At 50.9% G+C, this 60948-nt stretch overlaps 1 protein-coding gene across 4 annotated transcripts; it reads right to left on the bottom strand.

The window, feature by feature from the left end:
• Positions 1-585: 585 nt before the first annotated feature.
• Positions 586-52172, bottom strand: STEAP3 (STEAP3 metalloreductase). 4 transcript variants are annotated; one of them, XR_014138057.1, is made up of 6 exons: positions 52019-52172; positions 21049-21548; positions 18877-19404; positions 11557-11721; positions 1702-3419; positions 586-1663 (listed from the first exon to the last, which is right to left on the bottom strand). XR_014138057.1 is itself a non-coding variant. In XM_081796382.1 (5 exons), exons 1-5 carry the CDS (start codon positions 52110-52112, stop codon positions 3138-3140), a joined length of 1569 nt encoding a protein of 522 aa, XP_081652508.1. In that variant the 5' UTR covers positions 52113-52172; the 3' UTR covers positions 1671-3137. The 4 variants fall into 4 exon arrangements, 3 of the variants coding, with proteins under 3 accessions (XP_081652508.1, XP_081652510.1, XP_081652509.1); XM_081796382.1 differs by lacking the exon at positions 586-1663 and having other exon boundaries at positions 1671-3419; XM_081796384.1 differs by lacking the exons at positions 586-1663; positions 52019-52172 and adding an exon at positions 46949-47078 and having other exon boundaries at positions 1671-3419.
• Between the last annotated feature and the right edge of the window lie 8776 nt (positions 52173-60948).

The following is a 60948-nucleotide window of genomic DNA, read 5'->3' as shown; positions in this document are numbered from 1 at the left end:
CAGCTCTCCAGGGCAGCCAGGGGACCAACGTCCTGGGGAAGTTGGTAACAGGGCAGAGACGCAGCACAAGGGGGACAAAGGAAGCCATCTCAGCCCTGATCCCTGAGGATCAACACCATCCAGGGCACCTGGGAGCTTATTAGAAATGCACAGGTTCGGCTTCATCCCAGATCCGTGACTCAGAGCTGCGTTTGAACAAGATCCACATGCGCTCCTGTGCACATTCTAGTTTGAGAAGCACTGCAGCTCTCACCTGCATTCAAGGCTGCAGCCTTCTGACAGCAGCACAGATGCCGCCCCCTCCAGGAAGCCTTCCAGGAAGGGGCTTCGGATGCCCCTTTCGCATCCCCCCTCCTCTGCATCCTGCCACCACCACCACGTTGTCACCTGGATCTCCTCCATGTCCTTCCTTGCCTGTTGCTGAAGATCTTCATGTCTACCCTTCCTCAGAGGTGAGCTCTAGCCCAGATCATTCTGTACTCACCTTGCATATTGCCTCAGAGCAAGCGCCAGTCAGAAGGCTCACTGAGCCAATGAGCGAATGAGTGGGCAGGTGATCGGCGGGACAGAAATGAAAGCCTGAAGTTCACAGAAGGTTAGGGGTTTATTTCTGTTGCTTCTTAGACAAGCCCTACAAGGTTTCAAACACAAAATACACAGACTGTTTCAATGGCATTGATTTTAAACCTCAGACCATGGCATTTAGGACTTCTGGAGCACATTGGTTCAGGCACTTTTGTACCCAGAGGCACATAGAATTTACCAGGCTGAAAGGGAATGACCCACTCTCATGGGGGGTGCTGTTGCCAGCTGCCTGGTGAGGTAGGGAAGAGCAGCAGACACCAGATCAAGGCCCAACACACAGCCCCCCCCCCCCCCCCCCTTTCATGAGTCGACTGTCCAGTTGGTGGGTGGCCAGGTCCCCTGCTGCACCTGTTCCCTCCTGCCACCCCCACCTTGGAACCATTTTCTTCTCTTAGGAGCACCTGCAGCAGGAGGTGGACGGGGAAGGGGAGGGAGCATGCTGGATTTTGCCGTGTGTCAGCATCTTTGGTATAAGGAAATTCCCTGGGCCCAGGGAGGAGGGTCAGAGAAGGAAGGCCACCAGTACTGCCTGGGGTTGGAGATCCTGGTGGATCCCAGTCGCCCATGTTCTCCTTGCTTCCAATCAGCAGGACACTGAAGGGCCCTCATTGTGTTAAGCAAATGCTGGAATCTGTGCTTCGCCTGCCTCCTTTTCAGCGAGCATCTCCGAGGATCACAGCGCCGCTTCGTGGGGGCCCATGTGGAAGGCAAACTTCTGCAGCTCAGCCTTGCAGGAGCAGAAGGAAAACATCTGCAGGAAGGAGACAACTTCGCCTGTGCCACCTTCCCTCCATCAGTCACCGGCCTAATGAGATACTCTTGCACTTGGCTTTTTTTTTTTTTCCACCCTCTTTTCACTAAAGGACCCTAATGCGTTCTGCAGACATGAGCTCATGAAGCCTCTCTGGGGGAGGCAGGGGCATCCTCTTCTCGCTGTCTCGCCAGCCTTTGCTGGCTCGACCGTGCTCCTAAGATACCTGTGGCCCAGAAGACCCACACTCCCCATTTGGAGCAGAGGTCAGTGTTTGTCTCACTCATGTCTTCCGTTGGGACCCAGTCCCCTCTGTGGCTACAAGTCCTTTTTTTTTTTTTTTTTTTTTTTTTGGTGGAGAGGACAGATCATCCTGGTTCTGGGGTCGGGGGGGCTCAGCCAAGAACAGCTATTTATCCACAGGGGAAATCACAGCAGTTTCAGTAGGAACCAGCAAGGGTTGGCATGGGCTTCGAGGACACGTGTCCTGCAGCCCTGGTTGGGGTCCAGCCTCTTGTGCTTTGGGGCAGCAGTCTGACGAGTTTGCAGCTTTGGTAGAAAAGACCCTCCCAACTATTCTGAGTGTAACTGACTGGGGTTGGTGATCCTTGGGGTCACCATCGCCCACGTGCTCCCTGTTTTCCCTGGAGCAGTGTGGAACTTGGAGCCAGTGAGGTTTTCTGGCAGGTTCTCTGCCTGGCAGCAGCAGAGGGCATCTGATGAGGTCCCAAGGTTTTTCCACAGGACCAGTTCAGCGGGGACAGTCCTTCGGTGCCCTGGGCGGGTCTGAGAAAAGCCTCAGCTGTGATGCTGAGGGCTGTCTGCTATGTTTCCCCCTCCCCCTCGAACTGATTTCCAGAGGGCCTGCTCTGGGCCTTCCTAAGAGATATCCAAACTAATGATCTGAAAGGTGAGAAGGCACAGTGGTTTGAAGAACAGTCATCACCAACTTAAAGGAGGGAAAAAAATTACCCTTGTTCTCAAGACGGTTCATTAGTGGCTCCTACGCGGAGGTGACTTCACACTCCCGCAGGAGGATCAATGCGTAGCCGCTGTGGTGACTTCTGACTTTCAGGAAAAAAAAAAAAAATCTCCCCAGCTCAAGGAGGATTAGAGGGGACAGCTTCGGCCCCGACCCCGCAAAGGACTCATCTTTAATTTGCTCCCAGGGCACAGACACCAGGCTCACCCCCCAGGGTCCTAGCAACCGCCTGACCTCCTGCTGCCGCTGAAGGTGAATGAGGGAGGAGCCCAACCCCTGCTCGCTGGCAACCCTTCCACCCTGTGATCCCATAAGGCTCCAGGCAGAGCTCTTATCTGCCCCCTTTGGGCTCCAACTCGACAAAAGCCTTGGGAAAGCAGCAAAAAGGGAGTGGGACACAAATGGATGGAATCCACCAAGGTACGAGCCTCTTACTGCCTTTTCTGTGCAAAGAGTGTGTGTCTATTTCTGCAGAGATCACAACACTGTGAGCTGCTGTTCTAACATCTGGCCCTTGCTTTTAAATCTATAAGTTGAAATCTCAGGGGCTCAACTCTTTAAGTATAAATGGAAATCCTGTTATATATATATATGTGTATATATATATATATGAAATATACATGAACATATATATCACACACACACGTGTGTGTGTGCCATTCTGAATGTTGCCACCTACACTGGTGTACCAGGAATTCAGACCTCACACCACCAATGTGTGCACCATTTCACCATCCTGCTCGATCGAGAAAAGCAGCCCCGGCAGGCCCAGGGCACTGTCCTGCCTGTGTCTGGTTTCTGGGGCCAGAGGCAGGCACCTCACACGTGGCTCGTCTTCTGGGCCAGGGCGTGGTCCATCGGCAGCATAAACTTGGCGGCACCGTCCTTCTCCCAGCCCCTCCGGATTCTGGAGAGTCTGCGGCTGAAGCAGGGCAGCAGGAACAGAGCTTTGGCCAGGATAACGACACAGGGCACCAGCAGCGTGAGCGTGAAGGTGGGAGGCAGGTAGAACTTGTAATGGCTGTCTTCGAAGGCACGGGTCCAGCCGTAGGTGAGCGTGTGGAGGGTGCTCAGCACGAGGGCCACAAAACCCAGGGTGGACTGCGGAAGAAAGGAAGGATGGAGTTAGGGCCAGGGGGACGACAGACACAGCGATCCCACCAAAGGCTCATCGGCTTGCCTGGCAGAGGGGAAGGAAGGCGGGCGTTGCCTTGGTAGTCAAGACTCTGGGTTCCAGTCCCAGCCCCATGACCCCCTCTCTGCATGATCTTACTACTACTCCCTGAACTCTCTGAGCCTCAGTTTCCCCAACGGAAAAATGACAATCATGCCTCCAGCCTGCAGGTGTGTAAGGACTGACTGAATCATGAGCATCTGATAAAGTGAGGCGGTTTCTTCCCCAAACTGTGTTATTCTGGCAGCCACCAGAGGACTTCGATGGAATGCAGTTCAAAGACGTTTAAAAACATTGTACTGGTTTTGCTCATATTTTAACGTACTTTAGAGTACCAGGTGTCTCCCAGCATACCAAAGCCATAGTTTCACAAATAATAATTGGCTTAAGATGAGGGGAGATAAAAAGGTGAACTGGTTTTAGGTTGATTTAAAGATAAACACAAAGTGACAAGCGTACTTGGCAGGTGGCTTTGGCACCAGTCGTGAGAGCAGCTCAGAGGCCTGCGGGCCGGGTCACCTGACGCTATTTGTGAAGCCCTAGGCTTGATGGGTGCCGGTCCCTCCCCTCCCGTCCACGCCCCGACTCACGAACACCTCAGCGGGAAACCCCACTAGGGCACTCTCCTGCCTGGAAGGGGATGCGCAGAGATGGAGACTGTCACAAACCTAAACAGAAGCTGCGGCCCGTAAATAGCTGGGAAGTGCTGATCTGTAGCTCTAGCCTCAGACTCTGTGGCAGGTCAAGTTCTTGTGGACGACAAATGAGGTGTTCCAGAGTCTACTGTTGGTGGTATAGTCTCACATGACACTGTGACCCCGGGCAAGCCACTAAATCAGCCTCAGTGGGAAGTCCGTGCTTCCCAAAGCTGGAGCTGGAGATGTGGGGGAAGCGCTGTATGGATCGGCGTTCTGCAGCCCCCCAGATGAGGCCGGGGTGACGGACAGCACAGGGCACCAAGGGTTAGGGCTTCGTGGCAGGTGGGGGGGAGAGGCACTGGGCGGTACTGAGGAACCACCAAGAGATTTGGGGCAGGAGAGCCCTGTGTTCATTGCATAAGGGATGAAAATAGCAGGGACCTATCAAGCAGTGCACACATTTGCATTTTCTCCAAGGAGAGCCTGTAAGGGTTTAATTGAAATGCGGCAGTATGACGGTCCCTCAGGGTACTCTTTATGGGTTGCTTTTGAGCTTTCCATGGGGAAGCTACAATTGGGCCTCCTGGATTTCCTTCCAGCCCAGCTTGTCAGCATCGATCCAGGGGTTTGGTTGAGAGACGGTCTTGTCTGCACACCCCTCAGGCACGGCTTGAAGTGGGTCCAATTCTGCTACTGTGCCTCATTCTCGCTCCTCCCTAGCGCGGGGGGACGCCTTGCTGATATCCACTCCAGTACAGACACCAAAGATGTGACACCTCAGTATGCGAAAGAACATTGGGAGAACTGCTTACAGTACTTCTCTGAAGAAACAAACATTTTCTAATGACCAGCCACTATATGTTCATAGAGAGGTTCCCAAGCACAGCATTCTTGAGCCCTGAAAAATACTAGTTGCCGGAAGACCCCCAGTTTCTATCCTCCTAGGCATCTCTGTTTTCCCTTAGCTTTTAACCACTTCAAGGATATCTTTATCCCATCTTTAACAATTTCCTGGCTCAACACAGCCTGTTGGGAAAAGCCATCGTTGGATCTGTGCTACTCCCCACAGTCAGGTCAAATTAAAATGGTCAGTCCCCAAAGTGGAAGGCTCCCCGCCTGCGAGTCACAGCCAAATCCTCATCACTTCCAGATGTATCTATCAAGAACGCCAAATCTCTTAGCAACTTCTGAACCACACCAACCTTTTCTTAGTTCTGATCTACTGATATTGAAGACTGGGGTTACAAAGGTCTCCAGCACTGAGAAAATATTTGGAATTAATATCCGCAATACATAGAGAACTCTTAAACTCAACAGCGGAATACCAAATGACACAGGGGCACCTGGGCGGTTCAGTTGATTAAGCATCCGACTCTTGATTTCGGCTCAAGTGATGCTCTTACGGGTCGTGAGTTCGAGCCCTGCGTCAGGCTCTGTGCTGACGGTGCACAGCCTGCTTAGGATTCCCTCTCTCTCTTCTTACCCCGTTCACGCTCAAATAAACTTTAAAAAGAAAAAGAAAACCAAACAACCCAATTCAAAAATAGGCAAAGTACTTGAACAGAAGTTTCTCCAAAGAAGATCTCTGAATGGGCAATAAGCAATGGAAGAGATGTTCTGCATCACTGATCATTAGAGAAATGCAAATCCAACCACAGTATGTTGCCTCGTGCCTGTTAGAATGGCTACCATCAAAAAACCAGAAAACAAGTGTTGAAAGTATATGGAGAAATGTGAGACCTCGTGCACCGTGGGTGGGAATATGAAAGGCTGCAGCTGCTACGGAAGACAGGAGGGAGGTTCCTCAATAAATTAAAAATACAATTACCATGGGCTCCAGCACTCTCACTTCTGGTATACACCCCCAAAGGACTACGAGCAGGGTCCTGAAGAGATTGGTATATACCCCATGCTGGTACCAGCACTGTGCCCGATAGCCAAAATGCAAGAGCAGCCCGAGCGTCCACCAACAGATGAATCGATAGGCAAAGTGTCATCACTCTAAACAGTGGAATATTATTCAGCCTTTAAAAAGGAAGGCAGTTTTGGGGCACCTGGGTGGCTCAAGTTGGTCAAGCGCCTGACTCTTGATTTCGGCTCAGGTCACAATCTCATGGTCTGTGAGATCGAGCTCCCGCTTCAGGCTCCTCGCTGCCAGCGCTGAGCCTGCTTGGGATTCTCTCCCTCTCTCTCCCCTGTTTGTGCTCTCTCTCTCTCAAAATAAATAAATAAATGAACATTAAAAAAAGTGAAAAGGGGGGCGCCTGGGTGGCTCAGTTGGTTAAGCGGCCGACTTTGGCTCAGGTCATGATCTCGCGGTCTGTGAGTTTGAGCCCCGCATCAGGCTCTGTGCTGACAGCTCGGAGCCTGAAGCCTGTTTCAGATTCTGTGTCTCCCTCTCTCTGACCCTCCCCTGTTCATGCTCTGTCTCTCCCTGTCTCAAAAATAAATAAAACGTTAAAAAAAATTTTGTTTTTTTTAAAAATGAAAAGGAAGGTAGTTTTGACACCTGCTCTGCCATGGACGAACCCCGAGGATATGATGCTAAGTGAAATGAGCCCGTCACAAAAAGACAAATACTACATCAGGGCACTTCTGTGAGGCAGTAAAAGTCAGAGATGGTGGAGTGGTGATTGCCAGGGGCTGGGGGTGGGGGCAGTGGGGAGTTAGTGATTAATGGGGACACGGGGTCAGTGTTGCAAGATGAAAAGAGCCGTGGAGATGGATGGTGGGGAGGGTTGCACCGCAGCGTGGATGTACTTAATATCACTGAACTGAACATTTAAAACTGGTTAAGAGAGTAAATTTTGTGTTATTTCACTACAATTAAAAAAAAAAAAAAAAATTGAGGGGGAAGGAAAAGCCCCCAACACAGACCATCAGGAATAAATCTTGAACAAGCCAGACGCCATGCTGGGGTCCCTCAACCAGCTCCCCGGCCCCAAACTGTTGCTTGCCTAACTCAGGTGGATTTACTGGGCTTTGTTCAGATGCCTGGGAAGTGCCTTTTACCCCTGAGTCTGGGACTGTGGTTTTCAGATCTGGTTACATGGTAAGATCGCCTGGGGGGCTGGGGAATAATATGAATGCCCACTCTTGGCCCGGAAATGCAGACTAGATTGGTTTGGGGTGGGGCTGAGGCATCTTTAGCTTTTAGAAATTCAGTGATGATGCTCCTATGCGGGGAGGACTAAGAACAACTAATTTAGGAGACTCTCATCACCCAAGCCTTTCTAGCGTCAGGTCGAGAAGTCCCTGTGTGCCCTCTGCCCAGGCTATTTGATTAGGGTCAACCTGGCCCTACACCTGCCTTCCACAAAGATCCACTGAGGCCTTGATGGGCCCCCACTCTGCACTGTGGGGTTGCCCCAGATGCTGCAGCAATGAGAACCCACCCAGGCCCAGGAACCTAGCCCCTGTAGCCCCAGTGAGGCCTCAGGTCTCCCTCAGTGACATGCCCCGAAGCTCCCTACCCACGTGGGCCACCACCCCCAGCTCCTAGTTTGGAGTAATGGATTGTGCTGGGCATGTGTACATGCACTGGGAGGGCCCAGAGATGCTGCTCCTGCTCATACGTCCTCATCCTTTTGCCATCCAAAATTCCATGCTGACAGATGGCAGCAAGCCCCAGCCTCAGGCTAATGGTTTACAGGGAGGGCTGAAAGTCAAAGACCAGCCAGTAACAAAGGGCCTCTTGACTTTCCAGTCCCAATGGGACGCCTGGATGATTCCAGCGAGTCTGTTCTCCTAAAACTCTCTGTCCTTGGGAACAGTCTGAAGATCCCACACACTGCCCCTATCCCAACAACGCCTGTATTCCCCAAGCTAAAGCCATTTATATTATACGTAAGCTCATTAGCAAAAAAGAAACAGCCAGATTGTCAGTGGTTTCTGCTGGTGCTCAGTTACTGTGGCACAGAGGGGCTTTGGCCAACTGCTCACAAAGCCGGGGTCAGAGCTGGTCTCTGTCATTATTTCAGGCTGGTGGCCGGAGTGGGCAAGGTCACAGGAAGCTCCCCTACCTTTGGGGCCGACCTGGGCTTCTAAGAGCAGTACCCCGATTTCTCTGTCCAGGTGGGCTGCATTGATCCGGGTATTTTGCCACCTAACGTCTACCTGGCTTAGTAAGAGCAGTTAGCACAGCTGAGACCAAACCAAAGCAATAACAACAGCAAACAAAATTCAAAACTTTGAAAACAGTCCTAGGACCAAAAGGATAAACACAAGTCACTGCTCTGGAGTCAACACACCGTTTTGGTGACTCTTAGCTAAATAAACCATAGACCCAGGAGGCAGGCCAAGCCCATTGAGAACCATGGCTCTCCATGGTCAGTTTCTTTCTTTCTTTCCTTCCTTCCTTCCTCTCTCTCTCTTTTCTTTCTTTCTTTTTTTTTTTTTAATATTTATTATTTTTGAGAGAGAGAGAGAGACAATGCAAGCTGGGGAGGGGCAGAGTGGAGGGACAGAGGATCTGAAGCAGGCTCCGTGCTGACAGCAGCCAGCCCGATGTGGGGCTCGAACTCACGAACTGTGAGATCATGACCTGATCGGACCTGAGTCAGACACTCAACTGGCCGAGCCACCCAGGCGCCCCTCCAACAGCCAGTTTCTAAGCCTTAGTACCCTGCGGTGGTTATGTGTGGCAGCGGAAGGAGATGGGAGTGCTAATCTTATGGGGAAGGTTGCAACTTATCTCAAAACTCATTCAGCCGCTACTAAATACATGTATCGTGCATTTGACGTGTCCTCAGCTCACACCTTCCCGAGGACCACAGGAGGGGGGCAGACACAAATGGGGACACTGATGCTCTGACAGGCTAAGAAACTATCTCACGGGGCAGCCACAGTCTAGGTCAGGGGTGGTCTGGGTATCTATTTCTCCAAGGGAGTTCTGGGACTCCAAACTTTGTGATGGAGGCTTACGGGAACCATCACATTTTTCATTACTGCCCAGTACACAACCACGTATGCAAACATGACTATTGGAAAAAATATCTATCCGGGGAACATGCAAGGCACTCTGACATTCTGTAACATCCTATTTCGTTTGTAAAAAGCTGGTTGCGATCCACCAAATTGATTTCGTGACCCACCAGTGAGAATCGACCCCAGTTTGCCAACACTGCCCTGGACCATTCGGACCCCCAGGGCTGGAGTGTCTCGGCATCTCATGAACTCAGAAATGGGTGGTTGGTAGCTTTGTCAGGGAGAGTGGAGATGTGGCCACACGCCCCAAGCATAATAGCAAAATGCTTTTTGTTTTCTTCCACATATCACCCCCACGGTGGCTCAGGACACCTCTGTAGGCATTAACCCCATCTTCTAAGAGTGTAAAGCGAGGCTTGGGGGAGGGTGCGGGTCATCAGCCCCCAGCTCGAGCTGGGACAGGGGGAGGCAGAGCTAGACCCCGGGCTCCGCGCGCTGACGGTTTGCACTCTTGGGAGACAGAGCGTTTGATTTTCTGGACGGAACGCGGGCGTTTGACTTCCACAAGTAAAACCCTGCCATTGTTACCTACCCATCTCCTGGCCTCGCAACCCCCCTGCTCTTGCAGTGACAGAGGGGCTCCCATATTTAGATTTCAACTCTTAAATATGTAAAGTCGAGCGCGGCTGCCAAGGTTCCAGGCACCTTTTGCTAACAAAATCAAATCCTCTGGCTTTCTCCGGCAGCCAGAGCCGGGGCCTGTAATCTACAGCTGCTTAACGGAGCAACTTGCTGGTGAGGGGGGCAACCCGCCATCTGTTTTAATTGTGGATGAACCCCGCACCCCAGGATACTCCGGGCAGGAACGGAAAAATCCTAGATTTGGGTGTGCGCCACATGAGGATTAGCAGCAGATAAATAAAATTCCTTTCTCCCCCCTCCGATGCTGGCCTGCGTCAGCCCCAAATACTCCTCTGGGGACCTCTGGAGATGAGCAGAGCCAGGGAGATTCAGAAACATCCACTTAAAAAACAAAACAAAACAAAACCACCACAACTTTGTTTTGTTCTAGGGTATGTAAGCGTCCCCAGTCAGGAACAATTAATTTGGATTACGTAAGAGCACTGCTCTTATGATCCCTCTGCTTATCCTGTACCATGTCCTCACCACACAGACAGGATGTGTGACAGATTTTTTGTTGATAATGGGGGTGGATATGATAGCTGTTCTCTGCCCTGATACAGTATCGATGGCAGAACCCAGCATTAGTCAGCACCTATCCATGGAGGGGATGAGTTAATCCACCAACACATGGGGGCTGACCGCATACTTTCTGCAGAGAACAGTGGGAGATGCCAAAGAAAGATAAAAAAAAAAAATGTCCCCGTCTCAGTTGTCCTTTCAGTTGCAACGCGGCTATGCCTGTCTTGTTCCCTGTCACATCACAGACCTAACACGACGCCTGGCATGCAGTAGGCGCTCAATAAGTATTTGCTGAACTAATACAGGTGCAAAGACCCTGTGCCGTCAGCGGCATCTCCTCAACTGTGTTTGCTGCAGCGTAAGTAACCGTTATCTGAAAAATCACAACAAAAAAACAAGACAAAACAAAAAAAAAAAAAAAAAGAAAAAAACAAAAAACGGGGGAGGGAAGGGGCTAATGGTGAAATAAGTCAAGGTGGGTGTCTTGTAGATGTTACTGGAATCTCTGCTGGGTCAAAGTGCACTGTGAGGCTCTTAGGGGAAGGCAAATCTTTTCTCAAATTTATTTGACAAGAGACCTCCTTTCCTCTGGAGTTTTCAGAGGAACGGTGGTCCTTTGGGAAATGCTGTGTTTTACCCCCTATACCCTGGTGAACCTCATGTTCACCTCCTCTTTGCCCTGTGTGAATCAAGGGCCTAAAGGGGACAGCAGGGCCAGGTTGAGATGATGTTGCCGGGTGGCCGGCTAGGCTCACTCACTGGCTCACTGATCCCAGCTAGACGGGCGAGATGCTCAAGGATTGTGGAAACTGAGAATGTTTTAGCCCGGGGTTCAGTGTCCTGTTGTCTAAATTTTTCTTCTTTTAAAAAAATAAAAAAAAAAAAAATTACTTTTGAGAGCGATGGGGGGCAGGGGAGGGGCAGAGAGAGAGAGAGACTCCCAAGCAGGCTGTGCGCTGTATCTCACCAACTGTGAGATCGTGAGCTGAGCCGAAATCAAGACCCTTAACCGACTGAGCCACCCAGGCGTCCCTGTTGTCTGATTTTGTCACGCGCCTACACCCGGCTTCCCCAGATGTCATGAGGACGGAGCTTCGTCTGCACCCCCTTTATCAAGAGACTTGGCTGAGCCCTCAAGGCCCCGGGAGGCCCTGGCATCTGACTGAACTGTCCTGTTGCACACATTGTGAAAGCCGAGGCGGTTCCCAGAAGGGAAGGTGCTTGCACACGAGGGTCGGGGCCAACGTAAGCTGAGGAAGTGAGCTAGGGCTCACTAGCGCAGGCAGAACTACCTTACCTGAACGAAGCTGAACTCCCTCCAGTTAAGCGAGTTTGCAATGGATGGCAGTGAGGTGACGGCCAGCAGGGACAGTGTGCCGAGGGCCAGCACTCCCAGGGAGAGGTATATCTCCATCCTCCAGACTTCCTCCTCAATCCACAGGTGGCTCTTGTTGGCCAAGACCTAATGGAGATGGAAGAAAAACCGTGAGCACAGTGGCAGAGGTCGGTGGCCTGGGGCGTGGGCGAGCTGGGGTTTTAGGACTGGAGACACGCCATGCTAGCTAACGTGCCCGCCACACTCAACGTGCTCCTGGTCCTGTTCGAAGTGCTTCTTAGGCATCAGCTCCCCCAATTTACAACGCCACAAGGTAGGGGTCGCTGTGATCCCCACTTTATAGATGAGGGAAAATGAGGCACGAGGATCACGTAACTTTGCCAAGGTGACACACAGGGTAGTGGACGGCGGGGCTGGGATTAGGACCCGGGCAGTCTGGGTCTCGGCTTTCACAAAGCTTCCCGGGGCCCGTGAAGCAGCACGGTCACGTGAGCTAACAGCAAGGGGTCCGAGAAGTCAGTAAGACATACAGACCCTTCAAACATGACCATATCACGTGGTTTTCCGGGCCCCAGATCCCCCAAAGGAAGGAAGAGCTCTGCTAGCTTGGAATCCCTTCAGCCAGATGGGTTCATGCCTCCGCTGCCTGGCTCCCCTTCCAGACTGTCTTACCCTCGACCCTTTACCTTCCTGTTCCCCCAAGCTGCCCCGGCCACTGGCTTCCGCTGAGGGCATGCACACAAAGACACGCAGAGACACTAAAGCCCTCAGCGCTTCCCGACTCAAAGCCACCAGCTACCATCTTCCACTCTGTCCCCCATTTCTGCCCAAGGAATACAGCTTTGGCTCAACCATTGTGCCAGGCAACAGGGATGGACATCCATTGCCAAGCAATGAGCACTTATGAAGCACCTGCTGTGTGCTGTGCCCTGGGCTGCCGGGAGCAAGGGTACCTGCCCTCACGGAGCTCTGGGATCCCCCGCGGAGCTCAAAGGGCACACGCATCAGGGAGGCCTGCAGGGCCCAGAGACTTCTCCCCCCCAACTCCGCACGTGGAGTGCCCGCGTGCCTGCCACGCCATGAACAGCACACACGAGGAAGCTTTCATTAAGGTCCTTGCAGCAGAACCGTCATTTTCCATCTAGACCAGGTAGCAGAGTTCCTGGAAGTCAAGGTGTTCTCTGAGAAGCACCACGAAATGCCACTGCTTTCGTGCTACAGCTGCAGACCGAGGAACAGTATTTTCTGTCAGGAAATGTGACTCTGCCTCAGCCGGCAGGTCTCTGCTGTGCAAAACAGAATGACTCATACAGGTTTTTGAGACACTATTTCAGCAGGAAAGAAAAAAATGACCCAAGTCCAGTTACCAGAGACAATATTAAAAATGAATCTGGTGAGGGGTGCCTGGGTGGCTCAGCGGATTGAGCGTCTGATTTCAGCTCAGGTCATGATCTCACAGTTCGTGGGTTTGAGCCCCGCATCAGGCTCTGTGCTGACAGCTCGGAGCCCGCGTCAGATTCTGTGTCTCCCTCTCTGCCCCACCCCTCCTTGCTCTCTGTCTCTCAAAACTGAATAAACATTAAAAAAAAATAAAATAAAAAAAAATCTGGTGAGCTGAGCAAAATGGCTGAAAACCTGATAGGACAAAGTTTAAAGAAACCTAGAAAATGCCATCCTCCCCCCTGCCTCCCCTGGTGCTTTTCCTGCAGTTGAGAAACACGATTGCCTCTGTTCTATTTTAGGGCCGGTTGGCTCACACTGGTGTCTTTAAGCCACTAAGGGACCAGGAGTCCGGGACCCAGGTTCTCGTCCTGACCACTAGTTGTATGTGACTGGCCAATCCCAGCTCTGGGCCTCTGTTTCTCCGCTGAGGGCTAGAAGAGGCCATGTCTGAAATCCCACGACGGTGCTTGTGTACTGAGCACGTGTCAGCATTTGCCAGAAGGGTCTGACCGCTACTACCCTGCAGAGGGCGGAGAGGTCCCCCCGCGTCACGGGCTCCGAGTCTTACTCACACCTTCGCAGTGTTGACAACTGCCACCGAGTAAAGTCATCTCCCTGTAAGTTGTTTGTTCTTCAGATACACCTCATTAGTCATTCCTTTCTGCGTTTCGGTAAAATCAGGCAGTTAATGTCATAAGTCAGAGTCTGGATGATTACACACACATACCACACTTGCTTGCAAAATGTCTTGTGTTTTTCCTCTGATATTTCCACTCTGCAGTGACTCTGCGAAGCGGAGGGGTGAGGTGGGCAGGGGAGCAATGGATGGCGAGGAACCTGCATGAGGACCTGTATCCCGGCTGCCTTCTATAGCCTGTGGGATTTTTTTTTAAAATTTTTTTAATGTTTGAGAGATAGAGCACGAGCAGGGGAGGGGCAGAGAGAGAGGGGGAGGCACAGAATCCGAAGCCAGCTCCAGCCTCTGAGCTGTCAGCACAGAAGAGCCCGACGCGGGGCTCGAACTTGCGAACCGCGAGATCACCACCTGAGCCGAAGCCAGACGCTTAACCGACTGAGCCACCCGGGCGCCCCCTAGCCTGTGGGATTCTTAACCAACCTCCTGGGCCACTGTGCTGTATCTGGTGGGCTCCCCAGTGACCAGTGTCACACACGACTGCCTGGAATATAGATTCGACAGCTCCTCATTCCCCTGGTAATTCTCCCACGTTTACTGCTAACCCAGTTGGCCACCTTGAGAATGACCAGGGTAGTGCTTGCCACCAAGGGATGGAATGGTGGCGTTCACACGTGGGGTTTCCTTTCCCTGCGCGTTGAAGGCTAAATCCTGAAGGACCCAGGGGCAGGAGGACCAGTGAGGCTGTGGCTTAAGTCCTTCTCCACGTCCCAAGGGTGGGCGGTGGGTGGGAAGAGGGTGGTGCTGACCACCAGCCAAACTCAGAGAAGGGGGAGGCAGGGTGTGAAAGGCAGCCTTTGGCAGTGGGAGAATGGCTTCGATCTCAAGGCTGGCGTTCCTGCCGATGCTGCCACTAGGGGGCAGTCACGAGACCCTCGGCAGTCTCTTCCTGGCTAATCGCACCGCTGTCTCTCACTTTGTCTATTGCAGGGGAAAAAAGGATGATGTTTGTGAAATGAGTAGCCTGTGACTGACGCACAGTAGGTGATTAGTAAAATAAATGGCTGTGCTGTTGCTTTTAATGGCAGCGAGGCAGTTACATTACTTCTTGACCTACCTACACTCAATGTGTCCTCCTCCTAAGAGATGCCTAGTATTGGCTTCATAGTGGCACAGACATGCACCGGGAATCTGTGTTAAGAACCGTGGACCTCAAGGGGTGGAAGACCCAGTCGTGGAACTGAGTGGGGGCAGAAGACAGACCTGTAAATGAGTGATTACAAAGGAGTGCATGATAATAACCCTAGAAGTGTGGACGAAATACAACAGATTACAAAGGTGGGTGTGGGTGAGACAGGCAGGCAGGGGGAGCTTAACAGAGGTTGGGTGTTAAAGGAAGAATAAAAGGGGGGCGCCTGGGTGGCTCAGTCGGTTGGGTGTCCGACTTCAGCTCAGGTCATGATCTCGCAGTCTGTGAGTTCGAGCCCCGCGTCGGGCTCTGTACTGACAGCTTGGAGCCTGGAGCCTGCCTCGGATTCTGTGTCTCCCTCTCTCTCTGTCCCTCCCCTGCTCATGCTCTGTCTCTCTCTCTCTCAAAAATAAATAAAAACATTTAAAAAAAAATAAAGGAAGAATAAAAGGAGCGCCTGGGTGGCTCAGTCGGTTGAGTGTCTGACTTCGGCTCAGGTGATGATCTCACAGTTTGTGAGTTTGAGCCCCGCATCGGGCTCTGTGCTGACAGCTCGGAGCCTGAAGCCTGCTTCGGATTCTGTGTCTCCCTCGCTCTCTGCCCCTCCCCAGCTCATGCTCTGTCTCTCTCTCTCTCTCTCTCTCTCTCTCTCAAAAAACAGAGAAACATTAAAAAAATAAATAAATAAAGGAATAAAAGTTCGTCAGACTGTCGAGGTGTCCCAGGGTGGGGAGTCTGGGCCAGGAGGAATGAGCTCTGCCCACTCGGAGGACAACATGGGACCTGAGTGTCACAGGAGCAGCGGGGAGAGAGCACAGCTGTGCTGTGAGGAGTCTATCATTATCCCGAGGACAGTGCAGGATCATTGAGCGCTTTTCAGCAGGGACACAGCTAAGACGCAAATTTTGGACTCTCTAACAGCCTGGACTAGGTTTGGGGCGAGGGGAAGAAGAAAACAGTTGTGTGGGTTAAACATTTCCTCTGATCTCGATTTTGATCTTGAAACGCACTTCTAGGGAACCACACAAGCAAATCAGAAAGCGCTACGCAAATATTAATTATTAGGTGATACTACTTTCCACAAACACGGTCTCAGGGGCTTTCTCTACAGCTGGGATGTAGCTCTGCTTCCAAATCTGCAGACTCCGGGGATGGAAGGGACCCCTGCAGAGTCTCCCGTGTCCCGGCTAATGTGGTCCCTTTCTCCAGTGGCCCAGTAGGGCAGCTGAGGTGGTGACCGCCTGCCTGCCTGGAGGCCCCGAGAGGATGGCCCCTGAGGACAGGCTGGAAAAGCCACATATCAGGCAAGAGCCTGGCAAGAACAGGCAAGAGGCAGAACAGCCTCAGCCCTCAGCCCTCCATCTCAGAGCCCGGGGGCGTGGCTGACCCACAGACTATCCAGCCTCTACTCCAACAACCCCAGGTTCAGGAGACCCACCACTTCTGGGCTGCTCTGTGTCAACCCCTCACCTCCATCTAACCCCCCCCCCCCCTCCCCAACATACTCTGCCAGCCCTGGCTCTGCCCTCCAGAACTCTGTAGGACAATGTAAAGCCCCTTTGCATGACAGGCCTTCACCGTCTCCAAGTGATCGTGTCCTATGGGAGTGATGGTTGCCTGGCAACCTCTGTCGGGGACCTGCAGCCCTACAAGGCTGTGGACCTCGGGAAAATTACCTTGCACGTGCCCCTCTGCACTCTGGTATTTGCATGGTGGCAAAACTGGGTTAACGTAATATCAAGCGGAGCCTTGGCGGGGCAGAGAATTTAGAGTGGCAATCAGAGGGTGGACGGGGGTACAGCGGGCGCAGGGGTTTACCCGGGGCTCTAGGAGGGAGGAGGCATCACCTTCTTCTCCACCCACTGCTTGAAGCACCTGCCACCCGTTGCGGGCAGCAAACATGGTGCCAGTCCCCGAGGAGCCGTGCAGAGCATCCTGCCGAGCAGGCTGGCTCGTTTTAGAAGAAAATCTCATCAAAGAGCATCAAAAACATTAGCACTAGGAGGGGCCTCGACATCAGGGCCTTGAGGACAAAAGAGGGACTGTGACTTGCTGAAGGTCAAAGTCTTTGTGCTAATGAGTGATGCTGGGGGCCAAAGAGTTTAGGACTCTGGCCTTCAGGCCTCCACGCCACCCCATGTCAGCTATGGCAAGGGACCAGACTGTCTTACTCCCTCCTGGGGCCCCAGGGCCTGGTAGAGCTGGTGCTCAGGGAATGAATGAATGACCTGAGTTCTGAAATCATTTGCTCAACTGTGAATTCGGATTTATTTTCCCCACAGGAAGCAGGAAGGGTATGAGCATGGGTCCGCAGAATGGCCAAATCTGAATCCCAGGCTGTGTGACTCTGTCAAGCTACATAACCTCTCTGTGCCTCACTTTTCTCATCCATAAAATAAGGGTAGTATATAGCCCCTGCCTTACAGGAATAAGGGTTAAATGAATTCACGGTACGTAAAGCGCTTAGAATGGTACCTGGAACATAGCACGCTCTTCTTAAGGGTTTGTGACTATTGTTTTTTCCCTTTTTCTCATTTCTAGTGGGTGTATTGCTTCTCTGCCTGAAATCTGGGGTTCTTCCTTTCCCTTAGGAAAGCCTAAGCCCACAGGCACAATGATGCCAGGTGTCTGTGGGTGGGGAAGAACCATGGCATCTGAGAAGCTGCCAGCAGGGAAGCAGGGGCCCCCAGAGGAATAAAAGCTGGGATCTGTGGTTCTCTGGAAGCGGCCCAGCCTTGCCTCCAGCTCCTGCTCTGGGGAGGTGGCCGCATGGCAGGGAAGGGCCCGGCCCTGGTAAGATCCCTGCATCCCAAGCAGCAACAGAAACTTCAGGGGCTACCTGGGCTGAAGGAAAGGTGGATGAAAAGTATCTCCCCGGCACTTGGGCCAAACTCCGTTGAGTGACGAGTGGCCTACGGTGGGAAGGAACCCGTGTCCCTGGCTGGGGGCGGGGGACTGGAGGTCGAATCAAGCAGATGGGGGAAAATAAAGAAAAGCGGTATTGCTTTATAGACCTGAGCTTGGAACTCAGAACCAGGCCCTGTGAGCTTGTAAACCAGGAGGGAGCAGCAGGGGGCCCTTTTCTGTGGGTACAGGTGCCAGCTGACCCTGCCTGTGTTGCTACCCAGCTTGGCCTGAGGGCCCCTCCATTCCCGGGGGAATCCTTCTGGCAAAAAAGCACCACGTGGGTTTCCTAAACGAATGAAATTGAGCACGCCCCTCCCTCCCCCCAAAACACCTTGCTCCTGCAGCCTTCCTCACCTCCGCTGACTGGCAACTGCATCAGTCCAGATGCTCTGGCTAAAACCTCGGAGTCATCCCTGACCACCCCACATACCCTGAAACCGACAGGCTTCCAAACTCTGTGTACTCTGGCTTCAAAATATGCTTTCAGTACTTTCGTGCCCCCGGCTGCTCCCACCCCACTCCAAGCCCCTATGGACTCCCGTCTGGGTTCCCGTGCAGCCTCCCGACGGGTCTCTCGGCACCTGCCTTTGACCCCCTCTACAAGAGTGGTTCTCCGTGCCGCATGGACAACAGGCCGTGAGTGAGACAGGTAAAACGTCAGGCAGATCACCTCCCCTACCCAGAACCCCTCGTCGGCTCCCGGTTTCACCCAGAGTCTAAGGCCAAAGCCCCTCCTTGGCCTTCGGGGCCTCCCTGGTCTGGCTTCAACATCTCAGGCCTGGCCCACCCCCCGCTGCGCTGGGCTCCCCCAGGTTCCCCAAATGCGCCAGGAAGCTCGCCCACGGGAGGGCCTCTGTTCTCGCTACCCCCTGGGCCAGCCGCCACTGGCCACTCCCCCCTCCTTTCGTCTCTGCTCGCCTGTTGCCCCCCTCTCGGCAAGGCCTCCCCTGCCCACCTTTAAAGCTGTGCTCCACTCTACTCCCTGCCTGGCTTTTCTCCTCAGCCTCCCCCGCCTGGCGCCGTGGCCGCCGGCTTTGGGACTCTCCCCGACCCTCGGCATCGCGCGGCGGGGCCAGAACCGGCCGAGGGCGGCTGGCGGGCGCCGTACCTGTTTGATGGCGAGGTTGACCACCTCGTAGCGGTTAACGCGGCCCAGGGGCAGGCAGAAGCTGTAGAGAGCATGCAGGGCGGCGCAGAGGAAGCTGAGGAGGCCCAGCTGCTTGCGGTGCTGCAGCCAGTGGTCCAGCCAGTCGGGGAAGCGGCGGTACTTGGTGCCCCGGCGCAGCTGCAGGGCGGCCGCCAGCACGCCGGGCAGGTACACCAGCGACAGCAGCACGTAGGCCACGCACGGCAGCGTCGTGTTGACCACGGACACGGGGAGCTTGTAGAACTTGCTCTTGCCGTCCCGCACGTAGGGCTGCAGGACGTCGCGGATGAAGTTGTAGACGTAGAAGAAGGTGAAGAGGCCCAGGGCCAGGAGGGCGGGCACCTTCCAGCCCGGGAGGAGGCGCAGGGGCATGGCCTCCACCTCCCGGGCCGAGGCCAGGGACCCCATGTCCACGGGCATGAAGCCCATGGCCCGTACCACCTCCGAGACAGCACGCTTGGCTTCCGGCTGGTCGCTGCACATGGGCACCTGTGGGGAGGCGGGGGCGGGGGATCAGATCAGGTCACAGGCCCCGGGGGCGGACGGGGCCTCCGAGAGCTTCTCGGCCAAACTCCTCACTAAGCGGCTGAGGGAACCGAGGCCAGGGAACCACAGAAGGTGTCTCTGACTCCCGGGCCAGGGTCTTTCCTCGGCCCCCTATAGCCTCCCAGCTCCCCCGCTCCAGCACGCCCCCTACGTAAAGAGAGGACCCAGGGCTCACCTGACAGTGAGCATTTCGTCCGGTTCATTGCCATCAGCAACCGCAAGCACCGTACCCCCCTAGGCAGCCCTCCAGGGGTCCCTGGAATGGGTGCTTTGAGAACGGTGGCCTGCTCTGGGGGTCGCCCACTACTTGGGCTTTGCATGTGGCCCAGAGCGTGCAGCTGTGGTTGCAGCTGCATCCCTCGGTCCACAGTGTCCCCTTCGATGGTGTCCCTCGGCCCCCTGTGGCCCTCAGCCAACCCACGAGCCAGCCCCAGCCTCGTCGCCCACGGCTTCCCACCATGAGCTCCCCGTGGGCACATTAGCGTCCTCAGATCTCTGAACACCGTGGCCTTGCTGACACTATTATGGTCGGTCTGGTCCACCAACACTGCCTCAGCCCCTACTATGGGCCAGGCTTTACACAGGCAGCCCTCAAGCCTGTATAGGTTAGCACGTCCCCATTTTTCAGATGAGGAAACTACGGTCCAGAAGCATCATTTCTCACCTCTGTACCTTTGCAGGTTGTCCCCTCAGCCTGGAATGTCCTCCCTGCTCCCTGAACCTGACAACATGAAGCGGGACCGAGCCAAAGCTGACCTTGAAGTCTACCCCAGTTCTGTTCCCTGCAGGCCCTGCCACCCAGCCCTCACCCGCTGTCCCTTGCCTATTCACACATGGGAGTCCCATGATGCAGACGTAGGTAGGGTGCTTCAGTCGGGGGTAGAGAGACACCTGTGGGCTCCCCCACAGGCTGGCACAGAGCTGGGCAGAGGAGGCATCTGAGCCGGACAAATTGGTAGAGGTTCTCACACTAGAGCCAGACATCCTTCCTCCAGGAAAATGGAGGTGGCCTCTTGGCGTTTAAAACCACCTCATCTTCACAAAAGCCCCTCCTGCCAAGAACTGTATGCAGCTTTGGCCATTTCCTGGAGCCATTTTCCACCTCTAGACAAAACCTACTATTGACAATTCTGAGAAACCGACTCAGTTCTTGGAAGCTCTTGGAATCAAAGAGCTGAAGTTTGGGACTTGCCTGCTTCCTCAGAACCTGGCACATAAATGTGTTACTTTCCTAAGTCCACTCTCAGAGCAAAGTCTCTCCTCTCCTCGACTCCAAGTAGTCAAAAGAAAGCCATCAACCTCTTCCTCTTGGCCCACTGGGAAATCAAGTTGTCACAGAAGAACGAACATGGATTTCAGATCCATATGAACTCGGTTCACACCCAGCTCTCCAGCTGTGGGACTTGGTGTAAGTAAGTTAATTGACATTCATGAGCCTCAGTTTCCCGCTCTGTAAAATGGAACTTTGCAGCGACGGGAGGCAGGCTGAGATAATGCGTGTAAAGAGCCTGGCATACCGAGGGCCCTCGACAAATGTTATCCACTTATATTTACTGTGATGATGGTAGGTATTCCCCTGGCACCTACCTGCCTGTTCCCATCCCTCGGGCCGGACTGCAGGGTCCAGGCAGAGATAACGTTGAAGGCCTTGACCACCGTGCAGGTGGGGAAGAGGGAAGCCAGGTACTCAGCATTGGACTCGTGGTGCCGAAGGTGCTCCTGCTCTGTGGGGTTGCTCACATCCACGAGGATCTTGCCAGCCAGCTGGTCACTGAGACCACACAGTGAGGAGTAGTGCTCCCGGAACATGGCCACAAAGATGACATCAGGGGACTCCACTGCATCCGCCTGGAAAGTCACTTGTGCGGCCGAGGGGAACAGCCCGGCCGTGCGTTTGGGGTTGCGGCTTCCCACCACCACGCTGAAGCCAGAGCTCACCAGGCGTGCGGCCAGGGAGCGGGCGAAGTCTCCGCTGCCCAGGATCCCCACCTTGGGGGCCTCACTGGGGACCTCAGCAAGGCTCCCATCACTGTCCAGCAGGTGGCGGCTGATCAGCGGCTTGTCCATCTCTCCTGACATCTTGGTGGCTGGAAAGAAAAACAGAACTTGATCAGCGGAGAGCTCCGATGACCGTCTTTCGTAGCACCTTCCTCTTTCTTGTCCACTGTAACCACATGGTGGGAAAAGAATCCCCAACAGCCCTTCAGGAGTGTTAACATGTGCCAGCACAGAGGGACAAGCTGGGTGAGACCTAGCGCCTTCCCAGGGAGGGCCCAAACTCAGGAAGAAAGGGGAGGACCTCTGCCCTCCACCCTTTGGCCTTCGTCCTGAACTTGTTTCCTTGGGACAAATCTGCAAGCGTGCTGCGAGAGAAGCGTATAGAATTTCCATGACGGGTGCCACACAGTGCCATCCTTCTTTTCAAAGGAGGATGTGACGATTACCGCCCAGAAGGGAGCCCCATCTCACCACCGCTGGGTGTTCTCTGATTGCCAGGAAGGGCGACGTGTTCTTGTGCTTGTTTACATTTTGCATTCTGGGAAGGCACCTCTGTGCTCTTCCTTGAGGAGAGGATGAGCAGCTTGAAGGCAGGGGGACCTCATCTTATTTGACTTTGGGTCTCCCCATTGGTCACACGGCCTGGTACAGAGATGGTGCTCAATGTTTGCTGAATGAATGAGTGAACACTGAAATCCTACTCTCAGGGGGTAGAACGGGAGTGAGACATGACAGTGAGTGGGGCCCTGAGATCTCCTTTACTGAGCCTGACATATGAGAGAACATGGGGGAAGACCCGGACTTGGGCCAGAAGCTTTCTAGTAAACTTGGATAAGGGAACATTCTGCTGTCATTGTCACCAACTTTTTTTTTTTTTTAAGTTTATTTATTGTGAGAGAAAGCATGAGTGTGCGAGCAGGGGAGGGGCAGAGAGAGAGACAGGAGAGAGAATTCCAAGCGGGCTCCGTGGTGTCAGCGTGGAGCCCAACGCGGGGCTCGATCCCAAGAACCGTGAGATGGTGACCCGAGCCAAAATTAAGAGTCGGATGCTTACCTGACTGGGCCACCTAGCTTCCCCTGTCACCGACTTCTAACTGAAATTTGCAATTTCCCTCAAGTATGAATGTTCGTAGCAAAATACAATAGTATTAGCAGGACCTGTGAGGTTGTCACCAGTACTGGCCGGTGTCATATCCCAAGTTTAATTGTGAAAGAGTTCTTCAAATACTATTTAAGCTTTTCACTAACTTAAAATCATAGTACCTATGAGCTCCTAAACATATAAAGCAAATATTAACAGATGTGAAGGGAGAAATAGACGGCAATACAATAACGATAGGGGACTGCGCTATCCCGCTTTCATCAATGGATGCAGACAGAAAATCAGTACAGAAACTGGACTTGAACTATACTTCAGACCAAATAAACCCAACAGACACACACAGAGCGTCCCATCCAACAGCACCAGAATACAAGTTTTCTTCACATATCCACAGAATATCCTCCAGGATGGATCATGTTAAGTCATAAAACAAGTCCTACAAATTTAAGAAGATTTAAATCATATAAAGCATCTTTTCTGTATTTTTTTAATGTTTACTTATTTTTGAGAGAGAGAGAGAGAGAGAGAGAGAGAGAGCAGGGAGGGGCAGAGAGAGAGAGAGAGAGAGAGAGAGACACGGAATCCCAAGCAGGCTCCAGGCTCCGAGCTGTCAGCACAGAGCTGGACGCGGGGCTCGAACCCGTGAACCGTGAGATCGTGACCTGAGCCGAAGGCGGACGCTCCACCAACGGAGTCACCTGGGCGCCCCTGTTTCTTTTCTGCCCACAATGGCCTGTAACTGGAAAACTGGAAGATTCACAAGAAAGTGGAAACGAAGCAATGCACTCCTGAACAACCGATGAGAAGAAATCAAAAGGGAAATCCAAAAAATCTTGAAACAAATTAAAATGGAAGCTCAGCACACCCAACTTATGGGATGCAGCGAAAGCAGCTCTAAGAGGGATGTTTGTAGCTTGATGCCACCTTATGAAAAAAGAAAGTTCTCAAACAACCTACCTTTACACCTCAAGGAACTGGAAAAAGAGTAAGAAAGTCCAAAGTTCTAGCAGGGAGAAATAAATAATAAAATTCAGAGTAGAAACAAATAAAATAGAGGCTAGAAAAAGAATAGAAAAGATCAACAAAACTAAGACCTGGTTTTTTTTTTTTCAAAAGACAAACAAAATTGACCAAATTTTAGCTACACTAAGAAAAAATAAGAGGGGCGCCTGGGTGGCTCAGTCGGGTGAGTGTCCGACTTCGGCTCAGGTCATGGGTGATCTTGAGGTTCCCGAGTTCGAGACCCGTGTCGGGCTCTGTGCTGATGGCTCAGAGCCTGGAGCCTGCTTCGGATCCTGTGTCTCCTTCTCTCTCTGCCCCTCTCCCACTTGCACTCTGTCTCTCTCTCAAAAAATAAAAATAAAAATAAAAATAAAAATAAAAATAAAGAAAAAGAAAAAGAAAAAAAAAGAAAAAAGAAGACTCCAAATAAAAAAATGAAAGGTACATTGCAACTGATACCACAGAAATACCAAAGATCATAAGAGACCATATTATGAACAATTATATGACAACAAATCGGACAACCCAAAGGAAATGAATACATTCCTAAAAACTTACAATTCACTAAGACTGAATCATGAAGAAATAGAAAGTCTGAACAAGCCAATAATGAGTAAGGTGACTGAGTCAGTGGAAAAACAAAACAAAACAAAACAAAAAAATCACCCAATAAAGAAAAGCCCAGGACTGGCTGGCTTCCCTGGTGAATTCCACCAAGTATTTCAAGATTTAATGCTTACCCTTCTCCAACTATTCTAGGTTCATTTTATGAGGCTTGTGTTACCCTGGTACCAAAGCCAGGTAAGCACACTATAAGAAAAGAAAATTACAGGCTGATATCCTTGATGAACACAGACGAAAAAATCCTCGACAAACTACTACCCAACTAAATTTAACAGCACGTTAAGATGATCCTATACTTGAGACGCCTGGGTGGCTCCGTCGGTTAAGCGGCCGACTTCGGCTCAGGTCATGAGTTCGAGCCCCGCGTCGGGCTCTGTGCTGATGGCTCAGAGCCTGGAGCCTGTTTCAGATTCTGTGTCTCCCTCTCTCTGATCCTCCCCCGTTCATGCTCTGCCTCTCTCTGTCTCAAAAATAAATAAACATTAAAAAAAAAAAAAAAAAAGATGATCCTATAGCACCATCAAATGAGATTCATTCCTGGGATGCAAAGATGGTTCAACATGCACAAACCAATAAATAAAATGTGATACCCATTAACAGAATGAAGGATAAAAATCATGTGGTCATATCAATAGATGCGAAAAAAAAGCATTTGACAAAAGTAAACATCCTTTTATGATAAAAACTCTCAAAAATATTGGTATTGAAGGAGTATACCTCCACATAATAAAAATTATATATGACAACCCCATACCCAACATCATACTCAATAGTGAGAAGCTGAAGGCTTTTCCTCTCAGATCAGGAACAGGAAGGATGCCCCTCTTGCCACTTCTATTTAACATAGTACGAGATATCTTACCCAGAGAAGTTAGGCAAGAAAAAGACAGAAAAGGCATCCATTTTGGAAAGGAAGAAGTAAAATTTGTCTGTTTGCAGATCACATGATCCTACATATAGAAAACTCTAAAGACTCCATAAAAAAATCCTGTTAAAACTAAGAAACTAAATCTGTAAAGCTGCTGGATACAAAATCAACTTACAAAAATCAGTTGTGTTTCTTTTATTAGTTTATTTATTTATTTTGAGAGGGAGACAAGTGGGGAGGGCCAGAGAGAGAGGGAGAGAGAATCCCAAGCAGACTCCATGCTGTCAGCACAAAGCTGGAAGCACGGCTCGATCTCACCAATGGTGAGATCATGACCTGGGCTGAAATTGAGTCAGGCACTTAACCGACTGAGCCACCAGGCACCCAAGTTATGTTTCTAAGTGCTAACAATGAGCTAGCTGAAAAAGAAATTAGGGAAACAATTCCATTTACAATACCATCGAAAAGAATAAAATACTTAGGAATAAATTTTATCAAAAGGTGAAAGATCTGTATATAGAAAACTATGAAACAAGGACGAAAGAAATTCAAGACACAAATAAACAGAAAGATAGCCTATGTTCATGGATTGAAAGAATTAATGTTGTTAAAATGTCCATAGTACCCAAAGTGATCCATAGACTTAAAGCAATCACTATCAAAATTCCAATGGCATTTTTCACAGATATAGGAAAAACAATCCTAAGATTTGTATGGAACTGCAGAAGACCCCAATAGCTAAAGCAATCTTGAGCAAGAAGGACAAAGCTGGAGGCATCACACTTCCTGACTTCAAATTACATTACAAAGCTATAGCAATCAAAACAGTGTAATACTGGCATAAAAAGACACATAGATCAATGGAATGAAATAGAGTCCAGAAATAAACCCATGCATATAAGGTCAACTAATCTTCAACTGAGGTGCCAAGAATACTCAATGGGGAAAGGACAGTCTCTTCAATAAATGGTGCTAGGAAAACTGGATATACGCATGCAAAAGAATGAAACTAGACCCTTACCTCACACCATACACAGAAACCAACCTAAAATGGATTAAGGACTTACTCAAAAAGGATGTAAAACCTGAACTGTATAACTTCTAGAAGGAAACATGGGGAAAAGGCTCCTTGACATATGTCTTGGCAATGATTTTATTTTGTTTTGGTTTTTGACTTAATACCAAAGGCACAGGCAACAAAAGACAAATAAGTGGGATGACATCAAACTAAAAAGCCTTTGCACAGCAAAGGAAACAAAATGAAAAGGCAACCTATGGAATAGGATAAAATATTTCTAAACCATCTATCCAACATAGGAGTAATTTCCAAAATATGTAAGAACTCATACGACTCAGTAGTAAACAAAACAGGGGCTCCTGGGTGCCCCAGTTGGTTAAGCATCTGACTTCGGCTCAGGACATGACCTCACGGTTCGAGCCCCCCATTGGGCTCTGTGCTGACTGCTTAGAGCCTGAAGCCTGCTTGGGATTCTGTGTCCCCCCTCTCGCCCCTCCTCTGCTTGCACTCTCTCTCTCTTTCTCAAAAATAATCATTTAAAAAAAATAGTAAACAAAACAAGACAACCTCCCCCGACAAATAATTCAATTAAAAAATGGGCAAAGAACCTGAATAGACATTTTTCTAAAGATGGCTGACTATAGGAAAAGATGTTCAACATCACTAATCATCAGGGAATGTAAATCTAAACCACAATGACATATCTCCTCAAACCTGTTACAATGACTCTTATCAAAAAGTCAAAAGATAATCAATGTTTATGAGGATGTGCAGAGAAGGGAACCCTTGTGCACTGTTGGTGGGAACGTAAATTGGTGCAGTTATTATAGACAACAGCATAGAGGCTCCTCAAAATATTAGAAATAGAAATACTATATGATCCAGCAATCCATCTTCTGGGTATTTATCCAAAGGAAACAGAATCACTATCTCAAAGAGATATCTGCACCCCATGTTTATGGCATCACTATTAACAGTAGACAAGATACGGAAACAACCTAAGAGTCCACTGATGATGAATGGATAAAGGAAATATGGTATAGATACACAATGGAATATTATTCAACCTCAACAAAGAAGGAAACCCTGACATTTGTGTCAACATGGATGAGCCTGGAGGGCATTAACGCTACCTGAAGTAAGTCAACACAGAAGGACAAATGCTGCAAGATCTCATTTATATGTAGAATCCAAAAAGGCCAAACTTAGCAGCATAAAGTAGAATGGTCACCAAAGGCTGGGAGGTGGGGAAGTGGGGAGTTGTGGGTCAAACGGCATTCATTCTCAGTTATCAAATGAACAAATTTGAGGGATCTAATGTCTAACATGGTGACTAACGTATAGTCGTATAACTGTATATATGTATATACTGTATATGATCCTATACCATAGTCCTATAACTGTATATACGTATATACCGTATATATGCGGTATTATATACTTGAAATTTGCTGAGGGGGCCCTCCAGTGTTCCCAATGCACACAAAACAATGCTAATTATATAAAATGGTGGCTATGTTAATGACCTTGACTGTGGTAATCACATCAGCATCTATGGATAGCAAAACATCACATTGTACACCTTGAATATATACAGTTTTGTCCATCATACCTCAATAGGGGTGGGAGAAAAAAATAGCATCATAATATCAGACCTGCCACCAGAGGTTGTTATTTAGTGTACTCATAAAGAAGCATGCATAGTACTTTTGCACATTTAAACACATATTTTGGGAGCTGGGTTTCACTATAATTGGTCTCCTTTGTAACCCTATGTTATTTTGTGTATGTAAGAGCATGATTCTAAGCAGAAGTTCAGAGGCTTCGCCGGCCTGTGGTTCCATGCGAATCCTTGGGCCAAGGGCTAAGAGCCACTGCCAAACCAGTGGAGCAGTGGGGATGGCTTTTAACCCCGTCTTCCCATTTTCCACAGCAGTGTCCTGGGTGAGGCATGTGTGTGTGTGTATGGTGGGTTCAAGGTCTCATGCAAGGGGGAGGCAGGGGGACCAGGGGGCTGTGCCTCAGCTCTACCGTGGACTAGCTGTGTGTCCTCAGACAAGCCCTTGTGCCTCTCTGGGCCCCAGCTTCGACCTTTGTAAATGCAGGTCACCCTCTCTGCTCTGAGATGGCAAATAATGCAATCTTAAAAGGCTTTGAAAACTGTGACCAGGACATTTGATAAGGTGGCGGCAGCAACTCCTATTTATGGGGTACCTACCACGTGCCGGACACTTCTCTAAGGCTTTCCACGGTGACAGTCACCTAGGCCTCACAGAACCCCAGGAAGTAGGTGCGGTTAGAATTCCCAACTGGAAGAGGAGGGAACTGAGGCTCAGAGAGGTCGAGGAACGTGCTCCAGGCGGCACAGAGGGTAACGGGGAAAGTAGAAGGGAGCACAGGTCTGTCGGCCTCTGCAGCTAAGCTTCCCCAAGAGTCTTACTGCCCAGACAGAGGGCCCGCCCAGAGCTACCCCAGTGAGCGGCAGAGCTGGGATGCTGTGGCTGAGAAGAGGGGGTGGGGTCGAAGGGGACATGCGTTGCAGCTCACGTGGGACTCATTTGCACACTCTGATGGGCACGGTCCCTCCCTGCAAAATCGGAGAGAGTTTTCTGCCTGGTTCTGGGAACAAGGATATTTTTCCAAACAGCGATGTGCTACCCTTTGTAGATGCAAGTGGGACTCCTGATGCTCCCCGGAGAGCAGGCCCGGAGTTGCATGTCTGCTGAAGGCCACCTTCGGCACCCAACTCTGCCTGGTTCTAATTCTGTCACTCGCTAGCTGTGGCCTTGGGCCTGTGAGTGCCTCGGTCTCCCCAGCTGCACAAGGGAGAGAATCACAGCACCTGCCTTAAGGGGAGGTTGTGGGAATAAGTAAGTCAATATACATAAGGCACTTAGAACAGCTGGCACTCGGTGGGTGTCGGTCAGTAGTCATAAGCAAATTCCAGTGCCAGCACTGCACCAGCAGCAGGGGCGAGGCAAAGGAAGGATTGAGAAGACCCTGCCAACACCTCTGCAGCCCTGGGCAAAGGGGGAGAATCGGGACAACCCGGCGGCTCAGGCTCCAGGGCCAGCATGGGGGAGGTGAATGTAAGCCGCTCCACGGGGACGCCCGTGTTCCCTGTGTCAGTCAGATACACGGGGACCTTCCCCAGTCACTGCACCAGCCACCTGGGGACACCAGCCCTGGGGCGGGGGGTGGGGGGGGTGGGGGTGGGTAACCATTCTGAAGCCTCCAGATCATCTGCTAGCAATTTGGAGGGTCCCAGGTGGGTCCTTCCTGGACAGAAGAGTCCCCTTTGCTCTTTCCCCGCCTCCCTCCCATCGCTGGAGTAACTACCAGGTGCTGAACACCCTTCAGAGAAGAAACAATGAGAAAGACCCGGTCCCCGCTCTCAGACTGTTTACAATCGTGCGCGTGTGCGTGTGCATGTGTGTGGTAGGGGACACATGAGATGTGTCCACGCCTGCCTGGACACAGAGGACCAGCGGATGGAGCCCGGGAACAGACACCACTTCCAGATGGAAGCCAGGGAGGGCATCTGCTGGCCCCCGAGGAGCCCCACATGGTTTCTATGGCCTCGCGGCACACGGAACCAACCCAAACGGGGGAGAATCGGCGACACCTAGTCTTTGAATCCTGTCCACACTGAACCCCAGATTCAGCATCCTCAGGTGGGGAGGGCTTATTTGGGGCTGGTGCTCAAGGCTCACAGCCCAGAACCTGACTTGGTATTTGCTTCCTTTCCGGGAGGCCAGCAGCAGCAGGAGGGAAGCCGGGGCAAGGGGACTCGGGGTGGTCCCAGATGTGCCCCGACATCGGAGCGTCACAGAGCCTCTCAGTTTGGCTTCTCTAACCGAGCTGCCGCGCCCAGCCCCGCAGCCTACATCTTGGCCTATTAAAGGCCTCAGACTTCATGTCCTAAGGGGCCTGCTTTCAGTCATAGGCCGAATAGAAACCAAACACGGCACCCCTGAGTGCTTCTTGCCACCAAGATTCAGTCCCCAGGGACAGGAAAATGCGGGGTTGTCACCCCGCCTTGTGAAGCCTCTCATCCCGGGACAGCTCCTTCCTCTACAGTTCTGATGGTGCTGGGGTCACATCAGGACCCTGCATCATTTCCTAGCAGGGTGCCTTTGGGCCTCAGGCCCCCTCCTTTAAATGGGGGTGCTAACTGTACTTTTCTCCAAGGGATGCTGTGAAGATGAGTTAATACGTGCGAGGGCTGGGAGCCAGCTTTTCTTTTCTCTTCTTCTTTACAGTGTTTATTAATTTTTGAGAGAGAGGGAGGGGCAGAGAGAGGGGCTGCTGACAGCACAGACCCCCGAGGCAGGACTTGAACGCCCGAACCCCTGAGGTCGTGACCTGAGGCGAAGTCAAACCCTTAACCAACTGAGCCACCCAGGTGCCCCTCGGAGTCAGCTTTTCTGGCCGATGCGTGTGCTCGCGTGTGTGTGTGTGTGCACGTGGGCATGTGTATGGACTGTTCTCTGAGGTGCTAGTGGGCCATGGTCGCCTCTCGGCACTCTGCCCTTCCGGTGCCCAGCACAAAGTCTGCTGCTGGCGTGAAGGCCGGCCAAGGGAGGTCAGGTGGCAGCAGGCCTAGAGGCCCCAGGGGTCCAGCGCAGCCCCTGCTGCCTGTCCATGTGGCCCAAAGGTAAGAGAGTGAGTGACTAATCCTGGGTGGGCCCTGGCTCCTGGGTTGTTCTATTTACAGATCTGGAGGAGGGAGGAGGGAGGAGGGAGGAGGGAGGAGGGAGGGGATCAAATTACAGCTGGAGTGGGGGTGGCAGGCTGGGGCCCCCCAGGTGGCACACAGGCCTGCCCACCTGCCCCCCACCCCCGCCCCCGGACCGAGCTGCAGACAAAACACAAAAGGGCACTGAGGCTCAGTTGTGCGGGAACTGGCACAAACTACGGGTCCCAAACACTCTGGGTGTTTGCCCAGGCTTGCCTGGTTCCTCCCACTTCCCGGCAAGGTCATGACTGGGCTGTATTTGTGGCTGGGAGCCATGCGGGCTCCCCTGCCCCCTCCTGCCCACTGTCAGGCAGGTCACTAATGGTAGCCAGTCATGGCGCGGGCAGCCAGCCCTACAGCTTTTTCTGGGTGGCCAGCAACCAACCTTTCAGGCTCAAGTGGCTAGGGCAGTCCACGGCCACAAAGGGGTCAGGGTGGCGTCAGATGTGGTGGGGGGTGGGGAGGCTGGCTGAGGCACCCTTGCAGCTGGATGGAGGCGGGGTGCCTTCCACCCCTTCCTGTGCAGAGGTGGGCTTGAGCTAACATTTCTGGCCCTGGCTGGCCCTGGGCACGAGAGAGGACTATGGCGCAGCTCTCGCCCTCAAGCGGCCCACAGTTATCTTCAAACTTGGTTTAAATTTTATCTGGTCAGTAAAATTAAATTTGGGATGCATTCCTATCACTGCTTTTTACTTATAAGTTAAATACATTTAAAATGTTATCATTTGTGCTGACAAATCGTCATGAGGAACACAAAAAGATGCTGAACGTCATTAGCTCCCAGGGAAACACAAATTAAAACCCTTTGGGGCACCTGGGTGGCTCAGTCGGTTAAGCATCCGACTTCGGCTCAGGTCATGATCTTGTGGTTCGAGCCCCGCGTCGGGCTCTGTGCTGACAGCTTAGAGCCTGGAGCCTGCTTCGGATTCTGTGTCTCCCTCTCTTTCTGCCCCTCCCCTGCTTGCGCTCTTTCTCTCTCAAAAATAAACAAACATTAAAAAACAAACAAACAGGGGCGCCTGGGTGGCTCAGTCGGTTAAGCGGCCGACTTCGGCTCAGGTCACGATCTCGCGGTCCGTGAGTTCGAGCCCCGCGTCGGGCTCTGTGTTGACAGCTCAGAGCCTGGAGCCTGTTTCAGATTCTGTGTCTCCCTCTCTCTGACCCTCCCCTGTTCATGCTCTGTCTCTCTCTGTCTCAAAAATAAATAAAAACGTTAAAAAAAAAATTAAAAAAAAAATAAAATAGAAAACAAACAAACAAAAAAACCACGAGACGCCACCACACACCCACCCGGACGGCTTAGTCAAAAAACAAGACTGAGAGAGGAAGCGTTGGTGAGGATCTCGAAGTTCTAGAAACCACCTCCAGTGTTGACGTAACAAGAATATAAAATGTGGATGCGATTCCACTCCCAGGTGTATACCCGGGAGAACTGAAAACCCACAAAAATGTGTACGCCAAGATTCCTGGTACTCACAATACCCCAAATGTTGAAACAACCCAACGTCCATCAACTGGTGGCAGGATAAATAAAACGTACTCTATCCACACGATGGAGTATTATTCAGCAACAAAAAGCAGTGAAGTCCTGATACAGGGTACAACACGCTGGATCTTGGAAACGCTATGTTAAATGAAAGAAGCCAGTCACAAAAAGGCCGCTCGTATGACTCTCCACTTATGTGAAATGTCTAGACTGGGCAAGTCCATAAAGACAGAAAGTAGATTAATGGTTGCCAGGAAAAGGGCTGGGGTGGGGGGTGGGAGGAATGTTAAGTGACTGCTCATTGGTACCGGGTTTCTTTTTCAAGTGATAAAACTATTCTTTTTTTTTTTTTTTTAAACATTTATTCATTTTTGAGAGACAGAGACACAGCGTGAGGGGAGAGGGGCAGAGAGAGAGGGAGACACAGAATTCGAAGCAGGCTCCAGGCTCTGAGCTGTCAGCACAGAGCCCCACGCAGGGCTTGAACTCACAAACCGCGAGATCATGACGTGAGCCGAAGTCGGACGCTTAACCGACTGAGCCACACAGGTGCCCTGAAACTATTCTCTTTTTAAAATTTATTTATTTATACTTGAGAGAGAGAGAGAGAACCAGGAGAGGGGCAGAGAGAGAGAATCCCAGGCAGGCTTTGCATGGTCAGCGTGGAGCCAAATGCGGAGCTCAAACTCAACGAATCGGGAGATCATGATCTGAGCTGAAATCAAGAGCAGATTAACCAACTGAGCCACCCAGGCGCCCCAGTGATGCAACTATTCTAAAACGGATGGTGGCGAAAGTTATACAGCTCTGAGAATATATCAAAAACCACTGGGTTGTATACTTTAAATGGGTGAGTTGTATGCTATGTGAATTATAGCTCAATAACGTTGTTATAAAAAAAAAAGAGAGAGAGAAATTGAGGGGCACCTGGGTGGCTTGGTCAGTTGAGCGTCTGACTCTTGGTTTCAACTCAGGCCACAATCTCGAGGTTTGTGGGTTCGAGCCCCACCCCAGGCTCTGCGCTGACAGTGTGGTTCCTGCTTGGGATTCTGTCTCCCTCTCTCTCAAAATAACTAACTTTAAAATACATACACACAAAAAAGAAATGGAGATAGCACAGCCTGTTACTGAGGTGCGTGAACCAAGAGTACACTTGCCTTGGGTGAGAGTCCAAGAGCTTCTCATGAACTCAATGCGTGGATTCTGTGACATTGGCATCGGTGGCTCTAAGTTATTCCCCAGTTGTTTCCCACATATCTGAGTTCCTAAGCCCCACGGCCTCTAGAAAAGTGAGGCTTATGTAGTCAGCACTATTAATTATTGTTGTGGGGGAGATGGCACCATGGGCTAGTCCACTTAGCTTCCGAGTGGCTTCCGCTCACGCAGCTGGTTCTCTGCACTCCGTGCCATGCAAGCAGACGGCCAGTCAGGGTCACAGTGCGTGGCGTGCAAGGAGGGTGCTGAGGTACGAGGCCCACCCTTCTGGCCCCCAGGATGGGTCAACGAGCAAGGCAGATGTGCTCCAATGAGAGGGGCAGGGAAGCATCACCTGCTACTCTGCCAAACGACAGAGGGTTTATAGAAGGGCACACAGCTGGAAACTAGCACAGAGCTGCTAATCTCCTAGCATGAGGTCTCATCCGTTCCCCCAGACTCATCCCCTCCTTAATTAGGCAGAGGATCAGCCCCCGAGAGCCATCGTGGTCACTGGGAGCTTGTCCAGCCAGGCTAGGCTGGCTCCCCTGAGTGCAGCCATTAGATCGTCGGTTCAGGGAAACAACTGGGTGTTCCCGATTTACTCAGAATCAGTCACCGTAGTAAACTGCAAGGTAGGCCAGCAAGAACACAGGCTTGGAGGCGGCTGGGGTCATATTTCAGCCCCTACCACTGATTAGCTAGGCGGCCTCGACGAGTCCCGTTACCTGAGCCTCAGTTTCCTCATCTGCACATGTAACCCACTTGAATGAGTTGTAGTAAAGATCATGGGGGACAAGCGAAGTGCCACAACGTGAGCCTGTTAAATTCGCTCACTCTTCATTTTGTTCCTCTCTACCTAGGATTTTTAAAAACCTTTTGTCTGTGTCAAGCAGAAATAGATGCACCTAAATCAATACGTGGCGTTCTCTGCTGAATGGAAACATTTACTCTGTAATTTTCTAAAAATGTGCCCTGAGATGACGGCCTGGAGGTTGTGCACACATTTCGCACCAAGGCAACTGCAGGGAGAGACTGGCTGCTCTTTGGGGCTCAGGGAGTGGAAGAAGAGTGGGCAGCAGAACACGGACAGGGGGGCAGCAGAGAGAGGTTGGCGGTCAGGAGTGAGGCACCAGTGTGGTTTGGGACTGGCCCCTTGAGCTCTCTGGGGACCGCTAGTCCAACATCCAGCTCCCTGCAAGGAACGGTCCTTGTGCCACTGGTGTTCCTAAGCCACCCTCCCTCACCAGGATCCCCAGCTCCTGGATCAAACCTGCACAAGCTGCCTCTCTGCCTCCACACCCCTGAGAGTAGCCCTTTCCCACTGACGGTATTGCTCTCTTTCCCATCTCTCTTCTCCCCGGGCTCTCAGCTCCTCAGGGTTGGGAATGGAGTCAGACTCACTTTTGTAACCCCAGCAATTAGCCCAGGGCCAGGCACAAATGAGGTCACACCGGAGCTGCACCTGGGTCATCTGGAGGGCTTGTTAAAACAAACCGCTGGGAGGGGCGCCTGGCGGGGGCTCAGTCGGTTGAGCGTCCGACTTCGGCTCAGGTCACGATCTCTAAGGTTGGTGAGTTCGAGCCCCGCATCTGGCTCTGTTGCTGACAGCTAGGAGCCTGGAGCCTGCCTCGGATTCTGTGTCTCCCTCTCTCTCTCTCTGTCCCTTCTGCACTCGTGTTCTATCTCTCTCACTTTCAAAAATAAATAATAAAACATTAAAAAAATTAAAAAACAACACAAAACATACTGCTGGGCTCCATCCCCAGAATTTCTGCTGCGGAGGCTCCCAGGACCACACTTTGAAGACCACTTCAGAAGATGAGCATAACAGGGGCTGCGCAAGGGGTGAACCACTCCAGATGTGACTTTTTTCCTGGGTTGTTAAAGTCAGGCTCAGCCCTTAGCCTGCCTCCTCCCCTAAGTCCTCCCTGTCCCCTGGGACCCCTGGTATCAGTGCTCTCTCCCCATGCTCCTCTCAGCCATGGGAGGCAGGTGCATGTGCTCCAGTCCCCTGACCCGCCCAGAGCTGGGTCCTTCCAGCGGAAAGGGGATCAGGGCCGTGGCAACATTGCTCCCAGAGTCAGTGGGGCAGACTCTCCACAAGGTGCTCTCAGGGCCTCTCCCCTCCCGCACGTGGGTCATCAGGCCCATTGCGGGCTGAGGGAGAAGAGAGGGGTACCACTGGGCAACTACACAGATCCTGGGCGGCCCAGGAGCCCCCCAGCACCCTGACTGGAGACGTCTTCCGGGAGGACTGAGTTTTCTGGATGGCCAAGAACTCAGGTGGCCTGACTTCATACCCAGGGCTCGTCCACTACCACAATTTGACAGGTGGGCCAGGAAGAAGTGTTCACTGGACCGGTTCATTACCACCCACTGCCAGCACATAGGCAGGAAGGTGGTCAGCGCTGGTTGGCAGGGGGAAGGGGGAAGTCCCCACGGTCAGCACCAAGGCCAGGGTCTTGACGCAGGGAAAATGGTAAGCCCTTAGGTTCCCATGCTACACGACCCCCGGGGGGCACCACCAACGTTGTAATCCCCATAAACAGTAACCTCTACAGTTGTGCAGTGCACATCCTGTGCAGTTTTATGCAATGGTCCTACCAATCCTAGTCTGCAAATGGTTTGTTATTCCCTGAATACCTACTATGTACCCATGAGGTGTTCTGGCAGGAGGCCAGAAGATGGTCTAGCCTCTTGGGGCAATTAGGGGAAAAGCCAGCTACATCCTACGGTGAGGAGAAAAGTGCTTTCATGAGGGCATGCCCAGGCACTGGGGGAGCCAGGGAGTGGCTTATCTCTGCCCAGTGAGGTCAGGGCGCTGGCATGCGGGGGCAGCCAGCTCCCTGAGGGCTGGTTAATCCAGCCAGGCTGGAGGCTATCAGGCGGCGGCTGCTGAATCTGCAAGCCTCAGCGTCTGGGGTTGGGTGGCTTCTTGCTTTCCAGGGACACCTGGAGCTGCAATCCCTGGGACCAGAGGGGTCCCTTGTGGTCTGTGGCCCCCCCAACCCCCTCCCCTCGCCATTGTGTGGGTTGGCAGAATTAGAGATCGGAGCCCCCGATTACTGGGCAGAAGGAGGTGTGGAGGCAGGGAAAGGGGCAGAAGCAGCCAAGACAAATAAGGGCAGCTCCAGGGGCTTCTGCCAAGGAGCTCAGCCTGCCTCCCTGGCCTGGTTCCTGAGCTTGCTTGGGGATGCACGCTTCCCCAGCTGATGGGCCACTTTTTCAAAGAAGCTTCTGAGAGGCCCTGACTTCCAGTAGCATCTTTCTCTGGGCTCCTAAGGGCACTGGAAGTCAGCCTCCGCTCTCCAAATGCTCTGTGTGGGGCGGGTCATGCAATTACTCCCCCCACCCCTCCCCCCACCATGGGCTGGCTCCAGGCAGACCTCTGACTTCGCCAAGAATCCCTGAGAGCTCAAAAAGCTGGTCCAGGCAGCCCTGGGAGACGTCCCGGCTTCCTCCCGGATCCTAGGGGATCTTGCACTCTGGGACACACTTTGTATCTGGCACTGTCACCCCACTACAATAGGGGTCACTTCTTACTCGTTTCTGTGTCTCTAGCACCTAGACTGGGGACTGGCACCGACTAGGTGCTCAGTTAATGTCTGCAGCTTGAATGACTTCACTGCTAGTTTCTGTGCCTGAGGGCAGAGTGTATTTAGGAGTCCTGGCCGTTCTCAGAACCTAGCGGGCCCTCCCATACCCCGGGGTGATTAAATACTACCATAATTTCTAATCCCTACCACAGCCTGATCAGGTTGTCAGACCTGGCCAGGCATTTCACTCTTTGATAAACTTAATCACACAGAAGACTTATTATGCACAGAGGGGTTTAAACCCAACGAGACTCACGCAGCTCTGGCCAAAGTGGAAAACCAAACACCAGATGTGAGCCAGAGCGGGGAACAGCCTGGTATGTGGGTACCCACGAAAGAGGGCTTCAGGAATGCTGGGTCAGTGGTTCCAGGGCCTCTGGGCTTCTGACCCAGCAGGGAACCACCATTCGGAATGGTCTGCCCAGTCTGCATGAGGCAGGGGTGTCCAGGGGCAGGTGAGGCACAGATTTAATCTTTTTGCCTGGAAAGCCCCTTCCCTCCAAATGACAAAATTCAAGGTCTGGCAGATACAATGGTGGGTACTTTCCCTTAGGAGTAGAGGGTGATGGGGTCCCTGACCACCCCTCCCCATGTGCTAATGTTGATAGTAAAACGATGGGAATGCAAGCTGGTGCAGCCACTCCGGAAAACAGTATGGAGGTTCCTCAAAAAGCTAAAAATAGAACTACCCTACGACCCAGCAATTGCACTACTAGGTATTTATCCAAGGGATATAGGCATATTGTTTCAAAAGGGTACATACACTCCCATGTTTATAGCAGCATTATCGACAAGAGCCAAAGTATGGAAAGAGCCCAAATGTCCCTCAGTGGATGAATGGATAAAGAAGATGTAGTACACACACACACACACACACACACACACACACACACTGGCGTATTACTCGGCAATCAAAAAGAATGAAATCTTGCCATTTGCAACGACGTGGATGGAACTGGAGGGTATTATGCTGAGTGAAATGAGTCAGTCAGAGAAAGACAAAAATCATATGACTTCACTCACATGAGGACTTTAAGAGACAGAACAGATGAACATAAGGGAAGGGAAACAAAAATAATATAAAAACAAGGAGAGGGACAAAACAGAAGAGACTCTTAAATATGGAGAACAAACAGAGGTGTGGGAGGGGGGATGGGCTAAATGGGGAAGGGGCACTAAGGAATCTACTCCTGAAATCATTGTTGCACTAGATGCTAACTAATTTGGATACAAATTTAAAAAAATTTAAAAAAATGACAAAAAATGTTGATAGTAAAACTAATATAATTCATACTGAAATTCCAGTCTGGTGAAATGAACAACAGCTTCTGTAAAACCTTTCCCATTTTATGAATCTGAAATAACAATCTATTGTTATGCAATACTTGCTATGCAAATAGAAGCAGCTTAAAGGAAGTCTTCTAGTTCCCTCTTCCCTCCACATGATTGCCCCTAAAGTCACATCGTGTAGAAATTCCGGGCCTCCCCAGGGCTGTGAGGTCCACCCTCCCTTACAGGGGCAGTGGGACAGACACAGCCCAGCACCTAGCAAGGGCCTAGCATGTGGCACATTTGCAATAATCAGGCGTCAAATGAACAGCAGACATTGGGAGGTGTGGCCGGACTCACAGTGCAGAGAGATCCTGACAGTGGACTTGCACCCTTGGGGTCTGGCCTGCGAAGGCTATCATCACTTCCATTTTGCAGATGAGAAAACTGAGGTCCAGTTAAGACTTCCTTAAGGTCCCAGAGTTGGCTCTTGCCTGAGTCCCATTGGGTCCCTGCATTCAAGCTGCCTCCTGGGTGGTGAGGGCGGCCAGCTCGTGCTGGGGCATGAATAATAGCCAGTCACCTGGTCTGCATGGGGCTCTGGGGTGGTCTGCTCCCTTCCTCCCGCCTTTCCGTCTGCTCTGCTGGGCTGCCCAGACTCACACTTTCCAGCCTCTCATTCTCAGCTGTTTCTGCAAATCCGGGGCTGCCCTCTATCCTGGATTCCAAACCACCACAGCACGGGTCCCAGGCCCTCTGTCTCCCTCTCCCTGAGGGGTCTGAGAGGCAAGAAGGAGGCTCCACCTGGGTCCAGGCACTCACCCCAGACCCCTCACAGCTGACCTCAGCGGGGACAGGACAGAGGAGGCCAGTCTCAAATCCGGGTTTAAAAGCTGGGTTAGAGCCGCACACGTCTTAATTGGTACATTTCTATTTTCTCTGTGGGCATTTTTCCTTGCTGATGGACTCTTACAAACATTTTACTGTTGTATTTCTTGCACTACTGCCTGGAATCGTTATTTCGACATTATAAAAAAATCATTATATTTTTAAAAGAAAGACTGAGAATTCCTACAAAAGAGAATACAAAGAGCTTGGGCAGACACACACACACACACACAGGCCCATCCACACACAAATATATCTACATGCAAGTTTAGGCTGACAGGAAAAAGAGGTTTCTCGCCATACCGCTTTGCAAAGTAGAAGTGAATGAATAATTGATAGGGCTTTTTCCAAACATTTAGATTTTTAAAAATTATTCTAGAAAAATCCGGTTCGATTACTTAGAGCCGCAGTTCTGTGCTAAACCAACCCAGAAATAGTTACCAATAAGTAAAATTTACGATTCCCACTGAGCCAGCCTTCCACGGAATTGCATCATAAACACGAACATCTTTGTTTTGACCCGCCAGAGTCCACAAAGCCGCCGCTCTCACTAACTGAAGGCATTGTCTGATCCACCCTCAAGCCCTTTATTCTGAGTAACGTTCCTGACTTCACGTACAGATGATAGTATTTCCCACTTTCTTTTGGCAAGAACTTCATCCATCTCACCACACTCACCCTTCGCTGCCAGTTGCAAATGAGCGGTGCCAGAACCGAGGTCACGAAGCTTTAGTTCTTCTGACTCCCCGAGATACTGGGGCACCCGTAGCGGACCAGGGGTTGGTGGTGCTGGTGGGAGAGGCCCATGCACCACCCGCGCCACCCTGGATCTGTGCCCTAACCAGACTTACCCACAACGGGCTGATGCGACATTTGGCCAATGCCAGTATCTGACGCATGAGTCCCTTGATGGCCCCACGGGGATCCAGGCCACAGCTTCTTGCTTGGTCTCCCTCCGGTGTGCGGGCAGCCTGTCTTGGAAGTCAGGGCTCAGGCTGACCCTCACAGGCGAGGGACCTGCCAGGCTTGGACAGCTGTGCTGCTGCCCCCCTCAGCCTACACACCAGCTCCTGGCCACAGGGACTGGCCCGGGAGTGGTGACTGATGCTTGGTTACAGAGCGCGCTGGGAGAGAGCAGTTCTGGTTGATACTTCCTGTTTGGGGAGGAAACCTCACTGGTAATAATTAGTGGCTCAGACTCCAGCGTCTCTGCCACAGGAACTGAGGCAGGACAGCCAGCAGAGCCCAGGATGCATAAAATGAATAAATGTCATCCAATGCAGGGTGGGCCGCCTCTGTGTGTGTGTGTGTGCGTGCGCGCGCGCGCGAGAGAGAGAGAGAGAGAGAGAGAGAGAGAGAGTGAGAGAAAGAGTGAGAGAGAGAGAGAGAGAGAGAAAGAAAGAGAAAGAGAAAGAAAGAGAAAGAGAAATAAAAAGAGAAAGAGGTGTGTTTATTCTTCAGATTACAAAGACAAACATAATGGCTGCAGAAAGTGGCAATTTATCAATTACTGTGGGGGTAATTTATTGCAATCACTGCAGCTGTCCTTGGCTTGTGATGGGTTTTCTCAGCATTTTGTGCCAACAAAGCCTTCATGGTCGCCTTTATTTGCCTGTTGGTACCCACAGTGTGGAGAAAGACAGACGGAAGGACCCACAGACAGAAGACAGTATTGTCCCAAGGGCAAAGCAGGGATGCGTGTGTGCCTTCCTGCCGCTGATGGCTTTTCTAGTGACCCTGGGGGCCAGGCTGACGGCCAGGCTGACGGCACAAACGGAGGTCAGAGGTTTCGAGGCTTTTTTTTATCATTGACATTAATGATGCCAAGCCCAGTCTTAGGACAAGTATATGCAACTGCTTCCAACTTGTTCGAAAACTGGTGACCTTGGAAAACAGGAGCTTTGAGTCACCCTGGGCCTTTGGATAACCAGAATATGCACGGCCGGGCCCCGGGCAGGTTTATTCTCTTATTACAAGCCGAACAGCGCCTGCATGGCCATCTGACTGCTGTGGCCCAGTGCCTTGTCTCCTCTACCAGAAACCTCCTGTGGGCAGGGGTATTCCTGAATCTCCCAAGTCCAGCGTCGGCCAGTGCACACCGACAGACTTCCCTTGCCTTAGCTCACTTTTCATTCCCTTCTTTCTGGTCTCTGCCACCCACCCCCCCACTTCTGCCAAAGCTTATTACCTCCACCTCACATCTTGACATCCTCTCCAGCCAAATCCCCCTTCCTTGGGGACTGAGGTCGCCTCCCAGCCCCCATAGCCCCTCAACTGTCTCTCCCAGCTCTGTGTTCACAGAGGGTCTGGGTAGGCAGACCTAGGTGTGAATTCAGGTTCAGCTGTGTAAGCAGTGTGACGTTGGGCAGGTTCCTTTCCTTCTCTGTTCTGATGATTAAGCAAAACAGTGACAATGAAAGCCCCCAAACCCACATCTCAGGACGGCTTTGGTTTACACGTTTCCTGTGTTTTGCTGTGGACCGTTCACTGCATGCTTTCCCAGAATCTTCTCCCTCTGCTGCCTGGTGGTGCTGTGTATTGTCACTCAGCTTCCCACTTAGACTGTGAGCTCTCCAAGGGCAGAGACCTGGTGTCCCGCACCCCTGTGCATCCACACTGCCCTGCTCGCGGTAATTCTGCCGTGAGGCCCGTAGATGCCTGTTGGGCTGACGGGGGCTCAGGCAGTGTTCTCAAACAGCAGTGAACACGGATTGGGGTCATAGTGAACACGGGATAGCGGGGGAGCTTAGGCTGCAGATTTCCAGGCAGTCCCAGAGGGCCCCTCTCACCCCCCCACCCCCACCCCTGCCCCGAATCAGTACTTCGGGCGGGCTCAGCACTCTCTGTCCCTATCACAGCTTCTGGGTGGTCTCTGATCCCTTTGAGGAAGCTGTACTGTCAGGAACTCACACTTTCTTTGGAAAGCAAACCCCCCAGCTGTGAGTGGACAGGAGCACGCCCCCTGTTCCCACAGGGGTCCAGGTCAGCTGTGGTTCCCGGTCTCCTGGGGTTTTCAGTGAGCCCTCAGCTGTGCCCTGAGTTCCCCCTCCCCCTTCGCCACACACAGCCATGCTAGATTAAAACATCCAAGAAGAACTGTAGCAAAGGTTACAGGAGGACGACAGGCCCAAGAGGCAATACACAACAGAGCGTTGTCAGCCTTCCAATCCAGGAACACCGCGAGGGCAGGGCTTTCCTGGCTAGAAGTTCCCAACCCCCCACACAATCCTTGGCGGCCCCACCCAGCACCGGCCTGTTTCCTTCCCTTCCAGGGCCGGCCACTACCTTATTTCTGGCCACCCTGCAGCCATCTGCAGGGACCAACCACAAAGCGCCTGGTCTTAACCTCTTGTGGCCGCCCAGCCCTGCACCCAGGTTGTTGGTGGCTGACTCACAGGGCAGTGGTGATCGACTCCCCCACCCTGCCCACTGTATCCCACGTACAGGCCTGGCTGGTCACCCAGTCCCCGCACAGGCCCCTCGGATTCCAAACGGCCCACCCTCCTGACGCCGCAGGCCACCCCATCTTTGCGCAGACTCCACCTGTAGGGCCCGTGTCCCAGCCAACACCTTCCCGCTGTGTGCCTGCATGATTCACCTTCAGAGAGACCCTCACCCGGACCACAGGGCATACTGTCACCTCCCAAGCCCACCAGTAAAATTACAAGCCTACCTTCCCCACGGGCCTGATGGCCACACCACAAGCATCGGGGGTGACAGCACCAGGAAGGGTCAGCCACCACAGACCCAGCACGCCGGCTTTGGGACACCACTGTCTTCCCTGGGAACTGAGATGGCCCGTTTGCCAGCCCCCAAATCCCTTCACATTTACCCGTGATTGATTTTATTATACTCTTGGGGCTCTGTTTTTCAGTTTAAACATCTGAGCTATCCTAATCTGATAGCTCTAGAAAGCTTAGGAACGTGTGCTTCCATCCCACCTGGCTCTCATTAAGCGAAAGGGTGGGGTAGGAAGAAGTTGGTGCCTGATTGCAGGACAATTAGTGCCCACCTGTTGCACATTCTGCCAGGTGACTGTGGTGATTTACAAGGATGGACTGATTGGGAAGAGCTGAGCAGCAGGTAATTCTCCGGTGATAGGGTTCCACACCCCAGGGGGAACCTGGGGGGTTCTGCCCAGGGGGTTGAAGTGAAAATACAGGCCTTTTTGATCCTGCATAAGTTAGCAGTGGCTGCTCCCGCCCGCCCTCTGCCGTCTCTGGTTTTGGATCCTGGCTCGCATTAGCTGTGGGACCTGGGACTCAATGATGCTGAGCCCCCTCACTTCTAATTGGAAATAAGGGGGGTGAGGGGGGCGCCTGGGTGGCTTGGTTGGTTAAGCGTATGTCTCTTGATTTCGGCTCAGGTCATGATCTCAGTTTGTGAGTTCGAGCCCCACACTGGGCTCTGCGCTGACAGTGCAGAGACTGCTTGGGATTCTCTCTCCCCCCTCTCCCTCTCCCCCTACCCTGCTCATGCTCTCTCTCGCTCTCTCAAAATAAATAAAAACTTAAAACACAAAGAAGTGGAGAGTGTGGGGTTTTGCTGGGTTAGAAATGACCATGGACACTCATCCCACTAGAAGTGGGACTCAGTCTTGAGTACCTGGCACCAAGACGGTGCTCAGTACCCTTTGTTGAGTGAATAAATGATGAGGCAGAATTTGGACAAGCAGATATACTTAGTAGTTAGGAGCCTCTCAAGTTTGGGGTGGAAAGAACGGATTGGAGTCTCGTGTTTAACTTGGGAAAGTTACATCTATCTCCTTAAGAGACTCGAAGGTTCAAATGTGCTTATGGATACGTCACGCTTGGGGCCTGACAGGTGGGGAACTGAATGTTCAGTGATGATGACTGTCATTTCAGGTGTAATCCAAGCAGTGCCCACGGCATGCCAAGGATGTGAAGGGCTGGTCTGTAGATGTCTGGGCAGGTCAGAAAGCTGGCGGGCCCAGCTGCAGAGGGCAGCAGGAGGAAATGAGAGTTCTGTAGTCCAATGTTTGGAAACCACCTAGAGAGGTTTCCCCACGCCTTGGTTCCCCTCTCCAAGTTCTGGAACCTCCACAGCCTCCTGGATTCGGAACTGGGTTGGCAAGGACAGGATATGAGTGGGAAAAGAAGCACACCCTCCCTTCAACCCCCCCGGCAGGGAGGAAAGGAGCCAGCTCGGCTTTAGGTTTTAATGACTGGTTTGAAAGGCAAGCTTCCTGGTTTTAAATCAAGAGGCTCATCCTCAGTCCAGATGCTAGAAAGCAATTTCACGGAGTGCTCATCTTATGAAGCTTGGACCGCCCAGGCAAGGGAGACGTGGCCACCACACCAGTGGGGAGGGCAGGGAGGGGTAGACCCAGCCGCAGAGAGCCCAGACATCCCTGCAGACCCGGCTCCCTGGCTCCATCCCAACCTGCCTGAAAATCACCCCCAGCCACTGAAATGTTCTTTTGCAGGCCGGTCAGAGAACGAAGCAGGAGGCACAGACTTTTTCTCCCAGTCTGGAAGACACTGGCCAGGACACTAAGCAGGGAGCCTCGAGGCCTGAGCCCCGCGGCCATCTCTGAAACATAGAAGAGGATGTGGAGGCCACTCTCTGGGCTTTAGCTACCTTTTCTAGGGAACTGAGGGGGCTCGGACTAGAAGAGCAATGAGCCTAGAAGGTCTCCAGCTGATTAACACTCAAATCCTGGGGGAAGAGGGAAGGATCTGATATTTTTTGCACTCCTAAAACTCATCACTTCACACAACTAATCTCTCAGGCAGGTATTATTGTCACTGTCTTATAGAGATATCAAGTGCAGCGTCCCTTACAAGGTAGATGAAGAAGCAGGTGTGGAGAGCTGAGGACTTGGCCAAGGTCACATGGTGAAGAGCTGAGATTCAGACTCGGTTCCATCTGACTGCAAAGCCAGGGGCTCTCACTTACCGTGAGGCAGCTGAAGCTGCCTGACACCCCCCCCCCACCCCCCCTCCAGGGCTCAGGTGCGCAGCTTTGGACTATAGTCCTTAACTCTCACTGTTTAATTACCTGGAGCCCTGCCCAATACTCTGATAAGCACAAGGAGGGAAGGGCCAGGGGGCAAGGAACGGAAATGAACTGAAGAGGGCACATCTGTGATCCCAGGGTGACCACAGGTCCTGGGGAGCTCAGCAGGCTTGGGACTGGCTGTCCAACCTCCTAGTAAACAGGTGGCCTGGAATGAGCTCTGGGCTGGCTCTGAGGTCACTCCAGGCCTTCCTCCTAGATTGCCTGGCTAAGGCCACTTGCCCATCATTCAAAGTCTCCTTCAGGAAAGTTTCTATACCTCACTGATGCCCCGCTAAGTCCATTTCTCCATCAGACAATGATCAAGCACATGCTCCCAGCTGCCCCATCACCCCTCTCCCCATTCCCCCAGGCCACCGGGAATAGAGACAGGCACAGAGATGGGTAAGACAGTCTCAGTCCTCCAGGTGCTTCTGGCTGGGTGCAGGGTCATGCAGACTCTGATTCAGTGCCGGTGGATGGGATCTAGGCATCTGTATTTTTAACAAACCATGCAGGTGGCTGAGGGGGCACACCCCTGTGAGACCCTTTTGGCCTTATGGATATCCTGGACCCCATCACTGCATTTTTTGGGCTTCCACCTCTGAGAACATGGACTGTCGGTCTCACTGGCAGGCTCTGGACTTCTAAGTCCGATAAATCTGTGTACAAATCCCTATTTCTGCAACTTGCTACCTGCGTATCTTTGCCAAATAGCCATGCTTTCTGGGGCTCAGTTTCTCCATCTGTAACAAGATGACGGTCGTGCCTTCCTGGCCTGAGGATTAACTGGGACAGTGCATGCGTAGCAAGCTGCCTGGCACAGATAAATGCACAATAAATGTCCGCTATTAATTATATCATCACTGCACTCTGATAGAAATACTTCCCTGGGGCTATTTCCAGAACCCCACTTCCCAGAGTCTGTTTCAGAGGCGGCCCTGGACACCTGGGAGGCCTTTCGGTGCCCTCTGCCACGGCTTCTTCAGGACCTGCCTACATTTTCTCCGTGGTTTCCGCCTCTTGGGCCCCAAAGACATTAGCTCAGTGTACCTTTCATCTACCCAGAGCGCCCAAAGTTCCAACCACACCCCTGTGGGCAGCCTGCCCCATTTCGGGGAAATAGGCAGGAGAGTTGAGTTTCCCAGGCTCGTGGCCAGAGGCAGGCACTGGTCAGCCTGGCCCCTTCCAGTCCAAGGTCGGGCGCCCCGCCCCGGTCGGCCTGCTCCTCTGGGGCCGACAAGCGGCTGGGAGGCCTGGCGGGGAAGGTCCCGCCCACCACTCCCCGCCCTTCCCTGAGACCCGCCGGCCGGAGCCTCGGGGACCGAGGACCCGAGCATTTGGCCGGTCCGCAAGGCTGCAACCCGGGTCCGGACGCGCGTTCTCCCTAGTCCCGCCCCGGGTAGGGCGTCCCCGGGCCCTGTCTCCCGGCACCGCGCACGCGGCTGGCGTCCCCAGGGAAGGGAGGCGCGCAGCGGAGGACCGGGGATCCGGGTTCTCTGTCGCCGGGCGCACGTGGCTCGGTCCCAACGGCCCCGGTCGCCCGCAGACGCGTGGCGGCGCCCGGCTTCGGAGCGGCGGTGGCGCAGGGGTGCAGCGGGGGCAGCCGCCGGGGCGGGGTGGGGGGTCCCAGGCAGGGCGCAGCCCACAGCCCCGCGAAACGCGGCGGAGGGGGTCACTCACCAATCCGGCGCGCCGCTCGGAGCAGCGGCGGCGGCTGAAGGTCCGCGTTGGAGGCGGTGGCTCGGCCCGGAGGCTCCTCCCCTCCCGGCGCCCCGCCCGCCCCCGGGGCCGGACCTGCGGGGGAGGTGGCCGCCCGCCAGCCCGCCCCTGCTAATCAGCCTCAGCCACCGCCCCCAGCAGCGCAATCGGGGAGCTGCAGGGTGCTCTGGCCCTGCAGCCGGGCGGCGGCGCCCTACGACCCTCCGCCCCCGGGCCCGAAGTTCAGAGCCAGCCCGCCCCCTTCCTGATCTACTTCCCCTCCTCCCTGCCGGGGCTCAAGTGTGCAAAACTCCTGGGCCACCACTTAACCAGGACAATGAGGGCGCGCAGACCAGGGTGACTTCTGTGTCCCGCTTCCTTAATCGGAGGGACACCTCAAATCCATTACCATTTTATAACCGGGGGTGAGTGGTAGGTCGGGTTTGCACCGATGGTAAGAGACCAAAGTGTCAGGTTGGATCCTGCTTCCGTCATTTTTGCAGTGGAAGCAGGCAATAGAGGCCCCTTCTCAGCAAGGCAGGCAGCATCCAGGCACAACGGTCCTGGCATTTCTCTGTCCCTTGTCCACTTATTGGGCAGACTTTTGGTCCTTGCCCCTAGTCCTCAGGTTTCAAGGCCTGGGAGCTTGTGGAGGACCCTTGGGAGGAGCTGCTGGGGACAATGGAGATTGCCTTCCTGTCTTGACTTGCTGGGCCCCCAGACAATCCCCTGCCCCTGAGAAAGGTGGCCCCCAACACTGTCTGCTGGCCTCCCTTCCCCCATGTGGGTGGCTGTAAGGCGAGAATACCTTAGGGGTATCTTTCTAGAAGTGCTCCCATCTGAAGCCCTTTCTCACCTGCGACTTCACAGCAGGTGCTGCTGGTTTATTCCCCTCCCTTTACAGGTGAGAGTGCTCTGGTTAGGTGGGGTACTGTTGGCATTAAGGTCCGTCATCTGGGAGGCTGACTTGGGGGTTTCCAGACCCTGGGACTCGGTCTAGAATATGCCTGGGGGACATATTCCTTCAGCTCCTGATAAGGAACTTCTGATTACTCCGGTGAGCCAAGCTGGGCGGGGAGATAAGCCCTGGGGAGGAGTTATCTGAGCCCCGAGGTCAGACACAAGGGGCTGAGCCCTGCAAATGGACCCCAAAGAGCACAATAGAGGGGTGAAGAGGCAGAATCGCGACCTCCTCCTGGTGGGAAGGCTGCTATGAAGGGCCTCTTCTCCCCACCCCCACCCCCCTCTGAGATCCGCCCCAGAGAGCCAGAGCCTGCCCCGCCTCCATAGTTTCCTCCTGCCTAGTATACCCAGCGTCCCAGCTCTCGCTGTGAGGCCCCAAGGCCCAGATCCTCTCGCACCTCCTTTTGCCCCGCCCTACCCCAAGGCAACACCCACTGAGCTCCTGCAGCAGTTCTCAAAGTTCCCTTTTCCGTTCAACACTCGGGGAATCCTGCCATACCACACAGTGTTCCATGTGCCAGGGACCCAGGTGCCCCATGCCTGGTCCCTGCCCTTGGATGGTGGGTCGCTGCTGCAGTGGGTTATAAACTTTGGGAAGATAGGAACCAGTTCCTAGCCCCCTTTGGTGACCCCCACGCACTAGGTGTTCTTTAAGTATCTGGCTGATGGCCATCTCTGAGCATCCTTCCTGCAATGCCAGCGGACGGCAGGAGGAGACTGAGCTTGAGAAATGGAGGCACTCAGAGGTCTTCTGCCATTCTTGGAAGGACCCTTGGATCTGCCCAGCATCCTTCCAAGGATACCTGGTGGGGCTATTTGTGGGGCTCCCCATAAGCTGGAGAGGTGAAGGCTGGCCTGGCAGAGGGCTACAGAGGGAGGAATGTCCTAAGCTTGAGCTTCCTCGGAAGAACATCCAGGGGCCTGAAAGGGACGGGGCGTAGGTAATTGAATGCCCTTAAGTGGACAGACATCACCAACCCTGTAGGCCTTTGGAGCTTTGCTTGTCCGTCTCCCCCTGGATTGGGAGCACATTGAGTGGAAGCTTATCTGGCATGGGGTCCGGTGTGGATGAGGGTTCAAGAAATGTTTCCTGAATGTTTGGGGGTGGGGAGGCAAACTTTTGGAAGCAGATGAGCTCTGTCCTGATCTAGGGGAGAGGACGGTATGTTGGCATTGGCTGAGCACCTCCTCTGCGTCGGCCTCGTGTCTGGTCAGGCCAAGGGCAGAGCAGTCAGAGCCATCCTTGCAAGATGTTGGGCAGATCCTGTTACTTCTCTGCTCCCCCCCTCCCACTCACCCCCATCCTGCCAGGATGGCCTCCTCCCTTTTCCTCAGATAGATTTGGCAGGGTCCTCAGGCAGGCCACAGTCCTTGCCATTCCCTCTGCCTGGACCCTGGTCGTCCCTATGGCCCTCTCTCCCTCTCTCAGTTCCTAGCTGAAATATTATCTCAGTGAGACCTACCCCATCGTCCCCTCATCCATGTACCTTGCCCTGTTTCTTTCTTTTTTTTATGTTTATTTTTGAAAGAGAGAGCGAGAGCCCGTGCGAGCCCCAGAGCACACATGTGAGTGGGGCAGGGGCGGAGAGAGAGGAGGACAGAGGATCTGAAGCCAGCTCTGTGCCGACAGCGGAAAGCCTGGTGTGGGGCCCAGACCCACGAACTGTGAGATCATGGCCTGATCCGAAGTCGGATGCAAAGTGTTTCTTCCCTAACATGCTATCAAACACACTTTTCCTGTTTGTTGTTCATTAACTGTCCCCTCCCACAGAAATGTGAGGCCCCCCCCAGGGCGGGGAGTTGCGTCTGCCTCATTCACTTCTGCATTTCCAGTACCTCGAACAGTGCCTGGCACAGGGTTGCTGAGTGAAGGTACCCCCATTCTCACCCTTCTTCACCTCCTTCAGCATCCCTGGGAAGCTTCCCCCATGGCTCCCGAGCACCTCCTTTGCCTTCCCCAGAGCTAGCATGGTTCTGGGACAGACCTAGTATATGCACTGTTGGAAGTCTGGGCCTAGAGCTGCTAAATATTCTCTTTACAGAGCCCCTGGTGTCGGCCTCCAGAGGTAGCCTTTTCCTCTGAAGACAAGGGTAGCCCTTGGGCTAGGAAGACAACAGTATCCAGGAAGAGAATCTAAGTTCATTGCCTTCTTGGGCCAGAGAGAAGAACGTTGTGCACTCTCAGCTTCTTGGATCGATCCGGCATCTGTAGGCTAGGACAGAGCCCATCCATTTCACAAAATAAACACCCTAATTGACTATGAGGAGATGACCACGAGAAGCTATGTGCCCAATGTGCTCTGATGCCTGCGGTCCAGGCCACCCGGACCTAGTCCTGCTGGGCCAGGGCTATAGACCCAGGGAGGGCGCTCCTCACCAGAGCTGTCCTCCCAGCCTCCGGGCACAGAGAGCTGCTCCCCGACGTGACGGAGGGAATGAGGCTGCAATTCGGATTTAAGTTTACAGACTGTTTCCACTTGGCACCTTATTTTGAACCAATATCGTGTGACATTGTAAGGCGCGGCTTACAGGGCACTGGGACCCCCACCCCTGCACCCCAGAACTTGGTACTCTGGTGTAAGACTGCCTTCCTTCTTCTTCTTCAGTTTATTTATTTGTTTTGAGAGAGAGAAAGGGAGAGTGGGGGAGGGGCAGGGGGCAAGAGGGAATCCCAAGCAGGCTCCACTTTGTCAGTACAGAGCCGGATTCGGGGGCTTGATCTCAGGAACCGTGAGACCGTGACCTGAGCCGAAATCAAGAGTTGGACTGAGCCACCCAGGAGCCCCGAGACTGGCCTTCTTCCAGTCTCTTCCAGAGTCCATGTTGAAACATGGGCTCTCCCAAGAGGAAAAGCCCTCTGAGCTCAGTGAAATGAGCTGTATATCCACAGGAGATTTAACACTGGCCAGCACGAGAGTGTGGAGAAGGTTCTAAAGGCAAATGCTAATAAAAGGGGAGGGGGTTAACGACTGGGGGTGGGGTGGGCAGGAGAAACCATTCCTCTCAGGGAGTCACTAGCACTTAGTAGGTACTTAACTCTGTGTAAGATGAAGCGTCTTGGCTTGTGACTAGACCACCGGTGGCCAATGAGAATGTAGGAGCATTCGGTGGGCCCAGAATGGGCCCTATGGTAACATTACACTGCCTTTCAGTTGTGGGCGGGGAGGTCGCAAAGGCACACAGCTGGAGAAGTCTGGGTTTTAGTTAGTCCTTGCTCCACACGTGGTGCGTGTGATGGCCTGGGGGTAGGGGTGGGGGTGGGGGGTTAGAACTGCCGAATCTCAGGCCCACCCCAGAAGTCCTGAATCAGAAGTACGTTTCAACCTGATCCGCCAGAGCTTATGGGTATGTTCAAGTTTGAGAAGGACTGGGACAAATGAAACCAGCAACTCCTTGAACACCAGGGCCAAGGCCGAGGATCAGAAACCTTGAGCAGACAACACTCTCACCCTTACTGAGCGGCACTTTAACACCGTATCCTTTGCTTTCTCAGAGTCTCTTATGAGTCATCAAATAGGCTGACTCAATCTGCTTGTGAATTTGTATAAATATGGAGTAACTGACTCTGTCCTTCACAACAATGCCTCTTATACAAAACTCCAAGAGGAGAAATGGAAGATGAGTACGCTTACTCCTTTCCAGTAACTGATCTTCTCCTTTTACCGTGGGGACCAGGATACTCAGACGCATATTCACGTATTTTCCCCTAGACCATGATTTTTTGTGTCAGGTTGACGATCAGCCGCATAGGTAAACTTTTTCGCTCGAAGCTATCCTAAGTTGCTTTTGGAAAAAGCCAACTGTGCAGGTGAAAGGAATAGGAAACATCCGTGTGCCTTAGTGGCCAGTCCTCTCTCCCCCTTGACGGCCGTCACCCTTTCATGGCAAGAGCAGGGTCGTGGCACGTCCTCTACTAGAATTTTGAGGAGAGAACAGAGGAGTAGGGAGAAGGATGTGCCTTCGAACATCAGCTGGGTGTTACGGAGGAAAGAAAACCCACCCAGCTAGGGGTCACAGCCGGGGAAATCATGACAGGGGGCTCACACCATGCCCCTCCCTGCTACCTCTGTGCCCATGCACACGTCTCACCTGATTGGCAGTGCAAAGTACTGTCCTTCGTGCCAGGGGCCTCCTTGCAGGCTGGGGCGGGGGGACGCGGTTCAGCAGAGGCCTCAGTAGCCATCTCTCCATGTGTTGCTCCCTCTGCCGCTGGGTCCCCAGGTGGGGTATCTGCACTCAGCTCCCTCAGTGCGAGGGGTGGGGCGGGGAGGGGGTGTGTGGGCGGAGGAGAGAGTCAGGTGAGGCTGTTCAAGGACTGGAGTGTGGCAGCAGCTCTGCAGGGCAGAGGCGGGGTCACTGACCTTGGGCTCATCTACAAACACACTGTGGTCAGTGGCCGAGATAAGCCCTTCCCCCACCTGGGGATGTGTTTGAACCTGCTCAGTTCTGGTGCCTGGGTCTTGGCTCTCAAGGGAAGGGAAGGGAAGTGACATGTGCTGAGGTCCCACCTTGAGGCCAGCGCTGTGGCAGGTTGAAATCACTCCATGTAAGCTTCCCTGGCCCCCGCATCCCCGAATGGGATCAGCCCCATTTTTCAGATGAGGAGAGTGACCTCATGCCCAGAAGAAGCGACAGAGCTGGGATCCAAACCAGGTCTCCCTGACTCCCGCATCTTTCCACTACCTTTGCCCTGCTAAGTGGAAGGCTCCTGTGGGCCATGGCCAGCACGTCTTCGGTGACCCCTGTTAGTGCCAAGGACTGGGCCCGGCGTGGTGCAAGGGCAGAGCAGGGGCAGTCCATATAGTGTGACCAGAGGGGAGGTGAGCCACGGAGGGGGGCTCTCTCCCAGACACCCCTCACGGTGCCTGCCTTGCCCTGCCTAGGTGACATTTCATCAAGCTGTCCCCAGGCTCCACAGGGGTGGCAGCTCCATGAGTCTGTCCACTGGGGATGCGCATAGCCTCAAGCGGGTCTGTGAAGGCTGCTTCTGGCTGGCAGGGTGCCAGTGCCGGTTTCACTGACCCACCCGTGTGCCAATGTGTCATCAGAACGACCGTCAGACGTTTGCTGGTCTTTGACAGCATGCGAAAGGCAAGGGCCCTGCAGGAAAAGATAAGGGGGATAATGGCCCAGAACTGCTGTTTGTGCCAAGGGCCAGGAGCCACAGTCAGCCAGGCCCGGGGTCTCCTGGGAGGAGGAGGGGGGCCGGGCGTGGTCTCTGGAAGCATCTGTAGGGTAAGAAAACACACTGACTTGGGTTCAAGAGTGGTCTCCCCACTGAACCTTGATCCCCTCAGCTGTAATCTGGGAGAATATACCCCCTCACGTGGTGTGAGAATTGAGAAATTACCAGAGAAATGCCTGGCACTTAGGAGGGCTCGTTAAAACACAGTCACCCAACCTGAGAGGAGAAGAAAGGGTGTTCGGGGAGAGGAAGACAGACACTGAAAAAGGCAGTTCCATGAGAAACGTGCTTCCTGTCAGGCCCCCCACTTCTGCCTTGGTAAAGTCTCCTTCCTTGTCCTGTGTCCTGTGAAAAGCGCTCAGGGAACTCTTTCTCCTCTTGAGGAAATTTGAAATGGGGTCGGTGAGCAAAGGGCTAAGAAAGAGTTCTTGAGACGTTTTGGGGGGCAAAAAGATGATTTCATTCAAAGCAGGGGAGGACAGGACTCAGGGGCAGAAAGAGCTGCCCTGGGGTTGTGAGGAGTGACTGATTGTATACTTTTAAGTTTGTGGAGGTGGGGAGAGAGATAAAATTAGTTTCTGAAGACTTTCTGTATGCTGAAAGCAGGGTCTTTGAGGACCGTGAGGATTAAGCTATTGTCAAGATAAGGTTGCTTTTAGTTTTTAATGACATGTAAACTTTAAGGCATGAAAGCAGCCACAGATTCCTGGAGGGATGTCGCGAGCTGCAGGTGTCTGGGATCTATCAGTGGGCTGAAGGCCGTAAGGGATTTATTTAAACTACGTTTTTCTTGCCTTTGTTTCCCTCATCATTCCCTGCCACCCCCCCTCCACCCCCCCCCCCAACAACTTTGACCCTTAAATCTTTAAAGGTTTTTGAAGGTGGAATGTCTCACCTTCTGTGGCTTTGTCTGCTGAACAGGGGCATAGAGATGTCCCTACCTACCGGTCGAGGTTGGTCAGTTGAGAATTTACTAGGAGTTAGGAAAGGCTAAGGCAGCTGTATCTAGAGTTGCTAGCATATGGGAGTTTTCTTGAGTAGAACTTCTTGGCTTGCAGTGAAGGAGTCTTGGCACCAGGTGGAGAGACATGGAAGAAAACAGCAAAACATGATTAAAATAACAAAAAGAAGCCCAAATAAGAATCCTCTCTTAAAAAATTTTATTGAAATCCAAGTTAGTTAACAGAGTGTAATAGAATTGAGTGATTCATCACTTACATATCAACCCCAGTGCCCATCACAACTAGTGCCTTCCATAATGCCCATCCCCCCACCCATACACCCCTCCAACAACTCTCTGTGTGTTTTCTGGATTTAAGAGTCTCTTATGGTTTGCCTCCCTCTCTGTTTTTATCTTATTTTTCCTTCCCTTGTTCGTCTGTTTTGCTTCTTAAATTTCACATGAATGAGATATGATATTTATCTCTCTGACTTACTTCGCTTAGCATAATACATTGTAGTTCCACATTGTTGCAAATGGCAACATTTCATTCTTTGTGATCACTAAGTATACTCCATAGTATGTGTATATATATACATATATATATATATACACATATATATACATATACATATATGTGTATATGTTATGTATATATATGTGTATATATGTATATGTATATATATGTATATATATACACACATATATATACCACATTTTCTTTATTCATTCATCCGTTGATGGACACTTGGGCTCTTTCCATAATTTGGCTATTGTCAATGGTGCAGCTATAAACATTGGGATTCATGTGCCCCTTTGTTTTTTTTTAAATTTTTTTTTTAATGTTTATTTATTTTTGAGACAGAGAGAGACAGAGCATGAACAGGGGAGGGTCAGAGGGAGAGAGGGAGACACAGAATCTGAAGCAGACTCCAGGCTCTGGGCCCGAGCCCAACGTGGGGCTCGAACCCACGGACCATGAGTTCATGACCTGAGCTGAAGTTGGACGCCCAACCAACTGAGCCACCCAGGCGCCCCTGCATGTGCCCCTTTGAATCAGCATTTTTTTATCCTTTGGATAATTACCTAGTAGTGCAATTGCTGAGTTGTAGAACAACTCTATTTTTAATTTTTAAAAAAATTTTTGTAATGTTTATTTATTTTTGAGAGAGAGTGCGTGCATGAGTGGGGGAAGGGCAGAGAGAGAGGGAGACACAGAATCCACAGCAGGCTTCAGGCTCTGAGCTGTCAACACGGAGCCCGATGCGGGGCTCGAACTCATGAACTGCAAGATCATGACCTGAGCCAAAGTCACTCAACCAACTGAGCTACCCGGGTGCCCATATTTTTAATTTTTTGGTGAACCTCCATAATGTTTTCCAGAGTGGGAGTACCAGTTTGCATTCCCACCAACAGTGCAAAAGTGTTTTCCCATTTCTCCACATCCTTGCCAACATCTGTTGTTTCCTAAGTTATTAATTTTAGCCATTCTGACAGGTGTGAGGTGGTATCTCACTGTGGTTTTGACTTGTATTTCCCTGATGATGAGTGATGTTGAGTATCTTCTCATGTGTCTGTTAGCTATCTGGATGTCTTTTTTGGAAAAGTGTCTATTCATGTCTTTTGCCCATTTCTTCACTGGATTATTTGTTTTTTAGGTGTTGAGTTTGATAAGTTCTTTATAGGTTTTGGATACTAACCCTTTATCTGATATGTCATTTGCAAATATTTTCTCCCATCCTGTTGGCTGCTTTTTTGCCTTGTTGATTTTTTTCCTTTGCTGTGCAGAAGCTTTTCATCTTGATGAAGTCCCAATAGTTCATTTTTGCTTTTATTTCCCTTGCTTCTGGAGACACGTCTAGTAAGAAGTTGCTGTGGCTGAGGTCAAAGAGGTTGTTGCCTGTTTTCTCCTTTAGGATTTTGATGGTTTCCTGTCTCACATTTAGGTCTTTCATCCATTGTGAGTTTATTTTTGTGTATGGTGTGAGAAAGTGGTTCAGTTTCATTCTTCTGCATGTTGCTGTCCAGTTCTCCCAGCATCATTTGCTAAAGAGACTATCTTTTTTCCATTGGATACTCTTTCCTGCTTTGTCAAAGATTAGTTGGCCATACATTTGTGGGCCCAATTCTGGGTTCTCTATTCTATTCCATTGGTTTACGTGTCTGCTTTTGCACCAGTACCATACTGTCTTGATGATTACAGCTTTGTAGTAGAGGCTAAAGTCTGGGATTGTAATGCCTCCCGCTTTGGTTTTCTTTTTCAACATTACTTTGGCTAGTTGGGGTCTTTTGTGGTTCCATACAGATTTTAGGATTGTTTGTTTTAGCTCCATGATAGGATTGCATCAAATATGCAGATTGCTTTGGGTAGTATCAAATTTTAACAATATTTGTGCTTCCAATTCATGAGCGTGGAAGGTCTTTTTCATTTCTTTGTGTCTTCTTCAATTTCATTCATAAGCTTTCTACAGTTTTCAGAGTACAGATCTTTTACCTCTTTGGTTAGGTTTATTCCTAGGTATTTTATGGTTTTGGTGCAATTGTAAATGGGACCGATTCCTTGATTTCTCTTTCTGCTGCTTCATATTTGGTGTATAGAAATGCAACTGATTTCTGTACATTAATTTTATGTCCTGCGACTTTGCTGAATTCATGTATCAGTTCTACCAGTTTTTGGGTGGAGTCTTTTGGGTTTTCCACTTAGAGTATCATGTCATCCGTGAAGAGTGAAAGTTTGACTTCTTCCTTGCCAATTTGGATGCCTTTTATTTCTTTGCGTTGTCTGATTGCTGAGGCTAAGACTTCCAACACCGTGTTGAACAACAGTGGTGAGCGTGGACATCCCTGTCGTATGCCTGACCTTAGGGGGAAAGCTCTCAGTTCTTCCCCATTGAGGATGGTATTAGTGGTAGGTCTTTTGTATCTGGCCTTTATGATCTTGCTTATGTTCCATCCATCCCTACTTTCTTGAGGGTTTTTATCGAGAAAGGATGCTGTATTTTGTCAAGTGTCTTTTCTGCATCTATTGAGAGGATCATGTGGTTCTTATCCTTTCTTTTATTTATGTGATGCATCATGTCGATTGATGTGTGGATATTGAGCCAGCCCTGCCGCCCCGGAATAAGTCCCACTTGATCGCGGTGAATAATTATTTTCATGTATTGTTGGATTTGGTTGGCTAGTATCTTGAGAATTTTTGCACCCATTTTCACCAGGGAAATTGGTCTATGGTTCTCCTTTTGGCCTCTTTGTCTGGTTTTGGAATCAAGATACTGCTGGTCTCGTAAACTGAGTTTGGAAGTTTTCCTTCTATTTCTATTTTCGGAAAAGCTTCAAAAGAATAGGTATTAATTTTTCTTTAAAAGTTTGGTAGAATATGGCCCTGGACTCTTGTTTGTTGGGAAGAGTGCTTTGATAGTTGACAAAAATCTTTCTTTAGTCCAGGAGTTTAACCAATTATTAACGGAAAGAGAGGGATCTTTTTAAAGTGCCAGTGTGAGCATTTGTCAGTTAGAAACTCAGAAATATTTTCGTGGTCATCTGGAATGTATACACAGCATTTTGTTTTTATGAGAGCACAGGTTCCACCTTGTGAAGCAGTTAAAACATCTAATGGCATTTCATTTTGTAGAACTGTTTGATGCTTTTGAGTTACTTTAGTGTTCAATAATAAGTTATTTTGAGAGTCATTGAAGGACCTTGATTATGTAGTAGGTGGTGTTAACCATCATATAGTCACTATTGTGTTGTTTTTTTCAGGTAATCCATAAGAGGCACTTGTATGGAAACAAAAGCATATAGGTTAATGGTTAGAGCAAATTATAAACTGAGTGTCTGGGTCTCAAGTTCTGCCAGTGAGATTTCTAGATGTCAGGCTTGAAGCATCCTCAGATAGAGCGGGAACAGGTGGCGGGAATCAGATGGGTTTTTCTGGTTTGTAATTCAAATGTCTGTGGTGATCCTTCTGGATGGTCCAGAGAGCAACAGTCACAAAGGTTGTCTATATATGAGTTTTGCGACAATTTCTCTGAGGTTTACCCCAAGTTGTCTAGTTTAGGCAAGGAACAAACATTTAAAGACAATCAGGACTAGAATTTAACATCCGCAAAGATGTGTTATTGAAACATAATTTGTTTTCCCTCCAAGATTACCCTTATTTTCAGAGATTGCCAAACCAAGACTAATTGGTTTGTAAAACAGGTCCAATTTTAGAGAACTTGGCCTAATTATTTACATCAGCTCAGCAAGAATAGCGATTGGTTATATAATCTTTTACAATTTGCTTTGCTGGAACTTTTTATAAGGAAATTCGATTGAATTTGTAGTAGGCCCTCTAGGCCAGAGGCCAAGCCAAGTGCTTGCCATTAGGCATGCCTGCAATACTTGTAGATTTGGGTGAATTCTTCTTCACGAGGTCTCCAAAGCATCCTGAGGTTCCTGCACCTGCCAGGAAGTGACCTTCTTTAATCACCTGGGGAGGCTGCTGGAAACTCTGTAAGCAAGGTATCCGGCCAATAGTTCCAAGGGGCTTTATGGCTCCATGTTTCAGAAAGTCAACCTTAGTTCCTTAAAGCTGTCTGGTCATATCTGACTCTATGCATGACTCTCAAATATGACATTCCAGTCAAAGCCTTGGCAGAGTAACCAATGTTTCCAATGGTGTCCTGTTACAAGGAGAACAGGTTCTCATTGAACTTATGTAAATGGTGATCACTGCCATGAAAGGAAAAATATTTGCTGAGACGGTTTGAATTTCAGAGGGTGTAGGCAGAGAAAATCGTTAAATGCTTCAAATTGTTCACAAGGGAATATTTTATAACATTTCTGTAAGTCATATGTATTTTAAGAGGAAATTTCCTTAATCTGGAAGAGCAAATGTTAGAAAACCAGCAATGTTTCAAACAAGAGTCACAAATTATAATCATCTTTCCCAGTTTATTTAGTCCCACATTTCCGATTCTTGTTTGGTTTGAATGTAGCCTTTTCTGTTAGTTTTGGAAACTTCCACCTGTTTCAGTTTTACGATTTTTAAAGATTTCAAAAACCTGTGTTTGTTAAAAAAAATCCTTTTTATGAATCTCCTTGAAGATGAAACTTATTTTGTAAATAACAAAAGACTATTACTCAATTGACAAAGAAATTCAGTTATTTCTGTGACACAGAACACTTCAATAATCAGAATATCAAGTGGTGACTGGGGCACCTAGGTGGCTCAGTTGGTTAAATGCCCAACTTTGGCTCAGGTCGTGATCTCACAGTTCGTGAGTTCGAGCATCGGGCTTTGTGCTGACTGCTCAGAGCCTGGAGCCTGCTTCAGATTCTGTGTCTCTCTCTCTGCCCCTCCCCTTCTCTCTCTCTCTCTTTCTCTCTCTCCCAAAAATAAATAAACATTAGAAAAAAAAATTTTAAAACAGAATATCAAGTGGTGACTTTATTATCAAAGCATATTGAAACTTCAGGAAATATACATAAATATATTCGAACAGGTATAGCATTTACCCAGGCAATACAACCTGAGGCTTACCATTATTTGTTTGACAATGCTTTCTAGATAACTTAACGTATCCAATAAAGCCTAATTGGTCAAAAAGATTTCCTTTACAACTTAAATCCTGGGAAGCTTGTTAAAAACCTCAGAAAGCACATGCCTAGATAGGATTACAGATCATTATAAAACTTAAAACTTAATTATTTACTTAACCAAGGTGGCAATAAGATTTTAAAGGCAAATAGGTAGGGTTAGGTAGTTGTAAGCAAAACTTAGCTCCTTTAAAATTGAGAGGTTTTAACTAAGTTATCAAAGCCTTGATAAAGACACAACACAAGCTTTGGCTTTCCAGGCAGACAAAGAAAAGAGAAAACAAACTTTGTTTACATTTTCTTATCAAGTGCAAACCAACACTTTAAGAAAACTTTGCTTTGAACGGAGAGAAAAGGAGAATTTCAATCTTTGACCAGTATACTTTTAAAATCCATTTATTTCAACCTTAGTCTGTCCTGATCATACATACGATTTCTTCCCAAAGATTTCCCTTCACAAATCTTCTACAATTTTCCTTTGCATTCAGGTTTTGTCCCAAGCCATTTCTTTCTCAACAACCAGTGTCATTTAGGACAAATTTACTTTCTTTTACCTTTAACAAAAATGTATTTTTCTTATATCATTTTTACATATCCACTTTTCTACCTATAGAGTTGCTTCCCTTATTTTCAGCAGTCTTAACTACATTTTGCAGAATTTTAACTCTTAGAAATCTTTAGTCTCCAGTGAAAACTAAGCAGTAACCAATTGTAAACTGTTATACCTGAGTTTTTGAGATTGCATATTTATGAATTAATTAAGCACAAAGCATGTTTTCCAACAGAATGAAGTATTTTTAGTTCCTCTGCAATAAATCAAAAACACAAGCCTACATTCAGTAATCAATGCTTTAGCATTTTATCCTATTTGGAAAAGATCTAGATGTCCAGTGAATTTAATTCCAGTTTATCACCCAAGTAAAACTTTAAAGTTTCAGGTTACCAAAGACTTTGAAAACTATCTTAATTATCCATGACAACTTTGAGACAGACATGGGACACCTGGCTGGCTCAGTCAGTTAAGCATCCAACTCTTGATTTTAGCTCAGGTCATGACATCAGGATTTGTGAGTTCAAGCCCCGTATCAGGCTCTGCACTGACAGTGTGGAGCATGCTTGGGATTTTCTCTCCTCTCTCTGCCCTTACCTCACTCTCTCTCAAAATAAATAAACTTAAAAAAAAAAGAAAGAAAACTTTGAGACAGATCAAAGTAACCATCATCTTTTTGCCATCTTTTTTTTGTGAACAAATTGCAAAAGACAAAACAATACAAGCTTATTTGATCTTCAGTAAACGTAGGTAGAAAAAGTGTC

This window comes from Panthera onca, chromosome C1 (assembly GCF_046562875.1).
Source record: "Panthera onca isolate mPanOnc1 chromosome C1, mPanOnc1 haplotype 2, whole genome shotgun sequence".
In the NCBI taxonomy this organism is placed as follows: Eukaryota; Metazoa; Chordata; class Mammalia; order Carnivora; family Felidae; genus Panthera; species Panthera onca.
Note: the sequence above shows the minus strand (reverse complement) of the source record. Positions and strands in the feature narration are given on the sequence as shown.

Bases quoted from the DNA above. Each gene is read 5' to 3' on its own strand.
- STEAP3 (XM_081796382.1), bottom strand. From the start codon at position 52,112: ATGGCTACTGAGGCCTCTGCTGAACCGCGTCCCCCCGCCCCAGCCTGC. The intron at 21,549-52,018 runs GTGAGACGTGTG...TTTTCTTTCCAG, and splicing joins TACTTTGCACTGCCAATCAG to CCACCAAGATGTCAGGAGAG. The intron at 3,420-11,556 runs GTAAGGTAGTTC...TTTCTTCCGCAG, and splicing joins GGGAGTTCAGCTTCGTTCAG to TCCACCCTGGGTTTTGTGGC.